General features: G+C 39.1%; 2 protein-coding genes and 1 long non-coding RNA gene across 4 annotated transcripts in view; 1 reads left to right on the forward strand and 2 right to left on the reverse strand.

Moving 5' to 3' along the window:
• The first annotated feature begins 688 nt into the window (after positions 1-688).
• On the forward strand, positions 689-37,584 carry LOC136747572 (uncharacterized). Its single transcript, XM_066700505.1, has 3 exons — positions 689-713; positions 18,422-18,670; positions 36,994-37,584. The coding sequence occupies exons 2-3, from the start codon at positions 18,441-18,443 to the stop codon at positions 37,382-37,384; spliced, it is 621 nt and encodes a 206-aa protein (XP_066556602.1). The 5' UTR covers positions 689-713; positions 18,422-18,440; the 3' UTR covers positions 37,385-37,584.
• Positions 37,582-46,790, reverse strand: rcn1 (reticulocalbin 1, EF-hand calcium binding domain). Of its 2 annotated transcripts, XM_066700504.1 has the most exons (7): positions 46,668-46,789; positions 46,244-46,484; positions 44,617-44,810; positions 43,929-44,107; positions 41,146-41,206; positions 39,446-39,645; positions 37,582-39,161 (listed from the first exon to the last, which is right to left on the reverse strand). In XM_066700504.1, the coding sequence occupies exons 2-7, from the start codon at positions 46,462-46,464 to the stop codon at positions 39,054-39,056; spliced, it is 963 nt and encodes a 320-aa protein (XP_066556601.1). In that variant the 5' UTR covers positions 46,465-46,484; positions 46,668-46,789; the 3' UTR covers positions 37,582-39,053. The 2 variants fall into 2 exon arrangements, with proteins under 2 accessions (XP_066556601.1, XP_066556600.1); XM_066700503.1 differs by having other exon boundaries at positions 46,244-46,790.
• Positions 46,791-66,553: 19,763 nt separating this feature from the next.
• LOC136747575 (uncharacterized) overlaps positions 66,554-72,089 on the reverse strand; it is a 19,379-nt gene continuing 13,843 nt past the window's right edge. The window contains exons 2-3 of the long non-coding RNA XR_010816531.1: positions 70,752-70,901; positions 66,554-66,910 (exon numbers count right to left, since the gene is read on the reverse strand). This is a non-coding gene — a long non-coding RNA (uncharacterized LOC136747575). The remainder of the gene's footprint in view (positions 66,911-70,751; positions 70,902-72,089) is intronic.

Raw genomic sequence — 72,089 nt, forward strand, 5'->3', positions numbered from 1 at the left:
AAACAACCACAAATGAAAATATAATGGGATACTACTGTTAGATATTTATGGAAAACAAGAAAAATAGATATGCACCACATGAAAAATAAAACATGTTAGAGCTGTTTTAATAGTTTAGCCAATTAAAAAAATTAACAGACATTTTTTGTACTCATTTTTATTCTTATATTTTTGCATGGGGGCATTTAGGCAACTGAAATTGCTTGTCACTGAAGAGCTTTGTGAGACAATACATTGGAATTGGAGCCAGGCTTGCTCAGTGCTAAAAAAATAAATAAAACAGCCTACATACATACATACATACGTACATACATTATTGTATATATTGGAAGTCTTTCAGGACATGTTGCTTCTTCAGAGATGCAGAGCCTCTAGTATTGGGTCCAAGCAGAAGTAGGAGTCTGTAAACGAATCACTTAATGAAACTATGCACTTGATAACTACATATGCTACTCTAATATATTCATATTAATAAGCATAATGATTAATGAATTACTCATTATTATTATTATTATTATTATTAGAGAAAAATATTGTTGCGTGTCACTAGAGGTAATGGCATATATCCAGCATACTCACACAGAAGAGATCATGGTCAATTGCCCTTTAAATCTGTACATGTGAGGCCAGCCCTGCCTCGGCGCGGTGCTCGGTGTTTGACTACTTTTCCTCAGTTTCAAGTCACATGGGCGCGCAGGGCAGCAGACGAAACGGTAAGAAATCGTTACTGTGTTCAGGACAGCATGTCGGCACGTCAGCATCGCGCCTTTATCCAACACCTGGCTTTAGTGCCAGACCTGTCCTGACTGCACTGCGGGATCTGGGGCGGCAGCTGCGCAGGGCTGCGCAGGGCTGCGCAGGGCAATGACCCGGGCGGCTGGTCGGTGTCTCGGGTCAGTGCGGAGGGAACAGGCCGATGCAGATGCGCTGAGGTGTTAGTGCTGCTGAAGCCTGTTGGGAGCAGAAAGCTCTCCAGTAATTGAGGCAAACAATACCAAATCAATGCAATTCAGTTAGTAAAACATAAGAAATACAATGAGATTGATGTATAGAGTTTGAGCTAGGTGTTCCCCTGCCCTGCCCGGGATTAGCCACGGCCAGCTGTGCAGAAGGTGGGAACCAGGGTGAAGCTGCCTGGAAGAGCCGCTGATACAACCAGCCCTCATGCAAGTGATGCACAGTGCGGAGGCGAGGCATCCCATTAGATTAAAACCGCACATACTTTACTAATGATTGTATGATTCATCATCTTTGGCCAAAAACTCCGAGAAACTGAACATGTATTACATATTAGAATTGTACCATTATGTATCCACACTTGTAATGTAAAGCCCAGATCACTGTTTGTGAGTAATCGATCACTTCACACTGCCACTGAGTCTGTTTTGTTGAGGAGCTAAACTGATGCTGATTGGAGATTTATACAGAGGAAAGCACCCGCCAGTGGACGTGCAGTGATCTGGTGCCATGCTGTCAAGGTCGTCCCATGTGTACAGAACAAGAACACATGGCACACACACACACACACACACACACACACACACACACTGACACTCACACACACACACAGAGACACACACACAGACACACACACACACTGACACACACACACACACTGACACTCTCACACACACACACACACTGACACACACACACACACACAGACACACACACACTGACACACACACACACACTGACACTCTCACACACACACACACACTGACACACACACACACACACAGACACACACACACTGACACACACACACACACTGACACTCACACACACACACACACACTGACACACACACACACACACAGAGACACACACACTGACACACACACAGACACACACACTGACACTCACACACACACACACACACACAGAGACACACACACAGACACGAGACCCTCCGAGATTTCTGCTCAGTCTTTTGTGTAGAAGATTCCTTTTGAGTTAAACACTATTCATTTTAATGAGGTAGCAGCCATGGTGGTTAAGAGACCTGATACTTCACTTCCCTGACAGTAAAGCACTCTGACACATGAAAGCAAACATGTATGAGAAGACACACAGTGTTTAAGTGAAAGACACTAATTGCTGAGGTGCAGCGGGTCTGATCTTCCTGTGGCCGCTCTGTTTTATATGCACCTTGCCCGGTCCTGGAAAGTGTAGGCATTCACTTAGGAATGGGCAAATAAAAAAAACTGAGGACACTTTTCATGAGTTAGGCCCATTACATGTGCAGCTGTATTTGTTTTAAGCACACAGACCTAATAATTTGTCTCCAGCGGCAAGGAAAGAACAAAGTGATTGAAATTAACTTTGATTTAATGGCTTTTAAAATTCCCACTTGAAATGGAGAGCAGCTATTCTTTCTCTCGGTGGGCTGTTCTTTCTCACCCTCGAGCGGCCGTTCATGCGCTGGGCATCAGTGGAGGGTGCGCGGCGATCGGGCCGGTTGCTATACAGCTGCCACAGACGGGAGTGAGCGTGCTATCGCTTATCTGAGCGCACTCAGACTTCAGCACTGTCCTCTGTTTTTGGTTAAAGGGGCTGATTTACACCAGATTGAAGTGCACCAGTGCTGCGTTTGAATCTGTATTAGTATAAGTAGAAGCAGTAGTGTTGTGATGTGTGTGAAATCGATTGAAACTGTAATCTGGTGCAAGCTTTCCTTTTATAAATGTTCTTTTAGAAGAGCCATTTGAGAAAGTAAAAACAGTTAAATAAAACAGACAAACAAACAGAATACAGTCATGCCTGAATTCTCAGTCGAACGACCCCAGCTCGAGGGTGAGACCGAGTTATTAATTTGAGTTATTAATGGACACCAAACGAGCACGAAGGGTCGAATGGCCTCCTCTCGTTTGTAAACTTTCTTATGTTTTTAATGTTTGTAGAAAGAGTGCTCTGATATAAAACTGAGTTAATTTATCCATTAGGTGCTTCAACCTATTGCCCTTCCTTTTCATTCATTTAATCACACTATAGCCGGCTCCCTACATATGCCACAGGCCTTAAACCAGCTGAATGAATAGGTTTAAGGGCAGGTTAATACAATTCATACAATTCAAGAAAATGAATTGGTTTGCAGATATTACCTATAAATTAAACCCTTATCAATGTAGTTTTGTCAGCACCAATAATTAAGTGGAAATATAACCTTGAGTAAGGAAGGTTGCATTCAGTAATTTGTTTCCTAGGTCCCGCTGTTTGTGTTGCACCCTCGTGGGTCGCGGTGTTATTCTGCAGTTGTCACTCACTGCGTCAGGCTTGCTTGGAATAACATGCAAAGCTCTGGCTAGCAAGTTTACGTAACACGGGCTCAACATTTATTTACCTCTACATGAGGAAGGAAAGGCAATGCAGTCATTTAGTATTGTTTTCTTGGGAATTTTTTCCTACACATGATTAGATCTCTTCAAAATATTTACACTCAAGGTTGTAAATGTAAAATGAAGCCATTGCTGCCTTGTACGTAATATTTATCATGGCTGGACTGGAAATTTAATTTGAGCTACTTTAGAGGGACATTTTTAAAACGTATCGCAATAGGTTACTTTTGGAGAGTTCAAGGGCGTCGAGATGTGCTGTATTGCACTGTTCTAGATCTGTGCTCCTGACCGGCTGTAGGGCTCTAGAAATGGCTGTCCGGCTTCAGATCAGACTGGGTGTGAACGAAGTGTGAAGAGACAAAATGAACTTCACTATTTGAAAGTATTTCCACTTTTCAGGGTTTACAGTTTTACAAGCCTAGACCAGGCAATGCAGTGTAACTGGGAAACCAATTTGTATCTGTCTTCTCTATAATATTATTATATATTTGTAGCTTTGTATTTAAATCCATGATCGGCGTTGAAGGTCCAGTCAGGTAATTGAAAACAAGAGGGTGAATGTAATGGCTTCATGCTGGGTTGGACAGGGTGGTCTTTTCTAATACAGTGTCTGGATGGAGACCACCTATTGTCCTTCTCACTGTCTTCACTGTGTGTATAGTTGGGGTTCGTTGACTGTGAACTTACAGGCATTAAATCTTCCTGAAGGGCTTAACAGTGTTGTGATTTCACTGTAATATCATCGCAACCAATACAAGGATGTGCCCGTGGAAATGTCTGTTATAAACCAGGCTGTTTGAAATATGAGAAATATCAGCTTTTTTCTTATTTATTTATTTATTTATTTATTTATTTAAATCCATCTGCTGGAAATGTGAATTAGACTCTCATAATGTAATTCAATTTGTTTTGAAAAAAATATGAATGTTTTAATTAAATATAATTAGAGGAACAAGGATTGTGTTTATTATGGCCTTGTTGTACATGTGGACTCCTGTGCCCTCTAGTGGTGGTTTAAAGCATATATGTTTCATGTTTTCCTACCTAGAGTCACACAAATTCTGAATATTTTTTACTGTAATTTCAAACGGAAGAAGGATTGGAAATATGGAAGTTTTTCATGAAATAACGTGGTATGTTGTTTTTCATTTTGTAACTTAAAGAGAATCATGAGGTAGTGGCTTAAAAGCCCATGTATGTATTTGCCTTGAATGTAAACATTTATAAACTTCTCACAAATTAGGAAATGATGTAGAGTTATTTAAATTACTAGAAAATCTCTCCAAAACAGTACTTATATTAACACAACCAAAACATGTCACAGCAATGATCCCATCAGTGCCATCAAGTGGTGGAGGCTGGAATTGACATTGAAATGATTTACTGCAGTGTTATTATTATTATTATTATTATTATTATTATTATTATTATTATTATTATTATTATTTATTTATTTCTTAGCAGAAGCCCTTATCCAGGGCGACTTACAAAATATAAGAGCAATACAAAGTGTTGCACAAATCTCTTAACAGCAATCTTCTATAGGTTTTATTACTGAGCCTCTTGCAAAGAAAACATTTTTCATTGTGACCAGTAATGACTGCACATACTGATTTGCTATGGGAGTGTTGTTTCTTATATATATGTATGTGTGTGTGTGTGTGTGTGTGTGGTATTGTTGCTCTAGTTCTGCTGAAGCGGTCAAACTATCCGAGCGTACGCAATGTCATCTGTAAATGGCTGGGTCGCTTTACCCAGGGATGCGGATAGGTCTACGTGTCTATTTTCCCTTGAAACCTAGAAGAGCTTGTGATCAGCCAGGGGGGCTTGGAAGAGCAGAGTGTCTGGTTGAAAAACATTGGAGTTGATGGGCTCGCAGGGTCACATTACAGCGCCGGGAGAGCGCTGGCCTCCCGGCCCTGGCGGTCACCAGCGGCTGCCTCTGAGGAATGTGATGGGAGCCAGCAGCCAGGGAGCCCACACCGGGCTCAGATTGATGATGGAAACCAGCAGACCTTAGCCGTGCCCCAGAATCCCTCTCACTGCCGACTGTGACGGGTAGCATCAGGAAAGACATTAGGCCAAGACTGGGCATTTTCACAGCCTCTGAATACGTTGTGTGTTTGTTTATTGATCGTAATGGATTGCAAGATGTTTTGCCCCTCACGTCCCGTCTTTCAGCAAGTCGTGCTAGACCTTTATTGGCATTACCTTTGCCATCTCAGAACCTACCATCCCTCCAACCTGCTCTCTCCCAGCCCTGTTTGAAATGGTGTTTTATTTCATCTGTATCAAGGGGTGTTGTGCCAATTTTATGATTTGAAAGTTTGCAGTCACGTTTTAAAAGGTATATGTTTTGAGGTTTGAGATTGTTAGTTCCACACTGTATTGGCATTGGATTCATCTCTCCGTTTCCCCGACTGCATGGTCTTCGGTTGCTTTCTTTTTGGCCGCGCTTACATGCTCACAAAAAGTGAAATCCCAGCGTGTGTTTAATTTGTTTGTGCAGCCTTGCTAAAACCCCAAAAGTGAAATGACAAAGGTGTCCTGTTACACTGAGCATCAATTATCCTTGGCTAAACAGCGTGTCAGCAGAGCAACGGCAAAAGCAGTTCGCCAGTGTCTCAGGGGGTCAGAGGGCAACGATCGGGGTGTTTGTGTAATTTATTTATTGTCAAGGAGAACATTAAGATGAGAAATTATCCCAAACAAGAGCACAGATCAAACATGCTGGTGTTGTTTCCCTCGTGGTGCTGATAAGAAACAGCCACTAGAATGAAGAATTGTTCTGCTGTTTTGTCCACGTTTTCAATTTATCAGTCAGCTGCTGTGTTAACACGGTTGTGAACAGATTCTGCGGACACCTCTGCATCCGTGATACATAGAAATGCTTCCAATACCAGGGCGTAGTGAGCAGCGCACATATTCCAGCCTTTGACAACATCACATTGTAGTTTTTAAAATGATCAGTTACACCTGGGAACTGCCTTTGTATCTAAAGCGGTAAAGTGTTTGCTGAAATGTGGCCTCAAAATGTTGTCTGCTGTCCAACACACAGAGCTTACAGCAATGTGAATTACTCAATTACTAAGTGCTTTTGAATTTTATACAATTACCTTCAAACATTCAAATATGTGTAATATCATGAATAGAAGTGTGCCTAAAACACATGCAATATCTATCTAAATAAAGAAACAAATAAACAACTTATTTTTGTGTTTTGCGGAGTCATTTCCCCACGGTCTGTCGCCGCAGGGGCTCAGGAGCGGTGTGGGGAAATTGCTTGGAGGAATTAAAGCCCTGCCAGCACCCTTCTCTAGCCCAGAAGGAGCTGTGGGGCTCAGTGACTAGGCCGGTCCCCACGGCCATCCTTCCTGACCAAGGCAGATTCAGCTGCACTCTTGACAGGAGGCTTGCAAAGCCCCGGGGGTTGATTTAAGACGCACATCTGGGTTTTAGCAAACCTGGCCTGGGATTAGCAGGCTCCCATTCCGGTGCACCTAGGCTGAATATCCCTCGTGACACGCGAGGGACTCCCACAGGAACCGCGGTGGATCCGCAAAGCTGTCTCTGCAGGGAGGTCATACGTAGATGTGTCCACATGGTGGAGATGTTTGCCTGCCTTTCATAGCTTGTGCTTTCCATGGCCAGACCTGGTGTATACAGTTCAGCAGTGCAGAGAGGTAAGGAAATAGGGGGGTGTCGCCAAATTTATTACATGTCTGTGCAGTATTGTTATAGACCGCATCCATAAAATAAGCGGAAGCCGGAGAGTGGGATTTTAAAAATGCATGATGTGGATAGAGTTGTGTGTCAGTTTGTGTGCAGTTCAATAAATAGATAAATAATTCAGTAATCAACGCATAAATAAAATATGACTTTTTGGCCTAGATGATTGTTGCGTGGCTTAACATTCTCAAGCCCACAGTACGCAGCAACGTGGATTTCATGCACACACAGACGCGTACGCTCAGACACAAACAGCAGTCGGGCTTATTCAGGGCATCTGAAACGCATCTAAATTAGGATATGGCAGCCGTGGGACTGGCTCGGGAGATCTCCAGCCCGCTTTTAAGGAACACTGATCTGTTTAAAAAAAAACATCTTGAAGACAAGATGTATAGAAACCGCTATACCGCTGGGAGCAGGCAGGCCGGGCTGCATATGGGCTGGGTCAGGTTCTTGTGTCGCAGATCGTAAAGTAAAGTGTGGCCGAGGGTAAGAGCACATGGGTGTCCGTCAACAGCTCCAGAACAAGCCCCATTCGTGAAGCTCTGCCTGGCATTGAAAAAACAGGCTATATCAGCAAAGGAACATGCACTGAAATAGTGAGGTGTTTGGCCTCCTGTCTTATAAAGAGAAACGCTGTGTATGTTACTGAAAAGGTGAAGTTGTGTATTTGGCTCCCTTTAGCTGGAGACCTGATTGGCGACTGTCCACGATATCCAGGCAAAGGAAGAGGATAACAGTGCTTCCTGACAACAGATGTTGCGCTGTTTCAGCTGCGGGGGAATTCCAAAATGAAAACAATATTGTGAAAGGGATTTCAGGGATTAAGTCTGATCATCCCCAAATTATGTCTAAACACATCATTTAGATGTTAGAGATGCAACAGTCCTCTCCAGTAACTGGACCCGTTATAAAAAAATAAACATGGCACCCAAAGGAAAGCCTTTTTTTTTATATGTCTTTGTACTGTGCACATCTCCCATATTTAGCAAGCGCCCTGTGATCCACTAAGTTTGTTTCCCCGCTTAATAAGTGACTCATTATGACTGAAGTCTTCGGTTAAAAAGAAAGTTGTTTATCTTATTGTACACGTCTTTCAATCAGAATACTGTGTTATTATGTGGAGTATTTTAGGATCATGTCGTTTCAGAGATTTGAAATTTGCATGTGGAGGCCATCGCAATAGCTGTGAGGGATGAGGACTATGTGAATGCCCCTGCAGACCGTCAAGACTGTGAGCAAGTAATTGGCACCTTGTTGTGAAAAACTGCCTTCAAAACGAAACTGTGAGAGGCAGACAGACATCTACAGAAGAGCTGATAAAAGCAGAGGGGTGAACAGAATGTGAATGGTCTTCATATTTCCAACAATTGCTTTGCCATTTTGCAATTGGCATGTTCTGGAAAAGCCCTGCCGCTGAAATGAAGAGCTTTTAATAATAAGCAGTTGTCTCAGGTTGTGCTGAGTTAAATTGCCTTTGTGGAGTTATTACATTCCCTTTTAACTGAGCGAAGGTTCAGAGAGCGACTGTTGATATGCACAGATTGCAGAACTTGCCGGCTTGACGTCTGTGTGCAGGGGAAAGTGTTTAGTACTCATTTTCTGTGGTAATTAAAAAACAAACCTTTCCCAAACGTCACTGACACTACATCGTGTCGTTTATTCGCTCCCACTCCAGCAGGCTGGCGAATGTGGCCTCACTGTTCTGGCTGGACACCGCCATGAGTTAATCCGTAACATAAAAACAATTGGCAGGTTGACAGATGCTCTGGTATATGTTTGCGCTGCGTTCTTTAAAAAGCTGTAAAATAATATTAACCTTCTTGTAGGTTTGGCTTAACAGTTCATGTCATCAGCTGACAGGTGGAATCAAATGAACTGGCGCTTTATTCTAAAAAGCGATGTAGGTGTGCTGTGGTAGGGAGGTCTATTGTCAGTTTTCCTTTTCTTCTGGGTGGTCGTGTTGTCTTTAAAAAGTAAACATTAGATTGATCTCTACGATTTTACTATAAAACGGTGAGCAGAAACTCACTCTTCCCGTCATAGCTGCTGAAGTGACGTACACACAAGGTTATCGGTCTTTCTGTTGTTCTCTTAAGTAACATCATATTCCGGGGAAAAACAGTTGGAAGGCAATTGCAAAATATGAATATATACACACACACATTCAATCAGCAGAGAAATGGCAGACAAGCTTTAAATCTACGTCCTAGTTGTTGTAGTGTACTATAAGATTTCATATTTTGTGCTAGCAGGGTAATACTTCTTTCTTTTTGTTTATTTGGTGTTTGTTTTATTAATAAACAATCATTGTTGTACCGCATATTACATTGCAGGCTGCACACTGTACACTTTATTATTTTTGTGCTTGTATAAAATTAGTCAACCTGCTTGTGTGTTTGGGGAATTTAAAGCTTTTTGGCAATGCTCTTTTTCCCAAATCGACTCCTAATTTCAGCCCTGCAGATACACATCTGACATGAGGCCCCTTGGTTAGTTTCCAAAGGGTAGACGGGAGTCCAGGGGGTTGTAGCATCAGAACGATCATAGGAGCAAGTGGGCTTATTTGTGTGACAAGGATAGTTTATTTGTGGTGGCAGAAAAGGGTATCTAATCTTAACATTTGTATTCGAAAGCTTTTAGTGGTTAATGTTTGTGAAATTATGCATTACAAAATTGATTTATTCCTGAAAATAAATGTTACTTCAATCCTGATTGAAGTAAAAAGTGACAATAACTGGTGAATGCTTAGTAGCCTACCATTGGAGCCACACATTAAAATAATAAATACATCTGTAAATAAACTAGTATAGCACTTTTCACACACACAGTTAAGTATTTATGATTCCCACCTTTTCAAAATATAAAGATATATATAGGCTAAAGATTTTTTTCTGCAATCTTTGTAATCCGACAATAGAAATGACAAGGGCCTTGAGGTTTAAATGTCAGGTAATGATCGAATCAAGTTCTCCTCTCATGTTTAGACATCATTTTCAGAACAAACATTGAGTTACAAGCCACACTGAAAAAATAACTTTGATCCCTCAGTCTTGATGAGCATTAGCTTCGTCTCTTGAATATTTGAGAGATGCGTGACACTTTAATAGGTAATTGGGAAGATGTAACATGACTGTCAAGGTTTTGAATGCTCTTGCTGAAGCACAGCTCTGGCAGTATCTGTGCTGTTTGTTGCTGCGATACAGATACAGTAATTCTGCGAGTTTTGTGGTTTTGCCTGATGTCAAGTAATTTGTGGAGGCTGTTTTCTGTGGCTTGAAGTATGCACTTACTATCAGGATAATGAACGTTATTCTCTTCATTTAATATCGTTATTCCACATTTCCCATCATTAAAGAAATATGATATTAGTCCCAGCCTTTTCTTTTTTCCAGGTAGGAATCTGCCTCCGGCTCTTAGCAAAAGAAGTGTAAATAAATAGCTCTTTTGTTTATAATGTACTGCTGAGAAACAAATACAAAGAGAGAGGTTACCAAGAAAGGGATGTGAGCTATAAATTGTGTCTTCAGAGAGTGGCGAAGGCCTGTCATTTTCAAGCCTGAACAATTTGCTTAACAAATCGTATGAAACGGAGATAATGATAAGGCTAGACTGGGTTAGGAAGAGGAAGCTGCGTTAGAGATGAATGCTGCGGCGGTATGAAACTCTTTATGTAGGTCCGGCATGCAAAGCTGCCAACAAATCAGTCTTTAAGGCAAGCCTGAGTCGCAGATCATGTCGAAACTGAAGACCAGGACAACCGTCAGCTTCTGCAGTGACGGCGCAGCTGGGCTCGATACCAACAGCTCTGTTTTTGATGAGTGTCACTCATCATATATTTCATTTTGCTTATTACATCATAATTTACAAAGACTTTCACTACTATGAATATATAAACAATCCCCTACTGATAATACCTGTAGTATAGGATATTATTAAAAATGAAAAATAATAAGATATAATAATTCAATGAAAACAAATCAACCATTAATACAATTCCATGTTAGACATTTCTGCATGTTTTTAATATATGAATTATTTTCAATTCTGGTGTTCATTTTGAAGGATTTGTTGTTTTCAGTATCAGTATTGTTATTGTTCTTCGACTGTAACGTGAGTGATTTTACTGTTCTTTGATCCATTTAATATGAATTGTATTCCCCAGACATTTCTACTCGACGCTTTCTTTTTTAAACCAACTCCATTCTTGTTTGAGTCAATTTGTTTACACTCACTAAACACTAAGTGCTGAACCTAATTTCAAACCAAGGAGTTGATATTGTTGCTCACTTAATTAGTGCTAAATATATAATAATTGTGTGTATGTATGAATTATAATAATAATTATTATTATGGCAACTAACTACATGACCTGAAAAAAACAATAACAGAAGGAAGAGAATACAGGAAGAGAAAATTAAAATAAATTGAATTAGCTTCACAACAATGCATACCGAATCATGAAACGCATGCACAGAGGACAGTATGAGGCCTTGGTTATGTTAGTTCAGTTATTGCTTTACACCTCGTGCGCTTCCTAATAGTGCCGCACAGCGCGAGTGTATCAGAGGTTATTTTAAATTCCCTTCCGAAGACTGGCGTACGGTAATGCCTCCAGTCTATTAGTCTTTCACCAGGGATAAAGATACCGTGTTTTTTTTTTCTCTCTCTTTCTCTGCGGGATGTTTATGGTTGAAAGCCTCATTTTCTGCTGATGTTTAATCACTAAAAAAACGGAAACTGTTGCTTTAAATGTTCAGTCTTGAAGAAAGAGATTTCTGCTTCAGGCTCCACATGTGTTTAATGTCCCTTAATCTAACCCAACATATTAAGAGCTTTAGCTGTAATAAGGGTTAGTATTATTGCCAAAAGCAGCACTGTCAAAGGTGATTTTAAGCTAGTACATGGCATTTTATGGGCTTACGGAGCATTGTTATAATTGAGCTGCGTTTTCCTGTGGTGAAGGGAGTATGGATCTGAATTCCTGTAATGAAATGTTTTTCAATAGGTCAGAGGAATCAATCCTCGCCTGCCTTTTTCAGCATCTCTCAACTTGTACAGAATAAGTTCAGAAGTGATGGGTTTGACTGTACAGGGCTTCTGCTCACACACAACACAAGGACATCTCCGGTGATGTATTGCACGGCTACAGTCCGGTTCTGAAAAGGTTAATTAGTTGCATCTTCCTCTGACGTGGACCATTTTCAGAATATTCCTTGGTCACAAGCATGCAGGGGACGTGTGATCGGTCAGGCTAGTTCACACTCTGTAAAAGTGAATCTGATGCGTAATGTCAAAGGGAACTGTCTGCAAAAATGTTTTTTTTCCCTCTTTGATCACATTGTAGAGTGTAGATCACAGAAACAAATATATTTAGCAGGGTAAAAAGGCACATAGGTAATAACAGAACATATTTGATGGGGTCTTCTGATATTACTATATACAGTGGAAAAAAGTATTTGACCCCCTGCTTATTTTGTACGTTTGCCCACTGACAAAGAAATGATCAGTCTATAATTTTAATGGTAGGTGTATTTTAACAGTGAGAGACAGAATAACAACAAAAAAATCCAGAAAAACGCATTTCAAAAAAGTTATAAATTGATTTGCTTGTTAATGAGGGAAATAAGTATTTGACCCCTTCGACTTAGTACTTGGTGGCAAAACCCTTGTTGGCAATCACAGAGGTCAGACGTTTCTTGTAGTTGGCCACCAGGTTTGCACACATCTCAGGAGGGATTTTGTCCCACTCCTCTTTGTAGATCCTCTCCAAGTCATTAAGGTTTCCAGGCTGACGTTTGGCAACTCGAACCTTCAGCTCCCTCCACACATTTTCTATGGGATTAAGGTCTGGAGACTGGCTAGGCCACTCCAGGACCTTAATGTGCTTCTTCTTGAGCCACTCCTTTGTTGCCTTGGCTGTGTGTTTTGGGTCATTGTCATGCTGGAATACCCATCCACGACCCATTTTCAATGCCCTGGCTGAGGGAAGGAGGTTCTCACCCAAGATTTGACGGTACATGGCCCCGTCCATCGTCCCTTTGATGTGGTGCAGTTGTCCTGTCCCCTTAGCAGAAAAACACCCCCAAAGCATAATGTTTCCACCTCCATGTTTGATGGTGGGGATGGTGTTCTTGGGGTCATTCCTCCTCCTCCAAACACGGCGAGTTGAGTTGATGCCAAAGAGCTTGATTTTGGTCTCATCTGACCACAACACTTTCACCCAGTTCTCCTCTGAATCATTCAGATGTTCATTGGCAAACTTCAGACAGGCCTGTACATATGCTTTCTTGAGCAGGGGGACCTTGCGGGCACTACAGGATTTCAGTCCTTCACAGCGTAGTGTGTTACCAATTGTTTTCTTGGTGACTATGGTCCCAGCTGCCTTGAGATCATTAACAAGATCCTCCTGTGCAGTTCTGGGCTGATTCCTCACCGTTCTCATGATCATTGAAACTCCACGAGGTGAGATCTTGCATGGAGCCCCAGACCGAGGGAGAATGACAGTTATTTTGTGTTTCTTCTATTTGCGAATAATCGCACCAACTGTTGTCACCTTCTCACCAAGCTGCTTGGCGATGGTCTTGTAGCCCATTCCAGCCTTGTGTAGGTCTACAATCTTGTCCCTGACATCCTTGGACAGCTCTTTGGTCTTGGCCATGGTGGAGAGTTTGGAATCTGATTGATTGATTGCTTCTGTGGACAGGTGTCTTTTATACAGGTAACGAGCTGAGATTAGGAGCACTCCCTTTAAGAGAGCTCGTTACCTGTATAAAAGACACCTGGGAGCCAGAAATCCTGCTGATTGATAGGGGATCAAATACTTATTTCCCTCATTAACATGCAAATCAATTTATAACTTTTTTGAAATGCGTTTTTCTGGATTTTTTTGTTGTTATTCTGTCTCTCACTGCTAAAATACACCTACCAATTAAAATTATAGACTGATCATTTCTTTGTCAGTGGGCAAACGTACAAAATCAGCAGGGGGTCAAATACTTTTTTCCCTCACTGTATTTATGCCCAATCTTATTTATGCTGAGATGCATACAAATCTGTGAAGAAGCCACTGCAGTACACCAGTTCAGGGGTTTTCAAACCGGTCCTGGAGTACCTCCTGCCCTGCTTGTTTTTGTTCCAACCGAGATCTTAATTACTTAATTTAACTGTATTTTCCTTTGTTAGTTCAATTAAGAATTCAATTAAGCAATTAAGACCTCGGTTGGAACAGAAATCAGCAGGTCAGGGGGTACTCCTGGACCGGATTGAAAACCACTGGTCTAGTACAGGCATGCCAATGTCAGTTACCCGGAGAGATCACAGTTGCACAAGGTTCAGCTCCCCTGACTCGTGTGTGCTCAGTGCGAGGGACTGCTCTAAAAGTGGGCCACCAGTAGGTAAATGGCAACTGTTTTCCCAACATAATAATAATCCTCAATGGATCTAGTTTGTTGACCTTTTTTTTTTTTTTGCGTGAAAAACAAAACGTGACTCACTCCTAACCTTTTAAATTTTCCAATCACATCTCCAATTAGTTTATTGCGTTTTATTTAATATGAAAACATGTCAGGTTTCACAGAGGCAGTTGTCCTGATCTGTTAATGACGCTTTCACCCCTGGCTTTCGAATGCTCCCACATTGGGTCGGCACTAATGACTTTAGGAGGGGCTACATTTTAGGTCAAAGCCTGTAGACAAATTAGGCTGGAGAAATTCACAGCCTAAATTGGCTTTTAAATATATCCCCGCTAATTGTGAGAAATAGTGAGCCACTCCTGTCAGCCTAGGGTAATTTTCCTTCCCATTTTTTTTTTTTTTTAAACAAATGTGTTTTTTATATGAGAATGATCCCCCCCCCCATGGTTCCCGAGGGGTGCTTAAATAATACAGACTATCAATAAGCTTTAGCCTTGTAACATTTACTTAATCTGAAGAAGCCTGAAATCGGTTCTGTGCGGCAATATGATTAATACAACGAAAGCTATGAAAAACACATGGCGCTTTTAATTTACAGATGACTCCAGGGCACTGTTATCTCATCCTTTATGTAAACTCACTCATCACAGATCTTTCAGTAAGACAGCACAGGGATGTAGGAAGAGAGAGAGAGATTGCCACGGGAGGAAGACTAGGAGAAGCCTAGTCCCTTTTCTGGGAGGGATCCAGTGTAGTTTTGGTTATTAATTAAATTTATTAAACAAATAAGGCAGTGGTGCAAAGAGGCAGGGGTCCATCTGCTAGCTGTGTGAATTGATCTCTACGGAGATCCAGGCTGAATGGTAGTTAAAGTTCAGGAGCGGAGCTAAGCAGATGGGCCCAGGTCCCTTGTGGGGAGGATTTGGTAGCGGTCCAACAGCTCCCCTTCCCCTACAGCCTTTTTTCTCTCTCCAAGCTGCAAGGAGGGAGAGCGAGAAAGAGAGAGAGACAGAAAGGAGAGAGAAGAGACATAGAGATGGGGGGGGGGGTCTGTCCCCTTTCTTTGGCTGATTTGTTTATCCAAGTGCTGTTTAAGTCTGATTGATTCCTCCCGAGCAGCGAGTCGCGGCTGATCCCACTCCATGTCTGTGTTGTAAACCTCAATCAGACGATAATTAGTAAAATGTAATCCCATTGACTTTACACCCCACTTGTGTCTGCTGCTACATTTCAGCCTGGGAGCTGCGAGAAGAAAGGCAACAAGAGTGATCATATATCAGTGAATACATGTGCGCGGGCTGGATTATTCAATAAGGCCTTCATCCTCATTAGTTGTTCTCTCTGTTTTATGTAATCAAACAAAGTATTATTTATTTTGTGTCCTCTAATTGGTAGAATAAGAATTGCATTATTTTTTTTAGTTTTCAATTTGATAACATGTAAATTAGATTTGACTCATTATGAATATTGAATGGTAATAGAGGAGGGCGAATCAGAAGGTCATTAGAAAGGATACAGGCCTGTTTTGCTTATTTATTTATTTTAAGTTTCAATTTCTTCCAGTTTCTTCTTGAAACCCAGAATCAACTTCAACTAGAGTTAGTTCCAGTCCCCTAAAATACTCAGTAAAGCAGTGCCTTGTCCTAAATGCTGTTTCTTAATCATCACTTGTCACCTGTGGTCTTTGTTTCAATGCTGAGTTTTAAAGTAGGGCTTTATTTTGATTTCCCCAATGCCCTCTGTCTCCTCTGCCTGAGAATCCAGATTTCCCAGTATTTGTTCAGGGGATTTATCGGTTTTTATGATCACTTTATGTCAGCTTAGCGCGTTTGATTAAGTTCGTTTCCGATTGTCAAAATGCATTGTACTTTAAAAATAATGTGCCATTTTTACGATCATTGCCTTTTGAGTTGGGGTGAATAATAAGAGCCTAGTACTTTTTTATTGAGAGGGTAGGGTTGTGTCAAAGGTGCGAAACCATTGTTATAAAACAATTGGGCATGAACAACGACCAAGCCCATCTCATGACAGTAATTTAACTTTAGTGATTAATAAAAGTAAGCCCGTACTTGGGTTCTCTGTTGGCGGCTCACTCCTCTGGCCAGCTGAGTAGTTGGACCGTGCCCAAGGTCAGGGACAGAGGTTAATGGGGTAATCATATTTTACACTGGGCTGCAGACGCAACTGTACTGCTTGAACAGACTTGGTAGTACACGTTGAAGTCATCTGAGCACTGGGAGGTGTGATGGATTAGGTAGCTGGATTAAGTACCTTGGCTGAAGCTCGGTTTCTTACAGAGAAATATGACTCGTGGTGTAAATTTTCATCGTGGTGATTGAAGAAATACTGGCATCAGCAGAAGGCAAGACTTGCCCTGTGCATTTTGATTGTACGAGCATGATTAAAAGACCGTCGGGGAACCCTCTCCTCTGCTGGGACTCGTTCAGATGGTGAACAGATTCGGTGATGCTCATTTTTAAGATGGGAGGAAGAGTTTGACAGAAAGTGTTGAAGGGATGTGGCTAGGACTGCACCAAGCAGGCACAACCCTTTTGTCATTTAATTCATTTGTATGTGCATTGCGAAGTCTTGAACACTTTTTAACGTGTTACTACACTTATTATTTATTCATAATTATAATGGCTTAATTCCCTTATTTTTCTAGTATTGTAGTTCATAGCAGTTTTTTTTAATCAGTTAGACTAGATAGAAGCTATTAAAGTGAAGATTTAGATTTCTAGTCCTTTGTACTTAAATGTAATTATGTCAGCTATAATCTTTAAAATCCAACTTTCCATCTTAGGAAGAACCTAATAGATCGCCGTTTATATGACTAAGTATAGCCCAGATGAACTTTATTGTAGCCTTAACTGAATTGCTGTTGTCAAGTAATAATGATAAGAACAGTTTTTTCTTTTGTTCATCAATGAATGTAAAATCAGACATCAGCTGCCAAAATGATATTACTGTCTTAGATGATCAGGATGTTCAGACACTCTGTTCAAAGCAAATTAACGTTGAAGAAGCTCTCGTAATTTCAAGAGTTCACTGCAGCAATTAAGCACAGAGAGAACACTCAACTATCAGTTGTTAACTTTGCTGAAGTGAATAAGTTTCCAGTTTTAAGTTCTTCCAGTAGGTAAAAAGAGGTGCAGTAGTTATTAAACTATAATTTTCTCTACATTCAGTTTGTGCCGTTTGTTGCCTGCGTAGTGGCACTTCTGTCTATGCGTTACAGTTTCATCTGATTTTACACCACTTCACTGATGCTGCACATTTGCCCAACATTTACACCGATAATTTACAGTTGTGAATAACATTAAACATAGATCATTCTTATGTATATTAAAGTTCCCTGATTTAATTTAACTGATAATATATCCAGTCCTCTTACAGTTCATAATACCTCCACGTTTAGTGAAAATGCAGTTGAACCAAAGCTGAAAGGTTTTCAGTCAGTGTAAAATATTTCATACATCTCTTTAACAGTTTACAGCACTACAGCTTTATGGTGATGCAGCAGCCGCGCTGACAGTTCAAATGTAATACCAAACAACAGAATGACAAATATAACTAGTGTCAGAAGTGTTAAAAAACAAATTTCATACAAAAATCTGTGGATCCTGGGTGTGTTTATTATATCTAATACCAAATAAATCGTCTGATTATCCTGGTGTTTCCTTCTCTTTTGACATTACCACCTGACTCAAATCATTGTGTGTTTCCAGATTGAAAATTGACACATGACAAACTAATTGAAGATTAAGTCTGACCCATTTAAGTCTGGGTCAGTTCATATACATTTGAAGTCAAGGTTTTTTTTTCTTTTTAATAGAAAAATATGCGTGTGAAGTAGTTCTGTTTGAGATCCGGTGAACTCTCAACTGTTTTAAACATGAAGGGCTATAACCCCCTTTCTCCTCTCTTTGGTCTCTGCAGGGTTTTTGCGGAGGTGAGGATGATCTCGTTTGCTCGTTCGAGAATGCTGAGATCCTCTCGGTTCTGTGTGCCGTCTAGAGGCCAGTCCACCCAGTCCAAAAGCACGGTGGACATTTATAGACAACCATCTCTCTATTCCTACTTCCTGCCAATCCAGACTCGTTGGCAAGACACTGACCAGTATGGACACGTTAACAATGCAGTTTATCACGGATACTTTGACACCCTAATCAACCATTATCTCATTAGGTAAAGTGTCTATTTTTCTTACTTTTGCAAAGACAGTCAGTCAATTATGAATACATTAAATGTAGTTAATTTAGAATGTCACTTTATGGACACAGTTTTTGCATAACCAAGTAGTTTTCCTTCAGATTTAGAGGAATGCATTACTTACCTTTGTACATTTACATTTGTCAATATAGATACTAAGTGGTTAAAGTGAACTTATGTTTTTGTTGTGCTCTTCTGTTCAGAATCTTTTGGGGGGCTAAGGAAGAGCTGTCACTTCAGAACACAGTGACTATTTCACTTTTAAAAATCAATTATTTGGTATGACCGCAGGAATTTGGGAATTTCCATCTTCCACTATATAAGGTCAAGAGTAAGAAGCAGTTTCTGGGTCTTGTGGGACACAGACATAGATTGTCTCAGTGGTTGTGAAAAAAACAAAAACGGTTGAAAATACTCACGGTAAGTGAACCTGACTCCAAACGGAAACTAAATGAAAGCAATTATATCAGACACGCAAGTTTAACAAACCCAGTTTTCAGGCTGAATTCAAGTATTCTTTCAAGCGGTGCTTCTTGTATATCCTGATTTATAATCTTATTTCTTTCCATGTCACTGGAACTGAAAGAACACAGTTGCTTTGGTCTGTCAAGAGACGTCATTAGTTGTGTTTAAATTACATGAAACAGAAATCATTTAGTTCTGTTATCACCTTGTTTTGTCATCTCACATCCGTGGATGTGTCATTCAGTTTACTATTTACACATATGTGTAAAGTTAGCTGTTAGCGCAAAGCACGGGCCATTATCGCTGGATGCACAGGGCTCTGGGAAAGCAGCCGTGAGAGCAGTGAAAAATAATGATACACACATTTGGTGGAAAATATACATTGATAGACCATAAGAGAGGAAAAGCAAATGAAATCTCACTAGTTTAGTTAACACCGATTTACATACTCTGTTTCCCTTAAAACTACAAACAACCTGTCAGAAATAATAAGCTTTCCACTCTGAAGATAATAATGGGGCATCTCAAAAGATACTGGGCACCTTTAATCTGGAAGAATTTCAGAAGTCCGGATATATCTGCCGCTCATGCAAGCAAACGCATATTTTTCTTCACCTAATTAAAGGCCAAAGGACAGTGTGCGGAGGCCAATAGATCTGCCGTTACATTTTCACAACCCTGCTGAAAAACAATGCTTTGCATTCAGCTGACCTATTGCCCTTTGTGAAGTTTATATCCTAGTTTACACAATAAAAAATCAGAGACTGGACATGTCACACTTTTTGATATTATATTTATACATTTGCTGGCAACTATAAGCATTCCCGTCATTTCACAAGATCAGATCTGTGTGATAAAGACGTGCGCCGCCAAACCACTGATGTCACAGATCTCGTTCCCCAGTCAAGGAGACCCAGCTGCCCCCGACTTCTGCCCCACTCGTCTCCGAGCGATCCCAGTCAATGTCATAACATCGCCAGTTCTCAGGTGTGGAAGGGGTTAATTCCTTTGCACAGTTTATCTCTTAAAACTCGCAATTAAACGTGTTTATTATAATTTATTTGCCGTAATTAATGTAGTATTTCTCTGGTTGTGCCGTTATTAGAACCAGATGCCAATGCATATACTGTATTTGCCATTGCGGTGCTGACTTGCCAGCTGTCTAACTGTAATTGCTTTAATCTCAGCTTGTTATCTAATTATCACCTTTGTAAAGGGAAAAGTACTCTCTAATGCTCACTGATTGTTTCAGATGATGAAGAGCAGGGAACAGCTGTCAGATAGCTGAGGCCTGCTTGTCTAGATTAGATGAAGATATGGCAAAGCCCGGTTCAAGGCTAATAATCTTCCCATAGGAAATAACAGAAGAAGGACTTCTGCCTTTTTCCTTGGCTGGGAATGAAAAGGCCACGTCCATTGCTTATCTAGGCCAGATTTGTAGGTCACGGGTCTAGTTCTTGCTTTTTGGCCCAAAAGGGCTGCAGTGAAAACCTGCTGTGTGAGATCGTGAAGGTAGCAGAGATGCAGGCGATCTGATGCACTGAGCGAATGTATATAATTGCATTTTCCTAGTTATCAAGGAATAAATGACCTAGTGTTTATATACTCCGTGTGGGACTGCATTCAAATTGGGGAAATCTCACTCTATTAGGGAATACTTGGCTTTAGTGTTATTCACTCTTCATAGTTTATTTGTGCAGATTATTATTTTTTTATCCTATGCCGTGTTCTGGATACACCCTGGGAATTACATTCAGTTAAAGAAAATTTTAAACAAACTAAATTAAAATGGTAAAAATGAAAACTAAAACTAAAACAGACAGTATTCATTTACATTTATTTGTTTGCAAAAAAAGAAAAAATGCATTTGGCAGTTTGTATGTTGGAACATTTGCCTGTTAAGTGGTCAAATGTGAGAGAAACAGTGTGTGCTTTTTGGTTGTAGGTCTGCATGTATGTTTCACTGAAGGACTATGCTGTGAATGTAGTGTAGACTGTATGCAGAAAATTATACCTTACACAAGCTCTTTGCCGGGTGGTATTTTGACCCACTTTAAATAGTATTGTGTGCCAGACATTGGTAAAGGGAGATGATTTTCTAGAACTGGTTATTGCTATGAAAAGCTAAATATTTAAGTGAACTCTTGTAATGCATGTCTTTGGGATTGTTTGGGTTTGTTTATTTGAACTTATCAGCTATGTAATGTGAATTATTTATTTCAATGGGAACACCCTTAATTTTCCACATGAAAATAATCTGAAAGTTGCAGACACAAGCTTCTTACTGTATTATGGGACATCTCCCACGGGCTTTCCCAGAATCTGTTTATTTGTATCGGGTTGTTTTTATTGCAAGCGATCCAACATGTATGGGAGACGGAACATGTTTTATGGATGAGGAGAAGGGCATTGTGGGGGATGAGGTTTTTCCGATTAGTGATATATAAATTGCGTTTATTGTCAAGAGTTGGCTGGAAGTTGTCAGTTCAAATTAAACCTCTGAAGTCTAAATTAAGACATAACAAGGTTTCCGTTTACTTTGTCAGATGAATGAACAAAACAGTCACTTTTGCATTCATCTTAAACACATTGCTGTATTACCCATTAGCATAACGTCCGTTTTTTTGGCGAGCAGGTAAATTGGTTAGAATTGCATTTGAATATCACTGAAGCAGAGCCGTAATCCTATTTAGTCTATAATTTAATTCACAGTGAAAACATATCTTCTATTAGTTGAGCTCATTGATGAAAATACTATTCATTTTGCTGCTGAATAATTCATCCAGTTCAATGTGCTTTTCAATGCTTTTTTACTTTTTGCCAAGGATGGAAGCCATCAAAATACCTCTGATTATATGAAAGGGTAAAAGTGAAAGGTGATGCGTCACATGTATCACTAGACAACCTCTTATTGTAAAATAATGGGGATTGCAAAGATAATAAGAATAATTTTGTTTAAAAGAAAAAAAAAACGTTAACAATGGAGACTGATTAGGCCCAATTTACTGGGACACAAATGCTTGACAATGGCGTTGTCATTTTATATAGTGTGTCAGAGAGAAGGTCAAGGGTCATTGGTCTGTTATGGCAGAGAGCTCCCTCTCTCTCTCTCTCGGAATTTAATTTGTTAGACGGGGATCTACCCTTATTACCTCACTAAAATGGGATTACTTGATGTAAAAAGAGGAATAATGATCAAACATTGCTCTAGTTCATTAACCCATTATTCTCAAGATGAAGGCCAGCTGTCATAAAACCGTTTTGTAGATAAATGCCCCATTTCATCGGCTGGATGACATTCCCCATCGCGGGCGGACTGCAGCATGGAATTACACACAACTCTGTTGGCGAGAAGGGGGGAAATACAATCTCTTTATTAATTGTAACCTATCGAAATGTAGGATGATTGACAGGATGTGTAACGACGCTCATTTCCCTAATGTAATCGGCCTCTGTGTGCTTACTCAGAGAAAAAATGAGTGTATTATTTCGCTCTCATTAAACTCTTGCCTTGGCGATGTGAGTGGCGTTTGGCTGATGGCTGGCTGCAGGACACCGTGTTTTAGGGAACCCGAAGAAGATAAGGCATAGGATAAGCAAAGCTGCACTCCCAGGCAACCACTTCTGTTACTTAGAGGTCCTACACAGTGGTGTTGCAATAAAAGCAGCTATACAACAAAATCAAAATACACACCATGGCGTACGACACACCCTTGTTGTGATTTCACAGCAGAGTTGAGATCTTTCAAGGGTAAAGATTCAAGATTTCTCTAATTACTCTACTATCCACCACCGCCGCCCCCCCAAATCACACCTATTGCTAAACAACTGAAAGTTCAATGAGCTTGAAAAGAGGTGAAATAAGCAACAGGCAACACACATCTGATATGTAGCGTTCCTTCCCCGTCCCCGGGGCACTGCATGCTTCACGACTGCCGAGCAGTGAGCTCTTAGCGGGGGCTTTTAAACGCCGGCTCTGATCTTTCACTGAGGGACCAGGGACACCACAAGACAATGCGGGAGCTATTAGCTGTCGTTTCTGCTTTCAGTCTCTGTTCACAGGTACACTGCCATTTCCTCTGCTGCGGTATTATAGAAAGGTGTGGTATTAATTCCAACCCACAGCCGCACCACTTCTCACACTTCAGAGCGAGTTGTTAAAGATGTAAGATTCATACTAAAGCATGCTGTCGCAAAAATAATAATAATTTTCATGTTTACTTAGCTGTCTTGTTTGGTGTAATGAAATGTCCAAACGATTTTTATTTTTAAAGAACTGCAATGAATACAAATGTATGTATAGTTTTATAATAGTTTGATATAGTCTAATTGAACCACTCAAGAATGTTGAAATGATTTTTCATTCCATCAAGATTTTCCTGATATAAATGGAGGTCCTATTTTCTGCTGATGTAATACTGCATGCACAATTTTATTATAGATTTCTGTAACTGTAAATGTAGTATAGCCTACAGTGCCACCCAGTGGCCAAATGTGACAGTGCCACTTATGCTTATATGTTTAATCTCATAGTTACCGACGAGTTGTTTGTTGGGCTAGAAAAAGGCTTGTCTTTTCTGCTGATTTCATTAGAGTGGAGATGAGCCACTGGAGGCCAACACAACTTTCTGAACCCTGGAGAGTTGTTTTTTTGTTTTTTTGAGGCTTGTTCTAGCAGATTGAAGTAGAAGGATGCAGGACTGACAGGCTTGGCGAGGCTCCAGCGGAGGAACGAGGGCTCGCCGGACCCATGTTTGCGTAGCAGCCAACAGCGAGAGCAGCGCGTCTCGGAATGTCGCGTCTCGTCCATCCTTCTGTTTCCTTACCCCAAGACAGCGGAGCCGGCGCAGCCTCCCTCGCCCACCTGGCACCAGATGTACTGTCAGCCGCCGCTGTGCGCCCTGTGTCCTTCGAGTGGCAGAATGTGAAATCTCAGGTGACAGTCACCTGGAAGCGCTTAGCCTGCAACAGCTGGAGCCCCTTGATTACCTCGTCTGCCTCTGCAGTCCTGCGCCGCTGCCGTATCAATCGCTTGTCAATTCCGCTTAGCTGTGATCTTGACTGACTCGGGCCGGGGAAATGGGGAGGGTGGGGGGGAGGAGGAGGGGGCACACGCGAATGGTTAAAATTAATTGCTACATAAGGAAAAATTGAGAGATAATTATTCGTGCTTTCCTGTCATCGCTGGAGGGTAGATGACCTCATTAACTTGCAGCTTGTACACAATTCAATTACTAAGATATGGAAAATACATTTTTAATTACTTTGGTGGCTTGGGCTCTATTCATCTCTATTTGTGATGTGTTTTTTTTTCCCCCAGTCCTCTTTAGAGAAAGCACATCCCTCTTGTGATGGTTTAAGGGGGAGAAAAAATAAGGGAAACACAAGGCTGGCATCTTGCTGCGTTTCTCCCTCTGAGGGCTCTGACAGGCAGCATGGATATCAAACCAAGCCTTTACCTACATTCATCTTGCCCCTCACTCTGCTGTCAGCTAAAAACAGCTATTCCCTCTGTACCACTGTTCCCGTTTTTCAGATCACAATATCTCTCTGTTGGGGCTGACATCAATATGTAGACATGTTTAAAACCCATTGACGCTGCACAGTGTAGACCTGTGAATATGTTTTTGTGCTTGAAGGAGTGGCATAGCACACCTCTCCCTTCTCTCCTATCATTTCAGAATTGCTGTCAAGCATAAAAGGGAGGCAGAGAATTCTTTAAAAATAAAAAAGCACCGGACTTTCCATTTATTTTTTCTGAGCGACACCGGCGAAATTACCAGTAAACAATGTTTTTTTAACCAATAAATATTTGAGATTCTGTGAAAGTGTGTGAGAGAAAATCTGTGGTTGCCGTTTCATTTTTCAGTATTAGATAAAAATATGAAAGAGTTTGTCTGATAATTTGAAGCGAGCGACGACTCTTCTGTTGATCTTAGAATTCCTTTTTTTTCCTCATAGAAATTTGTATCCTTACTTTTAAACCTAAAACCTAAATCTCCTGTTTGACATGATTAAACACTGTGTCTGGTTTTCACAAAACTGAAAGAAGATGTATCGTTCCCAATGTCTTTTCAGCCATCGCAAAATACAGACTGTAAAGATTTTTTTTTCCTCTGCAGCTGCAAAGTGTTCATCAGCATATTCATATTTGTCATTTGTTTAATAACATCATTCAGGATTAATCCCCTGGTCCCAATAAGTTGATTCTGTAATTTCTCAGAAGAGACTATATTTTTGCTGTATTAAAACAGGATTTGCTCTAAAAATAGCCTGTAGGATAAAGCCTATGTGACACACTAACTGCTTGGGAGGCATTGCTTATAGCACCATATTGTTTCCATGCATATGAAGGATGGGGAAAGTTAACATTACAAATAAAATCACCCCCATGCAATCATATAAATGTTAAAATTGCACTTTGTATTGCTCTTATATTTTGTAAGTCACCCTGGACAAGGGCATCTGCAAATAAATAATAATAATAATAATAATAATAATAATAATAATAATAATAATAAAAACATGTTTCACAGTCATACCATTTTCAGTAAATAATTCTTGAGTCAAAAGATGTATTTGGAATTTGGCAATATAATAAGAGCAAACATTTCTTCAGAAAGAGCCTATACAGAGAACATCTTTTTTTTGTTTTAATTTAAAATGTCCCTTTTAAAATAAGTTATTACACCCCTGCTTTAGAAATAATAAAATATCAAAACAAACCCCCACTGGTAATTCAATATTACAAGTAATGTAGCACAAACACACACACCTATAGATATATGTATATTGTGTGTGTGTAGATTACCTATATTGATTACACACGTACACGATTCAGCTGGTTTGTAAAGCACATGTAAACCATAGGCAGTGTAATGAATCTCTGGGGGCAATTTTACAAGCCAAGAAATGTTAGCTAGTTTTCACTGTTGATTTATGTCTCTTATATAGACATGCTTTCAACTACGTCAGTATCTGCTTTAACATTGGTTTAATATATGCATGAATTATGTCCGAAATGGCCATTTACAAAAATAAGGTAATCGTAAACACAAACCCCCTGATATTATCCAGTGGTGATTTTCACTGCAGTAACGAGGAGTGAAATGGTTTGTTCTCTGCCTGTTTATATTGTAATTTGGCAATTTGGAGTGTTTTAGAAAGTATCGTGTTCGTTATATTTTTATATTGTGGAAAACCCCCCCATTTATCGTTTAGTCTACTGTGTTTGAAGCATTAGAAATATATCACGTACATCTATGGTCAGCTTCATAAACATGGAATGGCTAACAGTTCCTATATCCCAGCCTAAACGGTGCTTTGAAGCACACTATGTTGTGTTGGTATTTTTTCTCAGGGGTTTAACTTTCACCTGGTTCTGGATTACTGGAAATATGGATATTTGGAAAAGACACGCTGTAAATAGAAACAAGTGGAAACATACTGGGGAGATCTTTATGTATTATGTATAAAATGTATGTATTTTTTTGAGTGCATGACTGCTGTTTTAAATGTAAACGTGCATACAGAGGGCTTTTAACAGAAACACAGACTCCTTTTGTACATCGCCTAATCAGTGCTGAGCTTTTATATGAGCTCCATCTATGTGGACACTAGTGGCCACCTGTTACTAATCAAGCAGAACAAGCATTTTCAAAGGCAATAAGAGAGATAGCTAATCATCAGGAATCCTGAACTGTGCTTTATGTCTTGTTAAGTAGTCTGACAAGCATAAGTATGTGAACTTTCAGCCCAGAGACTGGACTGCTGTCTGTTGAGCCACCAACGTCGATCTATTGGACACGGTGGAGCAGACCTGTTACCCACAGATGCTGCTCTCCGACATCTGGGAGCCGATCTGCACACAAGTCAAACTGTGCACTAAACTATTGCTTTTTGTGTCTTGTTTGTATGATCAAAGTCCTCTCATTAAACTTAAAATTAGAACCTAAACAAAATACAACAGTTAGAAGCCTCTCAGATATCCTTAACTGAGACTATTTACCAAATTATGAAATAATGTACAGTTTATTTGAAATAATAAATATTATTTGAACCTGGATTTGACAGTTTGCAAATATCGGGGGGACATGGGACATGTGAAATACACGTTCTGATTATCCCAATGATTGTGCAGTGGATGAGCTCACATGGTTGCATTATTTAAATGATGAAGACTCTTTTTTTGGTGGTATGAGGATATAAGAGTGATATCTTATGTAATGGCGAATGTCACATATTTCATCGCAGACTTTCTCTAACTGGACAAAGATTAGTGGTTGTATCTGATGAAAAATGACACTGAACTGCTGTACAGAACGTGCTCTTGCCTAAAGTACCATTTGTTTGGGGTTGTCCCTTTTTTCTTTTCTTTCTTTTTTTATGGATGTTTATGAGAATAACTTCAGGGTTACAGACTGGCAGCAGTGTTAAGCTCTTAAACAATTGGGCTCAGATGGGCTAGTCATTTCACCCAGGGAAATCAGATGGAAGTTTTTAACACCTTGAGAAAAAATTTGCTTCAGAGAAAAAAACAAGTTCTGCCACTCACCCAGAACACAGAGATACGAAAACGGGAGTACAAGTTCTTTTTTTGTATTACTTTATTATTACTATTATTAACAAGTATTCCAGCTGATAGGTTTTCAAGTATATGTGTTCAGTATCCATTGTGACCTGTCAAAGTGAAGGCCCGGGTTCCATGGGCATCTATGGTCCAGAAAAGATGCCTAGAATGGCAGGAACTCAATCTTAAGAGGTTTCACAGGCTCTCGATGCTACAAATTGACCTATATTTAAACCTGACCCAGTGAAAGGGTGGTGGGCAAATTAAAATCCTTGTTTTCCAATGCTTTGCCCCAAGGGACATGCAGCTAAGTGGCCACTGTAAAGCTTGGGCAGTCTGATTGAGGGTTATTCTTAGGTTCCATGCTTTCCTGAGTCATTGTACAGTTTATTAATGATTGACGAGACGCAGCCGGATAAATGTCCGTAGATGTGCAATTCAAGTTTTTGTTTATCTTTCTTTTTTTTAAAACATATTTTTCTTTTCAACTTTTCTTTGCACCTCCTACGCCCCCTTCAAATACTCAATGTTTGAGCAAATCCTTTATCTGACCCTTATTGGGGAGGTGAATGACGTATATAATTGTAATAGAAGGAATGATAATATATTAGTCACACGATCCTCAAACCTACTCCATCCCTTTGGCTCATGAAAGGTTACAGAGAGATTATTTATCCTACTGTAAAGGAGGCTTAGAAGACCTCTTTGATATTTTACGGGGGGGCGGGGGGCAGCAAAGATAGAATATTCAATAGACTAAGAAGGGGCTCCCTTCTGAGGAAAGCGCAACCCTAATAGGATTACATCTGTTAACATCATGTGAGAGATAAGATCACAGTTTGGTCGGCCTCCTGAGGACGAGGCTGAGCGCCTGGGAGGCCGGGGAGCGCTGCGGCCCCCGGTGGGAGCGAGACAAGCTGCAGTCCTTCTGCTCAAGACGCAGAGCACGGGGAGCCTGCAGGCGTCAACCTCATTTACTGGAGTTTTCCTACCCCGGGTAATATGGGCACTCCCAGGGGACAACTCAGATTTCCACGCCTTCTTTCAAACACTCATATCTTTTATATATATATATATATATATATATATATATAGTGTTTTGATTATTTAAAAATATGTATTCCATCTAGGTCCTTGTGGTGCGTGTTCTCAATCACAAACGCTGCTCCTTTGTTGTTCCTGTGTTGGATTGGCTTTAAAGGGAGTTCTGTGCACCAAAACGTGTCATTTATCCCAGTTAGGAGACGGGCTCGGGGCTGCGGTGTGTCAAGGGGGCCTTGTGGGGCCCACGTGCAGCTTGGGGCCACTCTAGGATCATTAGAGCCGTCGGCAGTCGGAGGGAACCGTTCGCTGACTTTTACAAGCGTTCAGAAGACGAGAAATATTTAGAAGAAAACTATTTTAACGTGTATATTTAATTCCAGTGTATAATTCCACATTCCTGCTCTGTTTATGCATAAAATGCTTTCATAATGGAATTAATCCAACTGATATTGACTAAAGAAGGGAACATAATTGTGTTAACATCAGTAGATCTTACACACTCATGTTAAGTTGATTAAATGTATTTCTTTTGTCAAATAAGCAACCAAACAAATAAACACCTTAATTCATTTTAATGCTGGGATGTTATCTTTGATAGCTCAAGACCAATTAGCTCTGAGGGATGAAATGTACACATTTTCTTCTTCTTCATTTATAAAATAAATAATTTACATTTGAAATAACTTTCATTGTCTGCAGGAAGCAACGTATTGTTTGCCGCCTGTGCTATAATACAAATCATTTAAGAAAAATTAAATCAAACGATTCCAGCTCAAATAAATTCTATTTTGTACTTATAAAACCCATTAAATTATATTGTTGAAATAAGACAATAGTTGTGCTAATCATGCTCTGTGCATGTGCATATTAATTTCCCCTGGGACTCAAATATGAATTTTACCAACATGTTAATTCTGTGTGTTAATCAGTAGCTGAAGGCCGAGTGAATGGATTGACTATGTAAAACTGTTTGATATTGAATCAAGTCTTCGTGACCCTCTCCAAATTGGCTTCATTCCCCTGAAGACGGTTAAAGTTAATTAAGCACTCAATAGGTTTATGGTGTTTAAATTAAAATATATTACCCCTCATTGTGTAGTCATCAAGTGAGAGAGGCATTCTCCTCCTGGCTGCATGACTGGCTAATGGGCATATAAAAATTCATGATGTAAGAAGAAGGATTTGCGGTGGTCCGACAAGCACCGTGTTGAACTCGGCCTGTCACTCAAACAGCGTGCAGGGAAGTGGTCGGCCACTAGAGGGTGTAGAGATCCGTTGAAGAAGGATGAGAGAGAGAGAGAGAGAGAGAGAGAGAGAGAGAGAGAGAGAGAGAGAGAGAGAGAGAGAGAGAGAGAGAGAGAGAGAGAGAGAGAGAGGTCCCGGGGTCTCTGTCAAGCACACACACCTATCAGGCGTTTTCACTTAAGTGCCCAAAAGTTACTCCTGTGTGACAGATCAGATGTAAGTGACCCGAGTGTGGTGAAAATGGCAAATGGCCATTTGAATCTCATAGTCTTTTGCCTTCGTGGTAAAATGGAAAGCTCTGTGAGGTGTGCACTAATAAAACGCGCGTGGAATACCCCACTGTGTCTTGAGCTGTTAGGGCTGGGATGTTGGGCTGTGTGTTTGTTTTTAATGATCTGACACTGAGTGGTTATGTGCAATCACTGATGGAGTTTGCTGGCAATTGAAAATGTCTGGGAACACCCATTCCAACCAACACGCACGAAGATCTCTGTAAAAACATCTGACTGAACTAAATAAATATCTTTAGTAATGTTTAACTTTCATGGGATAAACCCTCATATAGCCTGGCTGGATTGGGTTTCATTGTGGGAAGCGTAGGGATCGTGCCATGCAGTGCTCGAGCTTCTCCACAGTGGACACCAAGTTTGTGGACTAAAATATCCTGGTGTTTTTTTTTAATTCATCCTCCTTGGTTCTTATGAAGGGCACCAGGATTGGAGGATGCGAAACTGATCGGCCTCCATTTTTCATATTGGGTATGATGTTCTTCTTGACATCAGCTTGTTGGTTTTTTCAGCACTGAACTTGTGTTGCCCACGGCAGACTGAAGGTCTTGGGTCTTTGTTGAAAAATAGTTACATTGATTTATTTATGTGGACTCAAGCTACAGTCCTGGAAGTTCCACATCCTTACATTGTCAAATATTTTTGCTCCCAAGATTTTTTTTAATTCTGTTGTTTTAAAAAGCCTTGAAATTTGTCAGGTTAGTATTCTTAGCAAATACAGCAATGTGAAATCATCGGACCCCCCCCCCCCCATATATTATTTATCTGTGGTTAATTTAAAATGATTTTCTTTGAGCAGGAGCCCCATTTAGTAATTCTGAGTATATAAGCCTTTCTTGTTCTTTAGAGAGCGAGAGCTAATCAACCAAACAACAGGTGCAGTTCAAATGTTTTGAAAATTACTGCTGTTTTGGTTTCTTTAATAGTATGCCAAGAAACATGTTATGGACAATAGATTATTTTAGACAGTAATTCAGAATATATTTTACTGAAGGCTGGCTTCAAAACAGTACATCTGAAGAGGCGAATGCAGTTCATGATGTAAAAAACAAAAAACAAAGGTACTCACAGTAATTTTCCCGAAACGGTTCCCTATACCTATTTCAGTTGATTTTATTCTGGCTATTCTACAAATTCTTTGTCATCTAAATCAAATCATGGTTCTCTTTTTTCCTCCTCATCTCTACAAAGAAACATTAAGGTTGGGGAATAAAATCCTGTGATTGCGGTTTAATCAAAAAACCACACACACACACCGTGATTCTCCTGGCATCATAAATTAAAAGCAACAACAACAAAAAGCAAACAAACACATTTTTAACATCAAAAGATCGAGAAAGTCTCAGGAAACGTGATATGGAGAAGTCAATATCAGTTTGGTCTGAGTCACGGCAGCTTGCTTCTGCACACATTTGGAAAGCACTTGAAACATAAAACGTTGGAAAATTGTTACACAACATTCCCATGCGGTGACTAGCTTTCATAAAAATTAAATATATATTGGGGGGGGAGAAAAGCATTTAAAGCTAGAGTACTCCAAAGTCACTTCCCAGTGCACCTTAGCATGCACACTGTACTGCACCCTGCAGGGGCTCTCTGTCTTCCATGCAATACAATGCACAGGAAACACAATGTATTTTTATTTGCAATGCCGTGTTGTTCAGATTGTCTATGAGAGAGACGCTCCATGCCATGGAGAGATTAAACCACGCGTGATCCTTCTTATATCAACAAAGAATGTTCTTATAACTGCACGTGCTGCTGTAGATTTAATGTGAAGAGTGTCTTGCTTTGTGGATGGCTGGTAATGCAGTTGTGTAGTAGCTAATTCTGGAACTCGGGTGGCTTGGTTTCCTCTAGAGATTGAAAAGCAGGGGCTTATTCTGCCTTGGTGTCTTTGCCACGGTTAGTAAAGATGCTGTATGATATGCAAATGTTGCATAAAAAAAGCATTACTATAATTACACTGCATGCATGTTAATATTTTACATAGCAAGCCTCGGTATAAAATTACACTCATTTCTAACTGGTCATTTTCTAAGGGCTTGAGAAAATGCAAACTGACAAGATGGGCTAATGTATTATCAGGGCGTCACTATATTAAATGTATGTCTTAATAATCCCAACATTTCTATTAACGTTATTAATGTGTTAATATATAGTCTGTAATAGTGTGATATCTCGCCTTTAATTTATTTGAGCAATTTTTCTTCCTCGCTTTGATTTAAGAAGTACATGAAGAATTTTTATTCTCAAAAACATCCAAGTAAAAAAAAAAATCTATTGAAACAGAAGAGGTTTCCTTCTCATTATTCTTATTTTCTTTTGGTATGAATTTGAAATTGTACGTGTATTATGGATCCTAGTTTTATGCATATGGCTTTAATGTGTTCAGCTAGAAAGTGATTCTGGTTGTCTTTAAAGATAATTCAGGATACACATGGGACCTCAATTTATTTGTAGGACATTATTTCAGGGTCGTTTTATCAGACCTCAGAGCCGAGCTGCTTGTGAAAAGTAATGACAGTGTCTTTCTTTTAAAAATAATTGTTACCTTACTTTATTTTCAAAGGCAATAAGGAGACATGGAAGACTGATTTCTAAGTATAATCAAATATATAAATATCACTTTGTGTTTATATGATTTTTGTGAACTGACTGATCTGTCTGAGACACATTTGAAAACAAATTTAGATTGTAAAATGTGTTAGACATATATATGTGTCTACACACAAAGTAACTTAAGGTTGCAGAGAAAGTCTTGATTAAAGATATTTAAAAATATGAAGAGAATACGATGTTAATTGCAACCTGGGCTGGAGATGATGAGATTTGTGCCTCGAAGACTTGTGCTTTGATGGGCAGGATGAGAACACCAAATAGACGCTGAAATAACACACACCAAACCCAGCCCGAACTCAGAGCGGCATTGTGATTTTGATTGGTTAAAGCACTGACAATATGGAAGTCTCTTGACTTGTCATAACTCTTTTATTCACGCAAACGAGTGCAGGGAAATTAGACATAATACAATTAGTGCAAATAATCAGATTACTGTAGAACTGTATTTAGTTACCCTTCAGATTTGATATAATTATTAAAGTTGCATTGGTAGCAGTAGCAATACTAGTATCAGTAGTAATCCTAATATTAAAACATATTTATTCATTAATTATTAACGCAAATCAAGTGGGAAAAAATATGTTCAGAGCTTAACATTATTCTGGAGTTCACTCTTCCACATGAAAAGCCCCTTTTGTTCTTTTCCATCTGTCCCTAGTCTGTTGAGTTAATGCATTATAAAAGACGGTGTGTGTTTATTTGTGTCTGCACAATTCCCGGTCCCCTCATGGACCGTAGATACACACCGGGCCTAAACACAGACCCACCGCCCTCTCTTTCATTCTAATATTAATGACATTTAAATATTTTGGATCCCGAGTAAATGTAGGTTCCTATTTCCCATATAGCGATCCGATAAATAATTGACCCCTGGTTATCACTGTCTGTAAACAGTTTCATTTGAAATCTGCTAAGACTGCCTTGTTAGTTTTTTTGTTGTTGTTGTAATTTAGTCAATTGACCTTGACTACAGCAGAGCTGGCCTCCAGGCACTGTCCCTCCCCCCTTCTCCCTCTCTCTCTCCCTCTCTACCAGGTTTAAAATCCCATCAACAAAATTATCCTGATATCCTGATTACAGCAGAAGCTTCCCTGTACTGATGCTGCTGCATTCAAATATTAATATTCGAATTAAAATATAATTTATTACATTATCTTGCTCCTCAGACTGACTCTTTAATTTTTATGGGAGCAATTACATATGATTTACATAGACATTCATATAAGACCTGTCTACGGCCATTAAATTAGCCTAGCCTGAATAATTTGATACTCATCTTAAATGGAGAACCATGTTTAAAAATAACTGTATAGCAGCTATGTATATTAGAGCCACATGTTTTTGTTCTCTTAATGATATGTGTATAATTTTAAAGCAAGGCCCTGCTTTTGATGTCTGAAAAACATCGATGCTGCGTGGAGAAAGCTGCTTTCTTTTGTTCTTGAAAAAGCAAAAAAGGATATTTTAATGTCCAACAGAAGAAATAATCAAGGGGAAGTAATATAATGCAGTATTTTCAGAAAGAAAAAAATCCCGTATATGACTATGCTTTATGAATCATCAGTGATTGAAAATCCCTCTAGGTATTTCTGAATAATACATAGCAATGCATCAAAGGGTTGTTGGGTTATCTGTGCCTTTTTTCTTCAGTGTGATTAATATGGGTTTTTGTCCTGTTTGAAAGTCATACATTTGCAGAATCATTAAGTCACTTCATGTCGACTAAATGCTTTCTTTTCAGCAGAATGTTTGGGATCAGGGTGCATCCTGGGTTTTGTTAGTGCATTGTATCCTTATGGCTTGAGAGGTTACCACGGTCATCTTAAATAGCATTGTCAGTCCTCTTCCCTGGTGAATGAATGAACATGTTGACGACCAAGGTGTCTGTTCAAGAGGTCAGAAATATATTTGAAAAATCAGTTCCACAATGAAAGCTGATATTGTGAACAGAACCAATTGTTAAAGTGGGTTTTATTAGGTTAGTACCAGCTACTGTATGTTTCTTTGGACTTCCTTTGCAATTCTTCCACACTCAGCTGATCCTTTGTGGTAGATTGTCCTAAGAAGAGCCATACCATACTACTTCATAGAGACCTAATGTTGGTGTGAATTTGGGTGACGTGTAACACAATTAAAATAACTACAAAGCCACCACACCTTCATAAAAACACTAAATATTAGCCTATTGCCTATGTGAAGCCATGTCAGGCTGCTGACAATGTTTGTAAGACTTGGTTTACCTAGAACTGCATATTACCTCATACTATTTGCGTCTAGTTTTAGCATGATGTTCATTTGCTTGAGTTCCTACCTAAATGGGCACATTTAGCTATGCATTCCACATGAATGTGCAACTGAGCATACACTGGCATGCCACTGTCGGACAGCTTCCTCAGTTACATGTAAGAGTAAGCCGAGTTGCCAGGAGCTACAAATTATAACTTGAGATGGTCAGATACACTGTCTCCTGTTAATGTGACCAGCCCTAGCATGTCAATTAGCAAAATAAATCTGTGCAACACAACAGGATTTCTCCCTGGTTCAGTGTATGTGGCTACTAAATGCACTATATTCTAATTGTAAGCTACACAGTAGTGTAATGCATACTTGCTGGTCAAAAGGGCTGTAAAATATAGGTGTAAGAATGACCAATTATAGACAATTTAGGGCAATCTTATAGTCACGTAGAGGACAAATTAGAGGTTGACACACAACATTAGTGAATAGCCATAGTGACTGTCAATTTCACGTCTATAGAAGAGGATGTCAGGGGTGTTTATTTTGAGGTTTTAGACATGTTTAAATGCCTATATATTTCGAAAGCACTTCAGTTCCTGCGGTTCACTCATCGACCCTCAATGTGCATGTCTTATACTCCTTAGGTTTCCAAATTTAGTAAAGCTCTCGCTGTGTTAAATTAGGCGGAAGTTCTTAACCTTTAGCTACTTTGCTCTGAAAAAAATCAGCTGTTTAGAGAGCAGATTTTGCTCCGAGTATAATTCACAGAAAAGCACTTAAAGGGCTGAAGATATATTCTGTGACTTTGTTTCCAAATAAACGTGTCAAAAGCTTGCATTCAAATAGCTGGTCTTTGTATCAGCATATAGATCAATCCTAGGTGTAAATAACCCCTTCAAATTAAAACTACTTGTGGTTACTGTTTCTGAAAAGATGATTGTTGCGAATCTTTAAGTCGGTATGTAAGTAGGGTACCTTTTAATCTGAATTTGATTTTAGCAATAGAGATTTAAGTTCCGAAACATAAAATCAACTTCGTAAAGATTTGTTTTTCTTAATTCCCAGTTTGGTCATGTAATGTAACAAATTTCTTCACAATGTACCTGAAGTTGAAATAAATCAGAACACATCACTGTAGATAAATCATACGCATCACTGTGGTCATGTTTATCCATAGGTGGAGAAAGAAATTAAATAAAATACCAGAACCGCAACAAACACCAGTATACAACAATAATTGGTGATGTGATTTATTTAGGGAAGAAGAAAAGTCTAGATTAAAGATTGAGAGTCTGACAGGAGTTAGGTGTGTGAGCTCTGAAGCAAAGGAGGTGATTAGGTTTTCCCAAGAGACTCCGCCCCTCCAATGCATGGCTAAGGCTTTGGACAATTTGGATAAATTCTCCTGGGATCATACAAAAAATAATAGTAATAATCAAACCTGACTGCACTATAGTGTAAATTAAACCAGACATATTAAACACATTTTACTGGAGTATATATGGGACAGCAATGCCCTTAGTGTGTAGAGATGAAAAAATAGAAACTAACTGCACCCCCTTTTAAAGAATTAGAAACTATACGAGTTTAGAAAATCCATGTTGTTCTGTAGACGGGTTCGTGTCACTGCAGCATGGGAGATTGCTTCATAACCCACTGAACGTTTAGGAGTTGAAAATATTAAAGTGAAGTGGAGCAATGGAGGTTTTAGTTTTCAATGAAAACATTAATCTGCATGCAGATTGAGTTTATAGTGTGGTACAATAGTGATATATACTACTCTTGTTAAAGATAATTGTAATAATTATGACATTTTTTTTATCCTGTAGGTACTGTGCTCTAAACACAAACAGGCTTTCCTCCTCCATGGTTGGATTTATAGTCTCCAATCAGTGTTCATTTCATAAACCTGTGAAGTTCCCCGAAATTCCACTGGCAGCATTGGCGGTGGACAAGATCGGCCGCTCCAGCGTCCACTATAGACTGGCTTTGTTTAAACCTCTTCCATCGCTGCAGCCCATTTCACTGGATCCCAGCATCCTGAGTAATGGCTGTTTTTCCCACAACCCCCCACTGAAAGGATATGAGGACAGCGCCTGTACTACAGGCTCCTCGACACACGTCTTTGTGGACACGGAGTCCGAAAAGCCGAAGGAACTTCCACATGAATTTAGAAAATGCTTAGAGAAGATATGTTCCCATGTGCCCAGAGTATCTTAACTCTTAGGTATAATGTATAGCTCAATTATGAACTGCTAACTATAAACAGTGTGGCTACAAGGGTAGAACATGCATCAGTATATTACCAATAATCTAGTTTCAGCTGAGGTGGTTATGGACAACCTGTCTTGTTTTAAAATCTCTCTCAAGGTGTTCAAGTTAAAAAATGTGTAAAAAAATAAACATGATTTAAGAACTGTTTTAAGATTTAGTTGTTTTATTATTACAATTTTAAAAAATGAAATGGTTTCTGAAACTACTTAAAAAGCTGTTGGGTGTGCTTATGCTGAAATGAATACACATTATTAAACTGTCCAAATACTTAAGTGCAAGTACTGTATGTAACAATGTAACAGCATATGGTCAAACCGTAACAGATCAAAGTGGCAATTGTGTGTAAATGCTACATACAGAAAGTCTGAACCTGTTGAATTTTAGAACCAAAAGAAACCCACGTTATCTGGACTCGCTCAAGAATTTCATCTAAACACGGAGGCACGACGAGGCCATCAGAATCAGAGAAACAAGTCCCCCTCGTGCATTTCAAGTCAGAACATGGCCATGGCAGGCTTACATGCAGAAACAATCTTAAAACCACTAACACTTAATCAATTAGAAAATAATAAAAAGTGATGACTGATGTAAAATAGAGATGTTGTACTTGACACATGCAACCCTGTAATACAATACAAAGCAAAACATTCTAAGTTGTAAAAATGTATATACTAGACCGCTAATTTGTTCAAACAAAACTGTACATGCAATCACAACATTGGTAATCTCTTCGAATGCTTAAAACTGAAGTTCAGAAATATCAAATATTAGTGTAACATTGTCACTCATGCTTTAGACAGTTGCTTCTGAAAATATCTGCAAAGTGTTCCACAATATCCACTGATCATCAATTCAATGCACCAAGACAACTGCTGGTGTAACAGTCAATATCACAGTATGGTGATGATAAAAGAAAATAAAACAATCCTTTACATTTGTTCATTAGGTTTTCAACGAAGATGAAAATATCCACATTTTAGTAAAATTTTAATTATGATTGGGGTTTCATGTTGAAGGAAAACGAGTGTAGGATTCAAGAATGTGATGTTGAGGCATCACATATAAAACCACAGCGTACAGTTCAGTGTAACTGATGTCCATTAGCTTTTTGTTTAGCACTTTGAAGGTACTGAAGTGCCTTCAAACTAGATGGTAGAATCCTGTTTAACATATAATACGAATAGTAACAACTGATTGGACGAAACACAAAATCTATGGAGTTTCTTCAAGCATTTCACAATGAGAACTGGTTTGATAACGCCCTCAAACTGTTAATGGCTTAAAGGAGGCACAAAGTAGGAGGCAGCTCAGCTTATGAAAACCAACCTTGCGTAAACTAAACCCGAAACAAATCCACCTTTGCCATATAGAACAACACTTCTCATTCAAATACATAAGGTTGGCATAACCCTATTATTGGTGCAAACAGGCAACAGGGCCACATTCCCCCTGAAAATGAGGTAATCAACTGTATTCAGCTCCTGGTATTGGACCAGAGGTATCAGTCACTCTCCAGAAACAATTGTTCATGAGCACCAGTGGCTTCATTCCTATCTTTAGCAGAGTTGAGTTTGTGTGGCAGTGAAAGGACTGCATGACGGGACAGTTGTCAAGATCACAGCTCGTCATGGTTTTTCGTGAGGTCCTCCCCATAATTTGTGGCCTGACTTCCCACAAACATGTTCCAATTCTCTAGGATTTCTTCTTTGGTCAGCATTTGATCCTGGATTTGGAAGACACATTGAAAGACGAGTTTAATCCCAAACAGACAGCTGAAGAGAGACATTAAAAAAGTAAATATTACCATGAAATCTGTTTTTATGATGAGATTAGTAGTTTCTGTGCCTCTATACTGATGTGCCTTGCCTTTATGCAGTCACTATTAAAGGATGTAAGAAAACTATGATAAAAGGAACTCATTGTATTGGCTTCATTTTGTACTTTTGGTAAATTTCCACCACCGTTAAGGAAAGTGACAAGATGGATTTTAAGGCAGATGTACGGTACCTTATCCCTGTCGGATTCGTAGACCAGGTGTCTTGCTTCTGCTTGAGCGTGATCGTAATCCTGAGGGAGAATCCAGTGCCGGATTTCATCCATATCCATCTTCCCATCCTTGTTCAAGTCCCGAAAGTCGGAGAACTGCTCTCGCTCCGTTTTCACCCAATCGGGCTCCGGGCCTCCTTCTTCATGAGCAAACATATCAGCTGAAATACAGACAACATGGCTGCCACGTTTATGATTTCTTTCAATTGAGAAACTAAGTAAGTATCTTCTATGAACCCCCGAATTCATGACTGGAGGCTTTTGTAGAACCATAAGGGAAGTCAACAAGAGTAGACAAGAAAGTAGATTCTACTGTTATATCATATTAAACAAAAGGTTTTTGTAACAGATCATTATTAATTATATTTAAAATAATCGCTAATCTAATAACAGGATTTGTAAAACTATTTAAATAATTTCACATGCCTTCAATTGAATTTCATAACTGGAATTTTGATGAATACAATATAGATTTCCAAATATACTGTATATAGATGGATGGATAGATACACATGTATACAGTAGCAACAAAATTAACAGTTTCCTCTCTTCTTACAAATTCAGTAAAGATGGAACACAATCTATGACAGCTCTATGGACAGAGCTCTTGCTTCGAATAACCCTCTATTAGATTAAATAAAACATACACACTATTTAATTCACTTACAAATAATAAATAGGGCTAAAAAAATAAAAATATATTTTCAACAGCACTTATTTTATGCAATCCACCTACTTAGTCAAAGCGCATGATAATTTTTAACCATCTCTTAGGTCCGAGTTCAAAATGCACACATTTTCTATATGGGAATTTAATTGAAATCAAACATTCCACTGTGTTTTTTTTTTTTCCTTTTTAGTGGGATGACATGTTCAGTCAACCTATCTTCGGGAAGGTCAGGCACCACCGAAAATAATGGGGCTCGACCTCACAAGGGGTTAATCTCATAAAAATTGTCAACATCAGGCGGCGGTAACAGTACAACTACCATGTCCATGCTTCAAGCTAGGAGACAACACTTGTTCATGCTATAACAAATGCTGACAACTACCTAGTAATTATATGAAGGTAATTTCACTGAATGGACTTTAATTACAGAGGAAATTGTACTTCTCTATTGTATTACCCGTACATGGTGAGCATTCAAATTGGAAGTCCTAAATAGAAATCATACGGAGGGAGAAGACCTGTCATCATTTTTTTCCTTTCCGCTGTTAGCTACTAAGGGTCATTACCAGGTAATTCTTAATCACTGACCTGCAGTAAGCTATTAATTGTATTCCTGTGCATTAAGATAATTCTAATTAGCTTCTGGTGATGAAATAACTCTTGCATTTTGCAGGTTTAGGAACACAGAAATATCCAGTGTGAATCTAAGAATAGTGTTTCCCCGAGCTCTCTGTGGAAATTCAACGCTCTCCATCTCATGCTTTATTAGAAATACCTCAAACGTTCACACTTTTGATCGTGTACATTGCATTTCTGCAGTAAAATGTAATTATGCTTACGACTCCTAGATAATTAGCCCATTAGAGCCTTAAAATAGTAAATCATCTTCTCCGTTTCATTCTGAACCTCCAGTTTAATTTGTGCTAAACTAGAGGGACTGGCAGTACTCCACACACATGCAGTTCACAGAATAATAAAGCACAAGACTCACCGATATACTCGTCCTGGTCTACGTGGCCGTCGCCGTTCTTGTCGATGTCTTCCAGTGTTTCCTGCAAACAATAATGAACAACGTGTAAAGGTATTCAAAAGGCAATGCAAGGTCAAACAATCTGACATCTAATGTGCACAAAAAGCACCAAGCACTCTCTGTTGTACTGGTGTTACGTCTGTTATACAGGGCAATTATGCAGTTACAACACGGACAGAATACACAAGCATGTTTCAGCAGTGCAATACCATCTTGTTAACATTTCAGGGTCGAACATACGACATGTGATCCATCTATACATTTTCCCTTGAAGATAAAGGTCTACTAATGTCAACACATTTCCTTTGTGGTGCTCAGCTTGACATTTTTTTTTTACTCTCTCTTTCTTTCTGTGGTGTGCTTTATTTTTTAAGCTGTATCTTTCTTTTTCTTGTGGTTTAATTGCAATTTACATAGTGAGAAGACATCGGGGTGCTTTTCGTTGCACAAAATCGATCTATTGTAACAGTGCGCCCAATATAGGAGTAAAACAAGACTGCAAGGGAAGCTTTACAGAAATCCTCAAACCGTGCCTCAGTCCATTTTGAAATATGCTTGCGACCTGCATTCTAAATCCATGTGGCGGATTTGAATGTAAAAACAAACTCAAAATGGGGTTCCCGTGTAGCGCATCCAGTAAGATCAGCTGGCGGGAGTACTGGTTGTGTCCTATATGCTGGACGAGCTGGTCTTGACTCCAGGCTATGCCATTGTTGGCTTGTCCAGCAGTTCACAGGATGGTGTACAACCAGCTGAGCGCCCCCCTAGGAGGCTGGACAGAAGCCAGTTGGAGAAAATGTAATTCTCTGCACAAACACGAGTGCTCTGGATGCTCAGGTGCCTGCAAGTTCAGGGTGCAAGATCGCCCCCAGTTGTGCGAATGTGTGGTGCCTTGACAGCATGCATATTGAAGCAGGAGATAATTGGAGGCTATATCTATCTAGATCTATATATTTATAGTAAATAAAAATATTTAAATTAATATGAACCAACATTTGCATCTGTTAGCTGTGCTTTGTTTATGAAAGATTATTAAAAAAATACATATTACAGGAACTAAAAGACATCTGTAATCAAATATTTTAATTGTTTGGATTGAAAGGGAAAAAAAACGCATCAGATATCCCTCCTTCTCAATCCTGAAACCTATTTTGTAGTCGCTCAATTAACCAACGAGTCAGACAGCAGATTTTTCAGAGGACTGCTTGCAGCAGGCAGACATTTTGCCCAGACTCATCTTTAGTTATTTCCCAACTATTATTTTTATCCCCAAGGCAGCAGATCCGGCTGATTGGAGCAGGCTTATGTCTAAGTCACCTTAGTACCAGTCCCTCAGTCAAAATTCCCATCCAAGGGCTGTCTGATCATTTTTTACAACAAAGGCTATGGGGTGCCCAAGTTAAAATATTTAAAAACAAGTTTCTTACAAGTAAAAATACCTCTACATTTCAGATGAGGGGTTTGTCAGCTGTAAGCATTTAAAATTAATTTAATTTAAAGAGTCCAGCTGATTTATTACTTCACAGTGTTACGTTCTAGAGATAATTGCACATTTAAAATTCATTCAAAGCTGAGCTCAGGTTAAATATTATACTGAATTTGGAAGTTTACAAAACTATTTTGAACCACACAATCAAATAGAGCACTTTTGATCCAATTTACCATTTAAAATAATTAAACCATTTTTGAAAAAATAAAAATAAATAAATTTTCATAAATATTAATAATTCAAGTCATAAAATGTGTATTACAACTTTCATGAATTTGAAAGCTCAGTGCATTAGCTTCATGTTTGTTGCACAACTCTCTTATATCCTGTAGTCAAATCTATATTTAAAATCAGAGTCCTTAAGTAGGATGTTAGTCCTGTCCCACAAGACATGTTCTAAAAATCTTAGTAAAAAATGGCTTGACTTGTTTTACAAAGCAAATATTACCCCTGCTGGAAGTGAATTTCATGATTGCCGTTCATCAGAACTAGTTTGTTGAAAAGGAACAGTTTTATTAAAAGGCTCCTCGGGTTTCCAAGAAATACAGATGAGAAGGATTATTTTAAAACGAATTTACAGCCAGTACGTGTCAGATTCCAGTAGGCTACTACTTATGCAAATAAAGTTAATCTCTGAGCCAAATTAAATCATTGCTACATTTGAGGCAATTACTAGGTTTTCTGAAGACTAGTATGTTCATAGTTGGCAATACTTCTATAAACAAAACACTTAATTACTTGGTTTCATAGGCATGACATCTTATTAGAGAATTTAACCGTCCCATTCAGCCAGTCGGAGGACAGGAATTGGAGAGACGGTGTTGGATGTTGACTCACACAGAGTGGGATTATAGGCACTGGTAATGTTTTATTTAAAATGTTATTAAAAACTGGAGACCTTCTGCTGGGGACAGTGCACTGCTCACATGTGTGTGCTGACCTCAGCAGAAGTCACTATAATACAAATGACCACCGTCTGAGCACCTGGACACCTGAGAAAGGCGAGGCAAGTCTCTAGTTACCACATAAAATAGATACAACTACTCCAGTTTCTGTTCCAAAGGCAAAACTCCAACTCTTGTGATATCTGTTGATGATTCCTTCTAACATATAAATATACATTAGATTCCTTTAACCTAAAGAAACACTTAGTACAGTTATCCTGCGTTGGACACTAGTCCAAGAATATCCTAGGGAAACAAGTGTGCATTTTTGCAGATCCATTACTTCAGAAAGTTGAAATGGTTTAACTTACAAGGACGACAATATCTTTCATATGCTCAAACTCCTCTGGGTGGAGGAAAGCTGTGAATTCTTCACGGCTGGCTGCCAGGTCACCATCGAGGTCGGCAGCTTTGAACCTTCTTTCATCGCGGGGTAGCATCTTTTTAAAGCTGAACTGGTCATTTGCATCTTCGAACTCATCCGGGTTGGCTGAAACATCAACATGGTAGATAGAACCATGGACGTCAGTACTCAGTATCACAGTGAAATGTGTCTATGAAGTCTCCTGCAGTTTCTTAAAAGTTAAAAAAATATGTTTTGACGAGAATTGAAAGGTTACTTTCAAAAACATCCATTACTACAAATTAAGTGGGTTAACTCTCAAATACTGTTACTGTTAAATAGGCAGCAAAACTGGAATACAATGGATTTCAGGGAATTACACAGAGCAAGTCAAAGTGTTGATCGATTGTGTTTTCTGTTTTTTGTTGATGGACTTCTAATTTTCAATCAGAAACCCTGCATATCATCATAATAATTGAATAATTTAATTGAGAAGAAAGTAAATTAAGAGTATATATACTCTTGAATTATGTGAAATGGAAATGTAGCTAGGATGCAGTTGACACCGTAGATTTACCAAACCAAGTTTTTCTGTAGAGAATTAAAAAAATCTGAATTCAGCAAGATTAAAACATATATATATACACATATCCTACCAAGATAATAGCCATAGGTAGCTTGTTTGTATTCATCCCAGGAAATCTTGTTGTCCCTGTTCAAGTCATAGTCTGACCAAACTTTAGCTACATTTTCATAAATGTAGCGTTTCTGAACTCGTTTGATCCAGTTCTTCAGTTCACTAGTAGTCACAAATCCATCCTGGTCACCGTCTATCCGGTCAACAATTTTCCTGAAAAACAGCATAAAGAAACGTGTTCTGAATTGACGTGATGTTACTCGTCACATCTGAGCGGCATTGTATCCTTTACTGTAACAAGAGTGAGACGATCTGGGAGAAACCGTGTCAATGCTCACCACCACTGTCTCAACGTGGCTTCTCACCATTCCTGTGATGTGGGTCAGACGTGGCTTTCAAAGTTTAGTGTGGGTATATGAAGAATGAGCTATTGTTGGCTTAGGCAATGCCCTGCGCTTTGACATTCTTACTGAAGCGATGCTGGTCCTATTTCAGTTGGTATCAAATGTCTGAAAGCTGAGTGTATTGTCTCTCAATAAAAAAAAAACGAACAAGTCTAGAGGTACCAGATTTATGAGGACCTCAAAAGGCATTAAAGGAATTCAATATTTTTACTACTTCTGCAAAATGTTTATGTATTTATTTATTTTTCACATCAACACTCAGAGCTGTATATGCATTCATGAAAATGATAGAAATCCCACAAGGTGCCCTACACCCATCAACTCCCAAAAAAAACACATCAACTTGTAAGCCTCAATACATAGAAGTTGTGGCTTACAACACTGCTCTTTGCATTATTTTACATCATACTTTTAGATATATTTCTGCAGTTCTGATATAGCAATACAAATATGAATATAGGTAGTTCAATCACAGGATCTTTATAAAGTAGCATGTCAAGTACTATGGAAAAGTACTCCCATTAAGCTGATGTTAGGCTGTCGTTTGTGATGCCACGTTGTTCTGTTGATGAGGGTCCTCCCCTCACAGCTCTGCCGCCCATTACAGTCAACGTGGGTACGAGCAGAAGCGCTTATTCCGCGGCTATTGTGACGGAGTACAAAACCTGCTGCTCCCCCTTTCCTGTGCAACGACACCAAGGACGCAAGTGACAATTCGCTTCCTACCCAATTCCCTTTAGTTACACTGCCTCTCCCTCTTTTTATAGAGTATCAAGAGCAAGAGAGAAACGTGTCTGAAGCTGAGATGTCCATTATAAGTGACATCTCTCAACTTCTGCGTCTCTGGGGATTTCAGAAAGGACCTCCCTGAGGTCTGTACACTGTCAGAATATATTGTACGTTTATTTACAGAGGGAAGGCTAAAATAAAGTCTCCTAGCTGGCAAATGGCCCATGCACAACTTTCTACACATCACAGTTTAGAGATCCTCGTTGAAATCAAGCATGACCCAGAAAAACACGAATCCTCTCCCAAATCCGCGACTGTTTCATTAACCAGCAAACACGCCATAAAAGCACACTGTGTTCTAACTTAATGCAAAAGCAACGTGTTAAAAGTACCATAACGATGTGTGTATTAGAAGATAAGTGAATGGGTGCTTTCAAATTGCAGTGCATGTTTGGATCCTATGATCCTGTCCAAAACAAGACTGATTTGACAACTTCATTTATAGCATCTTACCCAAGCCTTTCCTTGCTCTCTTCGGGGGTTAACTGATCAAAAGTCGTGGCCTCTTCTTTCCCTAAAAAGGCCTCATGGTCATACTGGTAGCTCTGGTTGTCTTCATGGGGTTGTCTACTCAGCTCGGGGTCGGGGTGCACCCGGTCTCTCTTGTAAGTGGGTTTGCTGAAGGCCACTCCTGCACACAGCAGCACCAAGCACATGAACCCGTCCAGATCCATGGCTATCTAAAAAGTATCCACTTTGCCAAGTGTGCAAAAAGACTTACTAAAGTTAGCTGGAAGAGAAAGCAGGCGCACAGTCGGCTATCTCCCCATGCACCCGGCAACACTTCGGCTACAGTATCAAATCCGCCCTGATGCAGGTCTGCAGTTTAAAGAAACCGTTTCCATGCATGCATTTCCTACGCTGCCCCGCAGATCACCTGTATTTCAGCGTGCAAACGTAGCCGGTCGGCTGCTATCAGGTCCAAAGACTGCAACCCAACTACAGACCTGTCAAGGTTCACGCACAGCCACGCAGGCCAGGGCGAGCAGGACCCACTTCCGTCTGTCACCGCGGTTTCTATTGGTCAGCGCGCCGTCTGTAACGTGGGAGCCGTGGAAGCGCCACGTTGCAAGCGCACACGCTGCGCACAGCGCCACGCCGGGGTCGCCTCCTTGCGCAGATTCCCGCAGTTCTGCGCAGATCTGCACAATCCTTCCGACCCCATTGGTGGAGCAGCGCAGAACTGCGGAAAACTGCGCTACACGAATGCGACCTCTGGTCATTACCGCAGCGCTTAAAATGAGTGCGTTAACCACATTTCTATAGTTCTTTATTTCTTAAAAATACTTAAAAAATGAATATTAATAAAAAGAACCGACGTAATACATAAATATAAGAAGTAAGCAGTTTACACACAGTTATCAATCAGATGAACACATTAAAACAACAATAATACTACTAATGATAATAAATACAAATCATAATGAATAAATACATAATTAAAATATTAATACAATAAATAATACAAAGAATGAATCACTAGTCACAATAGAGTTTGACTGGAGTTGGAGATTAAACCACCCAAACAGAAATCAAAGTCAAATGCAGTTCTGCCATTTCAAATAAAAGTGGGGTGTCTGCATGCAACTCATTAAAGACGGCTTTGCTTCAGTTGTCTTTAGTACGATTTAGTCCCACCTACACGACACGTATAAAAGGGACGATTGGTCTCCCTCCCCCTGTGTGCCAGCTGTGCATAGGCTGTCTGTGTAGCACAATAAGATCATTTTGTAAAATGTAAGCCTCGTTGAATGAAGGCACAAAACCTATTAAAGATGAATGTGTCACAGTTTAAGTTATGTAAGCTACTGACATAAGTGACTATTATTATGTAAGTGAATGCATTTGTTTACATTCTTCCACATTTCAAATTAAAAAGCTTTGTATATTGCATACAAATACTGTTTTGTTTTAGTTTTCTTTACATTTCATTTATTAAGTCCAGGTTTTCTGAACAGGCTGGAAGAGTCTATTATAATGTCACCTTTAATGTAGGCCCACATTAACCATTTTATTATACAAAATTGTGGCTAATTTGTGAATCCTATTTTCTGACTTCTGTTCATTTAAATGTATGTGTCATTTTATTTCATAGTATAGATAATATTTCATTGATAATAAGTAGTGCCATTCACTAAATTATAGGTTTGCATAACTGCTCCTGATATAAAAGTGCCATTGTGTGGCCAAAGTATGTTTGTATGTTAAGATCCAAACCTCATTAGGATTAAAAAAAGTTTAAAGGGTTGAAGACAATAATCTAATTTAATTTCAATGATTATATTCTATATATTGAGCATATATTACCTTTTGTACCTTTTTATAACAACTTTTTTTGCAGTCATTAGTATTCTTTCCGGAAAAGAAAAAATATCCATATTGATTATTTACAATTTAAATGTAGTATAATTATAATAAGATAATATTATTCAAGAGATAACTTTATATGACCAGATATAACTTGCTGCCATCTTTTACCCTATTTCATATACAATAGAGCATGTTTTTGTCATATAATGTTAACATAATTCACTACCACATTGCATTTTTGCATATAGTGTAGACTATGTTTTCTGTTTATAAAGGGTGCCTAGAGCTATTGGCCTTTTATTTCATAAATGAATTGTTAATGTATTTAAATAAGCTTTAGATGGTCAATTTAAATTAGTGTGCTACACATTTTCTAAGAAAATATAGTCATTTCCTATCTTATATCTCCCCATTTTTTACTGCTTCTGCTAATTAAAATACTGTAAATTCTAAATTCTAAGATGTAAATGTAAATGTAAATTCTAAGATGTTTAAATTTTATTCAAATCCCTTTCATTTTTTTAAATTCAAATTTATCTCACTCACACATTCTGTCAAACAGACAAATGATATGACATAAAGTACTGCTAATCATTTTAGCAGAGGACAGTACTTCAAAAATAGATTGAGCAATGTGCAGACATGAATGAAATATTACTATCAGAACATATAATTAAGAGTTTGACAAGAGACAATAGCTGCAGTGACATTATGTTAGCACGCTAGATAAATGTGTATTTTTAAACTTGAATATTGGAGGGGAGCTGGTTGGGGGTTGTATGTGTGTGTGGGGGGGGGATTAACTGGAGCTACATACTGCAGATAAAAATTGGTTAATTTGATTAACAAACACAAAATAAAAACTTATGTTAAAGGCCACACATCTTTAATATTTCCAGCAGGATTTCCCCTCGCCTCAGTACAGCCGCAAGCAGAGGCTTATCCATAAAGATTTGTTTTTGGACACCACACAACTTATTATATAGCCGAGCACAGAGCATGATTGCAGTTGTCGCCTGTTGTCAGACGGGGTCACAATGGTTTAACCAGAGGCTGGGACAGAGGTACAGCCCTGCTTATGGCAGAATACATTTTCCAGGGCAACAATTCTGCCAGTCCATTATCTATTTTGAATTAACAATGTGGCAACTACATGGGGTTCATACAGGCTCAACATTTTACTCTAACCATAGGCTTATGAAATAGGGATGATTACCCTAATACAGACTGAGGTTGCTAATTTACCTTTTACTCAATATAAATTACAACACATATATTGACATGTCCGAGATTGTATATAATATCAGTACGTAACAAACCAATGGCATTCCTAAGACCCATGTGTGGAAAATGTTTTCAGACAGAAAAGTACCATCAAAATCTCCTTTGATAATATGGCAAAGGGTCACATTAATTAAATGTGTCTACAAAGAGAGCACGAATTCCCTGCAATGTTACACTGTACATTTTGAGTCTGACACAATCTGTATTATCTCTCAGCTTTTAATCCTACTAGGTCAATTCATACAGACAGTATATTTTAATAAAGATTGATACACTTTGTTGAGCTGCTAAATTCAGTATCCTAGGATGAAGGATTTTATTTTTATTATGAATTATAAATTGTATTATTATTATTATTATTATTATTATTATTATTATTATTATTAATATCAATATTATTATTATTAATAATAATAATATTAATAATAATAATAATAATAATAATAATAATAATAATAATAATAATAATAATATGTAATACAAGGTAAGTCACCTAATAAATGATAACAATGACTCCTCTTTCACTACACACAGCTAGTGCCAGTGGATTTCAGACGTGGTTTGAGACACAGCACAATCAAACTGTTTCGGGGCCTCTCTGAAAAGAAATGCTCTGGAGTGGGATCAAGTAGGAGACAAAAATAACTTTGACCAGATTTATACCTGGTAGTTTAATTATCCAAATGTACTTGCTGCCCAGTGTGTACAGATGAAAGGTAACACACTTAACCTCTACCTCCATGTCCCCGAGGTTCAGCCACAGCTTATAAGAGCTCTTCATAGGGCTGTATGCGTGTCCATGTGGTGACAACAGATGGCGAGATTCCTAGAAAGTAAAATCAGCATCTAGAGGAGAACCCTATCCCGCCAGCTGAAAATGCTTCAGTTTATTTTTCACACTGTGTCAGTGTAAAAGACACAATACAGCTTTTTAACCAGCATACCTCACTATATTGGTATTGTCTCACTGCTGCATCATTCAAAATAAATAAAAAAAACAATATTAGTCCTAGTTTGTTTTTCTCTGTGAATTTGAATTGTAGGGATTGTGTATTTGCCATGGTTACACTTACAGGTATGCATTCCCTCCACAGTCAATCACTAATTACATCCATCCTTTTACATAATGACACATAATTAATTGAGTATGAAATAAACAGAATGGCTTGCTCCTCTCCAGAGGAATACGGTAATGCACTATTAGATATGCAACATCTTCTATTAATTATTGAAGAAATCACTTCTAAATATAAATGTGATGTTTTGTTCTATGTAGGTTCAAGCTTGCCTGAATGCTAACCCCAGAATCCCAAATAAAATCACAAAAATAAGGCACATTAATCATGAGAAGTGTTCAGTAATGTAGAACAGTTCCGACTGTAGATGCATTTCATATATAACTATACTCATACTTGTCCTCTGAGCAGCACCCAAAGACGATATGCAAAATTATGATTTTCTAAGAATGTGCAACAGATAGTGCAGGGAAATATTTATAAATGTATGCACCTCCTATTCAACTGTCTTTTGAGCAGGGGGCTTGGTATATGCTACAGTTAGGTCCATAAATATTTGGACAGTGACACAATTGTCATATTGTTAAATGTGTTCCCCCCCAATTTTAGGGGCTCAAAAGTATTTGGACAAACTAACATAATCATGAATTAAATCGTGAGTTTCAATACGTGGTTGCAAATCCTTTGCAGTCAATGACTGCCTGAAGTCTGAACCCATAGACATCAGCAGATGCTGGGTTTCTTCCCTGGTGATGCTCTGCCAGGCCTGCACTGCAGTGTCTTTAGTTCCTGCTTGTTCTTGGGGTGTTTTGCCTTCAGCAAGTGAAATGCTGCTCAATTGGATTCAGGTCAGGTGATTGACTTGGCCATTGCAGAACATTCCACTTCTTCACCTTAAAGAAGTCTAGGGCTGCTTTTGCAGTAAGCTTCGGGTCATTGTCCATCTGCACTGTGAAGCGCCGTCCAATGAGTTTTTAAGCATTTGGCTGAATCTGAGCAGATAATATCGCCCTAAACACTTCAGAATTCATCCTGCTGCTTTTGTCAGCAGTCACATCATCAATAAATACAGCCATACATGCCCATGCCATAACATGCTTCACAGATGAGCTGGTATGCTTTGGATCATGAGCAGTTCCTTCCCTTCTCCATACTCTTCTCTTCCCATCATTCTGGTACAAGTTGATCTTTGTCTCATCTGTCCATAGGATGTTGTTCCAGAACTGTAAAGGGTTCTTTAGATGATTTTTGGCAAACTCTAATCTGATCTTCCCAGGGTTTGAGTTATAATCTGAGCTTCGTGGGGGGTCTCTAATATAACTAATGTTACCGGTGGAAATAGGCTAAATAAATAAATAAATAAATACATACATAAATAAAAAGCCTAGAGAGAGAGACAGAGACTTCACTGTTCATTACGTGTCCAACACTTTCTCTCTCACACGCACACACACACACACACACACACACAGCAGCCCACTACTTGCCCCAGATGTCTGCAATATTGCAAGAAAGTTTAAGTTTCAATAGCCTGAAATATGCCAGCAAAGACACATCGCTCAAGGAGAGACTGCAATTCCGCAGGGGTTGGCAACAAGGTTTGGCCTTGGGTGATAGTCGGCTGACTGTGTTTTTGCCGGTAAGAGCGGGGGCTCGCAAGGCGCGGGCCCAAACATTTTGATGGCGGGCCAGATGTGACCCGCGTGCTGCCTGTTGCCAAACCCTGCTTTATGGTATCATATAAAGCTGGGATAGTCCATTATTTTGTGTCAGGGTCCAAATTTCTTGGTCAAGGTATAGTCAAGGTCCAGACATCGGGGGTCACACCTTAATGCCCCTTTCCAACACACACACAATTCTGTGAATTAGTAATTTACCCCTTTGCTTATATTTAGTATATTCATTTGACAAAGTACCAAAATAACATGTTTAAATACTTGTATATATTAGTATTAAAATGGTTTCAGACCACTTAAATTTTAATTTGTTAAAGATTATTGTAGTCATATAGATAAACATAATAGAAACTTTCAAGCATTTTGTGTCTTATTAGATTCAAGTCTTTAAGATTAGTGTTGAAAAATGAGGGTAAAGACGATGGAGTAATTCATGACGGGGGATCTGGGGGTCCCCCAGAAGATTTTGACAACTGGAGACCTGAAATGCGCGATTCTGAGTCATTTCGAAGTGAAAAAACAGCTCAAAATCTCAATGAAATCAGGCAGATTTGGACTCAAACATATATTTGCTTCACAACCACATATCACCAGCGAAAAACACACATCAACCAACATTGTATATGCAAACTAGATGCGGTTCTGGCGCTGGTCAATCATAGATGTGTGTTGGTGGGTCTGTGATTGAAACGGATGAAGAGCTCAGCTCTCGATGTGTCACTGCTAGAAATGCGCGTCTGCATTGGAAATCATTTGTCTCCACCGCTGAAGTTGGAGTTTCTAGGTGAACAGAAGCTGTGGCACCATGACCCCCTGGTCGTGTATGCACTTTTATATTTTAGAGGCGAGGCTGTATATGTCCACACGACAAACAATGCACTTTTTAGCTGCTTATGTATAGAAATCAGGAAAACTGAATAGCTGTTTTTGTGTTGTGTTTTTGACAGTACAAAGAGCCGCTCTTGCCCCAGTCCAGAGAGAGCAGAGACGCCAGACAGGGAATCTGCGCACAACAACTCACTGACTAACTAACAGCAGCTCTATATAGGACATCCATATTAACACTCACATCCTATCGGCTAATAACCAGGAATTGCTGCGACTAGGTTCCACACTGTAACAAGCACAGAGCACAACAAACCTCCATAACATTACATTTAAATATATATATATATAATAATATAATAATTGTAATAATAATAATTACAATTAGAGAATTGTAGAATAATTGTAATTAACTTATTGTCATATATATATATATATATAATTACAATTATTCTCGCGGTCCAGTCAAAAATGTCTGGTGGTCCGGATTTGGCCCTCGGGTGCCTATTGACACCCCTGATATAAAGTGTTATTATTTTACACGCTGCTCGCCACCAGCACACAGTAGCCAGCAGATGATCATATGTAGCCTGTACTAATTGGACAATAATGCCGTGCACAGCATAGTTCATTTGAAAAACATGTTTATTTTAGCCTGTTTATCTTGTTAATGTAAATAATACTAATCACAATGAAAAATACATTATTTGTGATTCAGAATAATGGTTGTTGGTAAATGAATTAGTGACCACCACAGCTGCATGATTTTACTGCTTACATGGGAGCTCATACCCCTCCTTATGGGAGCTGAGCTCCCACTGGCTCCCGCGTAACTCGAACCCTGGATCTTCCTGTTTCCTGTTTCCATCTTGTGGTAAACCCTCTGTATTTACTCTGGTGAAGTCTTCTCTTGATGGTTGACTTTGACACAGATATGCCTACCTCCTGGAGGGTGTTCTTGATCTGGTCAACTGTTGTGAAGAATTATTTTCTCATCCACCACAGTTGTTGTCCGTGGTCTTCCGGACCTTTTGGTGTTCCTGAGTTCACCAGTGTGTTGTTTCTTTTTAAGAATGTACCAAATAGTAGATTTGGCCACACCTAATGTTTTTGCTATCTCTCTGATTTGTTTGTTTTGATTTCTAAGGCAAACCTGAAGGTAAAAAGCCCCAAGAACAAGCAGGAGCTAAAGACAGCTGCAGTGCAGGCTGGCAGAGCATCACCAGGGAAGAAACCCAGCATCTGGTGATGTCTATGGGTTCTAGACTTCAGGCAGTCATTGACTGCAAAGGATTTGCAACAAAGTATTGAAATTTAATTCATAAGAACATAAGAAAGTTTACAAACATCATTGTGTTAGTTTGTCCAATTACTTTTGCCCCTAAAATTGGGGGGACCACATATAAAAATGGGTGTAATTCCTACACTGTTCACTCAGTTTAGATGTAACCTCTCTCCTCCTAGGTCACAAACCTACAGTGTGTGCCCTGGACCCTCTCCCCACTTGCCTCTTCCAAGTGACTGCTCCTGATCTACTCCCCTTCATCACCTCCCTCCTCCCTCCTCAACTCCTCACTCTCTGGCTGTTTCCCCTCTGCATTTAAACAAGCTGCTGTCATCCCACTCCTCAAGAAGCCAACCCTTGATGCCACCTCTCCTCAGAACTACCACCCTGTCTCCCTACTCCCCTTCCAGTCCACCGTCATCTCTCTGCATTTCATCACTCACTCCTTGATCCTCTGCAATCTAACAGTTCACTCCACTGAGACGGCTCTCCTGGCAGTCACTGACTCCCTCAGCTGTGCTTGAGCGGCCTCCCTCTCATCCTCCTTGACCTCTCCGCAGCATGTGACACTGTCGATCACTCCATCCTCCTCTCCTGCCTCGCTGACCTTGGAATCTCTGGGACTGCTCTCACCTGGTTCTCCTCCTACCTCAACGACCGGACCTACCAAGTGACATGGTGAGGCTCCTCATCCACCCCCCAGCCTCTCCTCACAGACGTACTCCAAGGCTCCGTCCTGGGCCCGCTCCTGTTCTCTCTCTACACTCCCTCCCTGGGCCCCCTCATCGCATCCCATGGTTTCTCCTACCACTTCTACGCAGATGATGCCCAGATCTTCCTGTCTTTTCCCTCTCGCATCTCTTCCTGTTTGTCTGCTATCTACGCCTGGATACACTCACACCACCTCAAGCTCAACCTCTCCAAATCGGATCTCCTCTTTTTCCCCCTCTTCCTCGCCTTCTGCTGATCTCTCCATCTCAATCCCCTTGGAATCTATGACACTCTCTCCTTCTTCTTCTGTTAAAAATCTAGGCGTCACCCTCGATCCTGCGCTCTCCTACACCCAGCACATCACCACACTGACACGCACCTGCAGATTCTTCCTGAGCAACATAAGCTGAATCCGTCCCTTTCTCACCAACTACTCGATTCAGCTGCTCATCCAGTCACTGGTCCTCTCCCGCCTGGACTACTGCAACTCCCTCCTGGCCGGCCTGCCTGCAACTACTACCCGGTATTGTCTCTGCCCCAATTTGCACACGTTATTCCACTGCTCCGCTCCCTCCACTGGCTCCCGATACCAGCACACATTCAGTTCAAGACACTGACCCTCACCTACCGCTGTCTCCACCACACTGCACCAAGTTACCTTCAGACACTCGTAGCTCCATACATCTCCTCCAGACCACTGCGCTCCTCCAGTGCCAGAAGACTAACTCTGCCTCCTCTCCACTCTCCTTCCTCCAGAGCCGCTCCTTCTCATCCCTGGCCACTAAGTGGTGAAACGACCTTCCCACTGAAGTCAAAACAGCAGAGTCCTTGACCTCCTTCCTGCGCTTACTCAAGACACATCTTTTCAGACAGTACTTGTAATTTAGCCATTTACTCTCCTATAAGATAGCACTTTACAATGTTTTATCATACTACTTGCCTTGCATTACTAGCACTCATATTGCTATTTTGATGTCCCCTATGCTCCCTTTCCCTTGGCCCTTGACTGTGACCTCACATATTGTCTGCACTCATCAGCTTTTACATCCAGGATGTAAGACCCCATATATTGTATACACTTGTGTAAACTGGAATTTGTGAAATGTATTATGCTTTGAATTGCACTGTATTATATGAATTGGAATTTGTAATGTTTTATGCCTTGAACTGCTCTGTATTTTTGCACTTTGTACTGTGCTTATATTTTGTAAGTCACCCTGGATAAGGGCGTCTAATAATAAATAAATAAATAAATAAATAAATAAATTATTATTAATAATAATAATAATAATAATAATAATAATAATAATAATAATAATAATAATACATTAATAATAACTACCCTCGAATTAAAGATGAAAGTCTACACTTAAAGCACATCTTGATTGTTTCCTTTCAAATCCATTGTGGTGGCGTACAGAGATAAAATGATGACAATTGTGTCACTGTCCAAATATTTATGGACCTAACTGTATATGGGATACCAATATTCATAGTATTGCCTTCATCTTCACATTCAAGTGTACGCAAATTGTACGTTTCTAATGTTTCGTCATGCCCTTGGCCCTTGTTTAACTTAGTTGTGAAATATGTTTTGGGTTTGTTTTTATATGATCCTGTGAGGTTATAGGTACCCATTCAACATTTGTATTTGTATAAAATAAAATAATTACATATGCTCAATAAAATAAATCCTGGAAACCTGCCAAATAGGTGTTGCTACAGGTCGAAGATGACTGTAGGTGACACATTTGTTCATATACACATCATGCACATTCACAGCAAGGTGCGTCCCACTCCCTTGCCTGAAAAAATCAAGATGGAGGCCACAATTTGCAGCCTCATCCTGACACATGAACTCAACCCAAACCCTTTCTCTCAACAATCTCTTCAGAGATCTAGTTGGCAAACCCTGGCCATTTCTTCACTTTTTTTTTTTTTTGGCCAAAACCTAAAGGCCTTGGACACCCGTTAATAATGCCAAACATGAAACCATCCGCTTTCTGCACCAGCAAATACATTTCTAGCTCACATTGCGAGACTTAAGCGGTTTGCCTTTAAGACAGATTTGCTACAGCTCCTGGGAAGGACTCACTTGGTCCACTGACTGTTTGGTCACCCTGTGCCCTTGCTTGATGATACATGCTTTCACATGGCTCCTAATGAACGTGTAAGTCTTCGGCACACATATCTGGGAAATGATCATAAACTTCTCATCACCTCTGGAAAGGGGGGAAAATAATCCAGTTTTTTAATTACTACTGTAAAATAGAAGCAATCACAGGATTCTTCTGGTGACATTTTCAAGTTTCTGTCTGCTCCACTTGTGAGAAACAAATGGCCGTGCTCAGCTCAGTCGAGATTGAGTTTTTCATAAAGTCATTACTTCTGTCACCGGGACCATTTCCAAATTGAAAAATCTGAAACAATAAATGATGGCGAAGCAGTTAATAACTGTTAAGAAATCACATTTGGAAAATTGCATTTAAGCAATAACCTTTCTCCCTGTAATTAAATGACAGAAAGGTCCTGGTTTTAATTAAGTCAGCAATTTATAGTTATGAAGCCATACTTCACTATGCAGATTAGGAGATGATAGGTCACAGAACACCCTGAGTGCATTTTTAGTAGAGCTGATCTGGTAATTACTCCGCTGTTCGGCAGTGACCACGCTGAACCGTATCTCTAGATTAAACAATTTTCCTTTCCCTGCTCCGTGATGTATAACCAGGATAAGTAAGTGTACCACTGGGTCTGCGTCAAGCATCTTTAAATTAAAATGGATTTTAAATGAGGGGCATCAACGAAGGAAATAATGTTTGAAGAACTGCGCTGGAAAATGAATGGGCCACTAGTCAAGGCTGGCAAGGAGAGAATATATCATTGTTCTGTGGGGGCTTTATTTCTTGCACTTAACTGTTGTTGAGCGCAGATTTATGAGGAAGTAAAATGCTAATGTTAGTGTATTTATAAACATATGATGGCGTTTCATCTATAATTTATTCCCAGGCGCTGAATTATGTAGCCCATGAAAAGGAAATTAAATGCAGTTTTGGACAGCAGAGGGGGTTCATTAATACAGCTTTCACATTTTATTTAACTAACCTCTGCGATCCATATTACACATTGATTATCGGATTGTGAGGTTACATTGAAAATTATTATTTTTAAAGTGGTCCCGAGGCCTTTATGGGTGCATGTAGTGCAATTCAAAAGCTGCATAATTGTCCAGTTCGAACAGTGTTAATTCTACATTTTGGTGGCCTGTGGGAATATGACATTCATTAGACTATATAAATATGTTTCCAGTGGAAATTTGTTTAATAAAACTTGGCATTTTTAAGACACTTCATTAGAAGAATTATAATAACATTTGTGATGTGTGGTACTAATTGCAGAGTTGAATCTGTGAAAGCTATAGCGTGATATTGTGTTTAATTTACTAAATTAGGCAGAGTAAATTATAAACACTCTTAGTTATGATTGCTGCCTTGTTTTGGGCATTGTGTCTTTGGAAATATATGGGGGAAATAATTGTACTTTTTATGTTAATTTATATTTACCAAAAGCATTCAACAATATTTCCCTGTGATGTAATGTATCAATATCATCCCTTTGTAATACTATTACAATATGTATTGGAGATCATTTTCATTATCATATAATGCTATATATACTTTTGAAATACCTACATTAATGCTTAAGTTAAAATGTAGACATTGAAGTTACTGTAGTTTATGTGTGCACTTTGTAATGTCAGCTGCTTTCTGTGTTAAGTAGTATAAGGTAGTCCAGTTTTATAAAATTAGCCTTAAATGAGATTAAATCACTTAACATGTAAAATAGTTGGGTATTATTTACAAATTTGACTTATGAGCTTTGAAGATATGAAGATAGCCTTTACATGAAGTTACAGACAGTTCTTGCCTATAACCTGGGGCTGATTCTGCTAAACAAACCTTGACGTGCGGCTCAGGAACTCACAATTCCACCATTGGCAATACTGTATTTCTTTGGCAGGTATCTTTAGATGGCTAATTGGGAGGGGATGTTTTGTTCAATATAAATGATAATTTAATTATAAAAATATAATTACATGAAGCTGATTCATCCTTTGCGTATGTGAAACCATGCTGCAGCCGAGTTCTTAAAGTGTTCTTATTGCTCAGAGAAGTGCCATGAGGCATTCATGACCGGCACAAATAATGCATCAGTGGGATGGCACAGACCGCCCCCTCGTTGCAGAGCTTTTACCCCTCAGCAGATGGCGCTGTGGCAGTTGCCCTGCTTGGCATCTCCAGCGGAATGCTGTTCCAGTCAGGGTCACTGTGCTCCAGGCTAATTCTGGACCATGGCAGAAACCCCTCATTTCGGGCTTGGCAGATGGCTCAGATGCTCTCCAGGGAGACATTTTGCCCTCCTTTCCTTGGCGAGTTTCCATCGTGGGCTGACACATCCCCAAGAACAGCGTATAATTACAGGCTGGGGAAGTGTAGCCAAAGACGTCTCAAAAGACACACAATATGGCAGAGCTTTAAAGATTTAGCAGCCTTAATGCAAACAAGAGTTCAGCCAAGGACCCACCAAAAGCAGAACTATTGCTAACCCAGAGCCATTCCTCCCAAGCTGAACTTCAGCATGTCAGTCGCGAGCAAAGTAATTCAACCTGAAGCGCCTTACCCTCAACATCAGAAAGACATCATCCAGAGTTAGACCCATGCAGTCTGGGATGAGCTGAAACAGGTAGCAGATTATATTCCTATTGATATTCCTGCTGATCTCCAGATACTCAGAGTTTTTTAACATTTGTTTAACATAGTTTTTTCTTTTAACATTTCCACCATCTTCACCTGTTATCTGATCATGTTTCCTACTGATTTTGTACATTGCCGAGTTATTTAAACTGAGGGCTTATAATTATATTAAATTAAACGTATTTGTAAAAATAAAAATAATTGAAATATAATAAATTATATAATGGCCAATACATGCTTGCTCATTTTTGGAGGGGGATAGTCAGATCCTAAAACCATCAAATGGAAACAGTATAATTTAGGTAATAGAGTTTGAGTGTTGAATGTTTAAATAACTGTTTACATTCACAACATAATTCATTTTAAATACAATAAATATGTTTTAATACAATGTAGTTTATTAGGGTAAACACTGAATGTGCAATCATACAGATGTATTAAACGCATAACCAGATTTTGAACCATTGTTACGGATTTGCCTTCAATTTTAAAACCTAAATCAAGCTTAGATCAATTAGGTTATTTTGAAAGTTAAATATTTTGGCAAGAGAGGCCTTGTTCACGGTGTAATTACTGCCACTGTTTGTGTGTAAACTGTGTTTGGGAAGACTGAAGCGCCAACTACACTTGAGAGCTGCGTTACACTGCATGGTTGACACATTGTAAAGCTAGGTGAACTGGATTTAAAATTATAAAACTAATCATGCATGATAAGTAAATTGGGCTTTAGCCATGCATAATCACTGCCAAATTGTGTGATTTCATGAAAACAAAGACGACTGAGCATAGTCTTGGTTCTGTGACAAGTTACTTAAGAAAACAGCAGACACTGGCAGATGAAGGATAGATAGACAAATAGACAGATAGATAAATTTTTTGAAGAAGGAAAAAAAGTGTGTGTATTTCATGGCAGATCAGATACCTTTGGGCTCCAAAGACATCAGTGTTTTTCTTTCTCCTAATGCGTTGTGATGAACTTGCTCATCTCCAGTGCGTCGTGTCAGACAGAGAATTAAATCCCGAGTAGCGCACACACCCATATAATGAAAACTTGTATTTTCTATTAATTAAAACATAGTTGGGTGCTTCATTACATGCGTTACACTTGTCAGAGTTCCTGTTAGGCATATGGACAATTGGGTACCGTCAGTGTGGATAACACTCAAGGCGCCAGTGTCAGCTTCCCTTACTTCTCTTCGGTGAGGTTGGGAACGGCACACTGTGGAGCAGATCAGCCCATTACTCACTCATTTTTATGAAAGCCTGATGACATAATTTACAAGCTATCACTGTTTCATCACAAAAATAACCATCATAAATAATGAAATACGGAAACTTGCAAACATTTGAGGCGAACAACATATATACATATTTGGCTTACACATATATAGAAGTGACAACAACACAAACAACAAATAGAGGTTCCTTGATAATGTCTTAATTACATTAATGTAAAATGAACACATACAGAATGATGAATATAACCTCTTTTTGTCTTTTCTTTAGTTTCTGCTGATGAAAAGGCCTTTTACTTCAACGTAGATAAAACTTATTTGAAAAGCACTGTTTTTTGTTTTTTTTTAACATAAGAACATAAGAACATAAGAAAGTGTCCAGTCAAGAGGAGGCTATTCGCCCCATCGTGCTCGTTTGGTGTCCAATAATATCTAAGTGATCCAAGGATCCTATCCAGTCTGTTTTTAAATGTTCCCAAACTTTCAGCATCTACCACATCGCTGGGTAGTTTATTCAGGATTGTGACGCCTCTCTGTGTGAAGAAGTGTCTCCTGTTTTCCTTTTTGAATGCCTTGAAGCCCAATTTCCATTTGTGTCCCGGGTGCGTGTGTCCCTGCTGATCTGGAAAAGCTCCTCTGGTTTGATGTGGTCGATGCCTGTCATGATTTTGTAGACTTGGATCAAGTCCCCACGTAGTCTCCTCTGTTCCACGGTGAACAGGTGTATATGCAAGTGTGTATACGTAACATTTTGAAATAAATCAGACAAATCAATAAAATGCAACATCATCTGTTTGACTAAGTGTAACCTGTTTTTTTTGTTTTTAATTTTTTATTGTAATGTTTTGAAAAGACAGTCCCCCTTGACACACAGACCAGAAGAGGAAGTCAACTCATTTTCCAAAAATTAAAAGAAGTTCCTGGCATTCAAAACGTGACACAGAAACCTGTAAATTGCTCCAGCCGTGCGGTGAGAAGAAGATAGAAGATGCAGCTGGCACACTTGGTGGAAACACCATATGTGCAATCCCAAACTCATCATGTTTGTCTTCAAACACTCCAAAGCAATGATAACCAATAAATGAAGTGCTATCACAGAGCTGGCATCGGAGACCAGCACAAGTTGTTTAATAATAAATACATAAAAAACGTAGCAAAGTGCAATATAAACTTAAACTATTCCCTGTGGTTAAAGTGGCAGGCATGCCAGAGTGATGCTTCTGACACATTGATGCCAGTTTCACTTTTTGTTGGAGGAAAGTGAATTTCACATGCACTACCAGGTCTAAGCATCTTAGCACTTCCCTAAATACTTTTCTCGCAAAGCAAACAAACAGCAAAGAAACAAACACTTCTGAGTATCATGCCAATTCCTCCCTCGCCAGGGTGTCTGTCTTTACAGCAGGGGGGACATGGTCCAGCACACCAAAATCCCTCCCTGAGAGAGTGCAATGGGAACTGTTGTTTTACCCATGAGGCCACGCTCTGACCATTCTCCCAATAAATCAAACCTATTTTGAACTCTAAAATATACATATCAATGTGTTTATTTATATTTATATGTATATGTGTGTGTGTGTAAAGTGAAACATATATATATATATATATATATATATATATATATATATATATATATATATATATACTGTTTAAAATATGTTCATGTGTCTGCGTTTAAGTATTTTCCCTTGTGATTCAGAAAGTCTGTGATTAAACAGTACCAAAGGTTTCTCTCAAACAAAGCTATTTGCCCCTGGCTTAATGTTTTGTGTTGTTTTTGTGCACAATAAAGGTTATGATTTCACAGACAGTGCATGTCATACAAGCACATCTGGGTTTGGAATGCTCAGCTAAAAAATTCAAATCCAATATGGCGGGAGCAGATGTGATGTTGGTATTTTAGGTAAACATGAATGATAGTATCAGAAGTCCCATATGCTGACTAGCACTGTAACAGCACACACCAGAAGGGCATTCACTGCCTCAGTCTTTTAAGCATGGTTGCACCATAAACAATTCTGCAAGGTCTTTTGTTCTTTTCAATCATTGTTCGCCTCACATTAGTATTACACTGTAAAATGAAATCCAGGTTTCACTGCTGAAAAATAAGAAGTGGGAAGAAAACAAAGCTATGAAAGTTCGATGGGTATTGCCTTTACTGTCATATCTGAAAACCATCAATAGTACTTGAACAAATGAACAAATACAATATTTGAACAATTACTATGAAGATATTTCTCTTATAGTTTTGTTTTTCTTTTGTTTATTGTATAATAAGTACTGCTTAAAATGCTTGTAGTGCTAAGTTTGTATTGTTTCGTGTGTGTTTGGGGGGTTCTTCCTACAGATGGCACTGCACACTTTGAGATTTGCTCCACATTTTTAAATATCTTCTTAAATAGTTTGATAAGTGTGGACAGATTATAAAACCAAGGGTGTAGAAAGAAGGATGGGGAAGCAACATCTTTCACTAATGAGGTCAAGATTTTCCTGTTTGATAATGTCAAGGCATACAGAGTCTTTGCAAGATAGGAGCTAATTTTCATCTTTCAGCAAGAAATCACATAATTAAAGCTGTTTTGCTACTGGAATGTCACGAAATCTGAAAAGATTAATTGCATAATGACCATTATTAATTAGCTTCTTTGAAGCTTGTGGTTCTTTCACTTCAAAGGTCAAACATCATATGGGGAATGTGTGCAATCTTGCACAGTACTTCATATATTGCTTTCTCAGTAAACGCTTTAAATCAAAGAGGTTAAGCCCCAAGGGAGATAAAAAATACCTATAATCCTGGAAGCATAGAAACACTGTGTGGAAGGTGTAGAAGCCAATAGGACCCTTGTTCATTCAATGAAAAGGGATGTCCTTTTGGAATAAGGAGGTTTGTGAACAAATTAAGATTAAATGAAAGCTGGGCTTGTACGTTGGCTACTGACAGAAAAGTAAAAAGCAGCACACCAAAGAATGTTGTTATGATAACTGAATGGAGCATTATGTCCCTGCATCCTCAAGTATGAATTCACTGCCTATTTATGACATATTTTAAAAACCTCCTCCTGTTCTTTCTTTAAGAAGAAATTGTTTTGAAATGTAGTATTTTAAGATATAGTTACACTAAGATTAAATTAGCCTCGGAAAAGTAAAGTTTTGCGTAGCCATACATAGTCCTGTGGAGACGAATGGGTTAAGTTATTTTCCCACACCCGGGAGTTTTGATTAATAAAGAGGTTTTTTTTTTTTAAATGTGCAGTGATAGTGCACATTGCTGAGAAGTGATTTTCCACTGTTCGCTATGCTCACATTCAATGGTGCTTGACTTGATTATCAGTCCCTCATGGCTACACAAGTTGTGGTACTTTCTTGGTGACATTTTCGATTTGCTTGAAATGAATTTCCACTCAGCATCTTTTCTTTTTTTTCCCTTTTTTTTCTTTCGGCTGAGGAGCATCATTGCTGTTGGGTTTTTATCACCACCCTGTACAGAGGATAGCATTTCTCAATGATAACTGAGTGGATGTACAAGATGCCTAAAGACATCCTATAGATAATATCATTTATATGTAGTCTGCCTGTGTTTAACACTTTTTTTACTGATCATGGAGGGTGTTTATACACTTTGTAAGAGTTGAGTGAAAATCACACGGACTGTTGCTCCGGACGCCCAAGAACAACTTTACAAGCTTTCTTGATTATCTGTATCCTTGTCATGTCTTCTGATTTCATCACTCTTTTTCAGATGTCTCCTGATTTCTGTTTTCTTGGCTGCCAGTTGAAGAATCCTCCCATGGGCTGGAGAGTTGTTTCTTTTGTGTACAGCTGGAAATATCAGGGACAGATGCTCAGCGCAACACAGGCTTCTGTCTGCCCACTTCTTAGAAACAGATAAGAAAAAAGCAGGGAAAAAATAAAAAGAAACACTCCTTTTTCTTGATGGATTTGGACTGCACACAAACGCTATGTTACTCACTTCAAACGCGGCTCCAAAAGCAGATTTTAATTAAAGTGTGCTGCTCACAATAAGTTGAGATGTCTGTGCTTTTTTGTGCCGTTGACAAACTCACAAACAGATGGGCAACGTCCGGGAAAGAGGACCGAACAGACTGCCACAGAACCGCCTGGCACCGTGACGAGAGCAGGTACAGCTGTGCTGAGCATTATTTTCAGCACTCCTTGCTTTGCCCACCTACCGCATCAGCAGTCTGCCACACAGACAGCCCGGCTCCTGGAAACCGCACCGCTTCTGACAGGAGAGCATGTGGAAAAATGGCCGCGAACAGATGATTAGAAATGGGAAAGAGCCCTTGTGGCCTGCATGGTCCAGACTCACTTCAGTTACTCCAAGCCGTACATTTCAGTTGACCATTATTTAACAATCAAGTGATAAATCATAACTAAATAAAATATTTTAAATAATGGCCAAAAAACAACACATAAGCCAAAGTGTATGTGTTAAACATCCGTCTATCACTAAAGCAGTGGTTAAGATATAAATGCTGTAGACAAAGACTACTGCCTTTGAAAGATGTTGGCTAGATATAGTGACTGCTCAATGTTATTGAAAAGGCAAAAATTCTATCTACAATTACTTAATGGCCTACCAATTTCCCCCTCCATCCATCTCACTGCCTATCTAGCTAGATCTACCAGTGTGTCTGTTTATCTAGAGATGTATGTGTTTATCTGTCTCCTGTTTCTCTCCACACACAGGTTAATGGTGTTATTTGGCTTTTCAGAAAAGTCCACAAAACAAAGCTTTTGCATGAGTGAAACATGGAGCAAATGGTACGAGAGCAGAAGCAGCGCAGTTCATTACCCAACTTTTGTCATTCCAGATGTGCCCTTTCACTGCCATTGCATCTCAGGAGGGGTTGCTCTGCTGAGAGCTGACTTCCTTGACATTGATTCTCAGGTATCTGTGAATCAGTGCTTTAAACCAAGATCAACACAGAGAGAAATGAAAAACAACAGCTGCAATTCTGCCATTTTAAAGTTTCGACACGGGCCGTCGTGTGACCTGTTTGAGTGTTAGTAAACGGTGCAATGAAACATGTTCTTTCTCAAACACAGGGAGGTGTGCTGTAAAGCCTATTGGTATTTAAAAGTGTATCTGGGAGTTTTCGAGAGAGACAGTAGGTTAGGTGCACATCTGCCTCTGGTTATGTACAAAGCCCGTCGGGTTTGGCAGCAGCAAGGCATATGTTGCCTAGCATGTGAATCTGCTTTTGTTCCAAGTTGTACTTTCATTTTTCTACACACGGTTCTGGCAAGTGTAGCACAATATCTAGATGACCTTAGCTGGTTACCTGGAAGAAGGATGCAAACACATACATTCAGGGGGTCACAGATAATAGTAAAATAATGACTGTAACTTATGGAGCTCCTTAAAATCATACATATATATTTAGATATAGTCTTGTGTTTCAATCAATGGTCATATAATGTATTTAGGAACCATACATACAAACTGTAATGACTGCAAAGAAAACACAGGTTTCCCTTTACAGTATGCCCACATTAACATATTTTATTTCTAGCACAGTCAAAATGTACTTTCTTTGTAATCAAGAAACATGCTTAAGATTGTTAATACCCATTTTTTAGTAACTCCCACTTCACCACCTTTGCCACCTGCTGAAACTAAACAAAAAGACTAAAACTTGTGTGTTACTGCAAAAGTAGACTCTTTAATTATTACAATTTCACAGATGTAGAGACATAAAAAAAAACTTTGCTACACAGTAGGTAAGGTATACTTCACAAAACTAGCTGTGCTCAATGGTGCCACTGCACTAGAAAATTTGGTATCTGTGGTTTTCAGAAGAATTTGAATGCGTTTCTGACACAGAAAGCATGTCATGAAACTAATGAAATAGTGGAGAAGTGAACAGCTTATTTTTTCTATTGTCAGATGGGAGTGTCTGTCTACTAGCATGCTGTGGAGCTGGTGAGTGGAAGTTGTCCAAGTCATCCCCAGGCAGGGTCTGAGTCCCACACCTTCTGGTCCAGAGGAGGCCTCCTTACCTATGGAGAAAACAGCATCTCATTAACCAGATCACTGTACATTTCGCTTCTGCTCGGCTGGATACACTGTAACTATTGTTCATGTGCACTTCATCTCTCAGTCTTTCTATCTCTTTATCTATCTATCTACCTACCCATCCATCTATCAATCTATCTATTATAGAAATAGAAATTAATATGGATGGTCACACTGGAAATATAACATTCATTACCTAAGTAATGCTTATGGATTTTGTTTCTTTCATTTTCTTGCACTGAAAATGAAATTGTACAGTCAATTACCTTCCTTCCCTGTGTCATTAAGATACACAAATACAAGAAATATGAATGAAATGGCAGTACATCATTCTCATAATGACACACACACACACACACACACACACACACTATATGATACGAGTATATATATATAAGAATTGAAGGTGACTCTAAAAACCAAGAAAAAGAATGGCTACTCCTTTTATTGGACCACTTTACACCATCAAATCTGAGTTAATTCAATTAAATGAACCATGCTCCTTTCATCAGCGATCATATCAGTGTTTTTCCCCCGCTTTAACATTGTTTCTTGAGTGAATGATTTCTTCAGCAACTGGATCTCAGCTTTCTTTTCCAGTATTGCCTTTAATTTGTCAATGGCGAGAAACTCCACACAATGTGATCCGCAAAAAACTGATGCGAAGAGAACAGTTGAGTGAATAAAAAACAGTTCCCCAGCACTCATCAAGGGGTGTTCTGGTTATAAGTGGAGATGTAGTGGGTTTTGATGGTTAGCTTTTTAAACAGCAGCTATGCTACAACACATGGGAAGCTTGCAGGTCGAAACATTGTGGGAAACATATTGCCTCTCTGACGACTGCAGTATTCTATTAAAATCATTCATGTTAACTGGTCAGTTCTAATGCTGTGTTGTTGTGAACATTAACATGTGTTTATCAACCTAATTTTGTGACATCAAAAAGACAGCGAAAGAGATTCAGGGGGACAGGGTCCTCGGGGGGGAATGAATTAGTCATCATTGAGTGAGCATGCCGAAGCAGATGGTCAGCGGTGTTTTGCTGAAGTCACTTCTTCTCTCCACCATGCAACGACGCTGGCAGGAAAGGGAGGAAATGTCCTGTTGACATTGTGGTGGAGTATTATACTTTTAATTATTACTCGACTATTGCCTCAGAAACAGAAACCACCCAACACCATCCTGGATAGGCAAGTCTCCACACGCAAGAACAGAGAAGAAGGAAGTCACTTGGGGAATTTCTGAGGTTTTCAAGTCTTACAGATATCTTTAATCTAAGTTATGAACGTCATTTATGATGACGAACAATTACTTGAAATGCAAAAAGTCAGACATCTTAAGATTTGCTGTTTTAAATTCATGAAATTATCCTCTTTGTGTATGCCAACATGTTTTTCAGAGACAGTAGAATTGGGACAAATATAGTTTAACTCTACTTGTCTTAAATCCACAAGCAACCGGAAACCCTCCGGTTTTTAACCAAGGTAATAAAACACTTCAGTGACAGTTATTCGCAGTAGTGTTTTGTCAGGTTCACACTAGACTGAATTGAATGACAACCGATCAATACAATATATTTTGGATGCATTAGGTTTAATGACTTATTAATAAGGGGTAATAAACCATGCAGACACATGGTCATGTTTAAAAACAATGCTGTGACTGTAGGTCCTCACACAGCGGACTCTCACAGAAAACATAACGGCCCATTTTCTCTTGAGCTTGACCCAGGCTCTGTATAGCTCACCGCCAGCCCTATGGTTTTATATCAACAAAGTAAAGTGTCCTGTGCTAATAAATGACAGATGTAACTAGTGAATTATCAGTGACTTGAAATTATTCATACAAACATATGTGTCGTTTTGTTGAAGCATGGCCAGCTGTGGGCATTATTGATGCGTGAGGTTTACCAATGTGCTTAATTCCATTACACCATGGAGGCTAATGGTGTAGGCGCACCTCGCTGAAGTCTGATTTCACTGTTATGCTTTCAATTACAAGAAAACAAATCAATAAAAAGACAACCACAACAAATCTAAAGGCAGTCAGACATCTGAGGATATCCACCATCAAAAAGGTGCTGTCTGATTAAATTAGGGGTGCGGATATTTTCGCTTCTGAGCGAGAACCATGAAAACTGCAGATGTACCTTCTTAAACATTCAATAATAATGGATCGCTGAGAAAACAAAATACAAGGTTTCAAAAATGCTACAGTTACTTGTAAGTAAAGTGCAATACAACAAGTATTTAATAATAATGTTATGCTTTGATTCAAACAATGTTGTACTGATAATATTGATGATTGAGTAAAGTTTACGGGGATGTATGCTTAATGTAATTAAGAATTCCATTAGAAAAAAAAACTACACATAAAGAAGGATGCATATTAATACATACATTATTAAATGTGTCCTGCAAAATACGGAATCGAGCCCTTTTAATTGCATTTTTTTCTAAAATGAGCTCATTAGTGGGAAAATAAAGATTAACCTTTAGAATCACTCTGGCATTTCCCTTTCCCCCTCCAAATGTAGAATTAATACACATTTTTTAATCATTAGTGTAATTTTCAGGATGATACTTTTGTTCTTTTGGCTGTTGAACTGTTACGGATGTTACTAACCCTTCAAATTGTTTGCTTCATTCAAGCATTCTTTTTTGAATAATTCATTAAGCATTATTATCCAAGCGTGGAACACCTCATTTAGCATTGGTGATCTTTTCCTTATGTGTGGTTGACAGGCAATCAAAGTTTTTATCAGTGCAGAAAATTTGCAATTCAGAAATGTAGTCGCAGCAATTAGTAGCTATCAGGTAGCAAAGGAATGGCAGCTTTTGGGGGGGAAAAAAGTGAGGATTAAATTAACTCAATTCATGTTAGCATGGGTATATTGGACAAAATAAACCAGCTGCTTGAAACTTCACCAAATGATACGTTTCTTTCCTCTGAGTGGAGTCATTGATTAACTGTGTTACGCCAATGGCTTCACACAGGGAGTCTGTCACACTTCAAGACTTTCTCCTCTTCTGTTAGAATTTGTGCTTCATTATGAATTCTGTCTGAGCTGAAGTTTCTCGGGGTTTTTCAGTGCTTGCGTGCCGAAACCTACAAAACATTTTGGAGGATTAACCATTCCATCATGTCATAATGTGATCTCCGAACCGGTTGATTTGTGTTGATGGTGGAAACACTGATCTACCAACACAGAATGTATCTGAAGATATTTACCTTGTGGTTTTAAAGAATACATTCTATAAAGATATAAGCTTACTAACTAAGTAGCGCTTGTGGAAGAGAAAAGTACATTTGTGGTAATGCAAGGGAATTGCAATTGGAAATCAGGCTCAAACACCCTTAATCAAATTAAACAGAGTTTGCTTGAATCCCTTAAAATTGGCAAAACACCACGGCAATAAAGCAGGTGTTCAAAATGAGCAGATTCATTCTTCAGGGACTGGAGCTGAAGAGCTGAGCAAACTGGGCCATGATGTCTGAATTGGGAAATCAAACAAAAAGAGCCTGGACAAAACCTAATGATGGCAATTCAGTTTTACTTTAAAACATAATTGGTTAATGTAGTCATGATTATAAAGATGCATTAGAGAATTCTTAAAAACTGTGTCTAATTTGTTAGAAATATGCAGAAAACTACACTAAAGCTTCTTATTTACTGTCAAATAACTGTGGCTGAACATCTACATTTGACATCACAAAATAATGATAAGGCCAGGAAAGCAGTGTGCCACAGTGTTTCAGTGTTAGGCTTCTGAAACCTACTTCATAGTCTCTTGCATTTCTAGGACTGTGTAAAGATATACTTACTCAGGATAATAATGTGTGGTACAGTAGGACAGAAAATAACTGGGAGCCATGAATCCTAATCATCAATGCACTTATGGTTTGTGGAACTTGTTGACTTTTAAGTTATTTTCTTCTGTGACACAAATTAAGCCATGCTGCTCAGAGAGACATCTGGAATACAGGATAAAAAGAGAGAGACACAGAGAGAGAGAGAACAAGAAAGAATGAGAAAAATATAGAAGAAGGCAAACAACACAGACATCCACATGTTTCAAATGGGAGGTAAATCACTGATTATTCTGACTGATTATACTGATCTGCGGCTGTAATGATGAGCAGACAGTGGACTAGCTGGGCTTTGCATTCTTTACACACACCAGTGCTCAGATGATAAGCGCACCTGATTGTTCGAGGTAGTTTAACCATTAGAGAGAAATGCAAACAATATTGTTCCCATTATTACCTGTTCAATCTGTACATATAGATCCTGGGCTTTATCCTTCTGCTTTGCAACCTATACACTCTTATCACCAGCAATGTGTTACATGACACTGCCCACCACAGAGGACCAGATCACAATTACATTTGCTTTAGCTCTGGGCTCTGCTGTGTATTGTGTTGTATTGTGTCCCTCACCTCAGTTATTGCAGTCACTATAATTCATAGTGTTCATCTTAAACAATATACCATTTGCACAATAGATCTTTCTACATAAATGAAGATATGAGTGAATTCATGAATGAATTATTGATTATAATTATTATTTTGTAGCAGGCTTAGTCACACATGTAGTTTATATTCAACTGCAGCACTTTTTAGAGAATGACACCTCACTGCAGCACGAAAGGACGGAGGGTATTCCACTTACGGACTGAAATGTAACCTCGCCTGATTTGAACCTGTATAAACACATTTAGGGCATGCTGTGGAGGCAGCTGTGTGCATAATCGGCACAGTCACAGAACCATCAGGAATTTTAGACTGTATTCTATGAAGAATGGGAGTGACTCCTTCAAAATGTGAGTCTGGTTCTTCAATTTTGATGCCTCAATGCCACTGTACTATGTTTTTTTTTGTGAGTCTATCTCATGACACTACTGAACCAATGCATCCCAACTGCGGCCATTTAAAAATGAAATTTCTGGTCAATGTTGTCATGTAGGGATGCATGGAATGTGACAAGGTCATCGCTGGCTCCTGGAAAATATCGGTTCAAGACCAAAAATAAGACGCTCGCATTCTCAAAAGGTTCCCTTGACCCATAAACTTTGTGAAAGAGAGTTTACATCTAATTATTTTTCAAGTTCATGTTATACTTAATTAAAAAATGCATATAGAATGAGATCACCCTGGTAAATA

Source organism: Amia ocellicauda, chromosome 4 (assembly GCF_036373705.1).
Source record: "Amia ocellicauda isolate fAmiCal2 chromosome 4, fAmiCal2.hap1, whole genome shotgun sequence".
In the NCBI taxonomy this organism is placed as follows: domain Eukaryota; kingdom Metazoa; phylum Chordata; class Actinopteri; order Amiiformes; family Amiidae; genus Amia; species Amia ocellicauda.

Excerpts from the sequence above, each read along its gene's own strand:
- LOC136747572 (XM_066700505.1), top strand. The coding sequence starts at position 18,441 with ATGATCTCGTTTGCTCGTTCGAGAATGCTGAGATCCTCTCGGTTCTGT. Across the intron at positions 18,671-36,993 it reads ATCAACCATTATCTCATTAG|GTACTGTGCTCTAAACACAA; the intron begins GTAAAGTGTCTA and ends TTTATCCTGTAG.
- rcn1 (XM_066700503.1), bottom strand. The coding sequence starts at position 46,464 with ATGGATCTGGACGGGTTCATGTGCTTGGTGCTGCTGTGTGCAGGAGTG. Across the intron at positions 44,108-44,616 it reads TACCTATGGCTATTATCTTG|CCAACCCGGATGAGTTCGAA; the intron begins GTAGGATATGTG and ends TTGATGTTTCAG. Across the intron at positions 39,162-39,445 it reads ACGAATCCGACAGGGATAAG|GATCAAATGCTGACCAAAGA; the intron begins GTACCGTACATC and ends TTCCAAATCCAG.